This window comes from Hyperoodon ampullatus, assembly GCF_949752795.1.
Source record: "Hyperoodon ampullatus genome assembly, chromosome: 1".
Taxonomy (NCBI): domain Eukaryota; kingdom Metazoa; phylum Chordata; class Mammalia; order Artiodactyla; family Ziphiidae; genus Hyperoodon; species Hyperoodon ampullatus.
The window spans coordinates 43,587,101-43,659,189 of NC_136914.1; the positions used below are offsets into that span (position 1 = coordinate 43,587,101).

Consider the following 72,089-nt stretch of genomic DNA (forward strand, 5'->3'; position numbering starts at 1 on the left):
TTAGCCTTGCCCCGTCTGACATAAGACAGTGTGTACCCTGTCCTGGAAAATGTTTATAAATTATAAAGCTCTGAATTCTCAGGGATAAGCCATGAATTACAGAGTGATTCTAAAAGCTTTACATTCTATGATAAGCCACTATAATGTTTTTTCCTCATCAAAGACAGGAACTTGTTTTTTAACATAAGTGACCAAAATGTTTTCCAATTAGAATTGTATACATAATTTTAAAGTACAAATACAGCCTTCTTTTTTTATTCAGGATGTCCAGTTATTCTGAAACTGCTTCCATTCAATGCCCAAATAAAATTCTAATCAGTAATCAAAGAAATGATCTATATTTTTTCTGGACAAGGATAAGAGCGGACCTAAGACAAATTTCATAAACAATATTTGACTTTGTAACAGCTGACACTTTCACTCCTAAATTGATTTTCTAACTCTGACTCTGGATTTCTACCATCAGCTGACAAATGACTATCAGGTTATTTCATGAATGTATCATTTTGACATGGTTGTCATTCTTATAAAGCAGGGTATATGCAATTATTTAAATATTTCTAAAGCAGGTGCTTCAGAGACTCCAGGTATAACCTAGAATGTATGGGCTTAACCCTTATGTAATATTACCACCCATTAACTTGAAACAGTTGAGACAAAGATGCTAATCAGTTAGGCACACAAAAGCTGTGATATTTGAGCCTTAGATGCTTACTGGATATAAACTAATCTACCCACGCTGCCCCCTCTGATTCCCCCAATTATAAGGAAGAGAATAAAATTAAAGAATATGTATGAAGTGGTAGAAAATATATCATGGATCTTTGTTTTTCATACTTCAGTACTTTACAAGGGATATACAGGATGGGCAAATTTTAAGGGGCTCAAAATCTGTATCTTCAACTTCCAAATGTACATCTTCCTAAACTGATCTGCCTAAGAGCCCTTCTGTGGTGTTGGTTCTTCTTTCTCAACTTTCCTTCGCACTAATCATTCTGCCACTTTTTAAAGAAATGCTATCTCTCACTCACTGAGAATCTCACTATGTAGGGCACACTTATTTACCAAGGCACAAAACTGTCTTGGATGCCAAAGGAACAATTAGAATTATTTCCTAGAAGCCTCTTCATATAAGGGAGTCCATAACTTTTCAAAATTCTTTATAATATCTATTATTTAACAAAGTTTAACGTATGTACCTCCTTTAAGCAATAAAAGTAGGGACTGTGGGACTTAACACTGCTTAGGGCTCTGGTGATGGAAAATCAGCCAGATGCTAATGTACTACTATAGTTTACTAAAGTTTTTGAGTATGTGAAAACTTTGGTCACATTTATTTATTTAATTATTTATTTTTTGGTGACTCTCTTTCACCTAAAACCATGCAAACGGGAGAACAAGTACAATTTGATTCACATGAATATAATCTTGTTACATATGAATGCCTAGGTCATAGAGAGCAAGAGATAAATAACTTTTATTAAGTCTCTTTTCTTTTTAAATGAATATATAGACAGTTGATTTGTTACATTTACAGGAATTCACTCCCTTCTTCATACGTCATCCCTTAAAATATTCATACACGGCACATTCATCATTGCTGAAAAGCTGATTTTTTTTTTCTGGATAGCTAGAGATGAAAAAGAAAATGATCGTTGTTATTTTTCACCAGTTTGAATTTGGGGATAAAAATCTCTGAAAGTTAAAATGTTAGCAAAGTAAAAACGTTAGCAATAACATTTACACATCTTCTTACAAATTACAATGCAGTTTTTCTTATACTATCTCATTACACAATGACCCAGAGGGCATGGAAGTTATTTTTCCCTAATTTATATATGAGAAAATTGACATGCCAGAGGATATCCAGGTAGTAATAAGCCAAACTGGGACTAAAATTTAAGCCTTTGGAGTCAGGTCTGTGATCCCACTCTATTAAACCACCTCTTGTGAAAATTGCTCAATTTGCTAAGGACTGTATTCTTTAAGTAAGCTTTTATAATATGTAGTTGAGGTGATGACCTTACTCCAAAAGTGCAAAATCTATCTTAATTTTGGTTAGGAAAGCAATATATGTATGATTTATAATGAAAGGATATTTTTTTCCAGAACTTCACAAAATTCAATTCCTATATCCATATAAGGAAACAAGCTGTTTAAATAACGCTTCAAGTGTGCCTCAGTGAAATGATCTGTGTCCTTTAAGATTTCAAAGAAGCATTCATGTCTAGGAAAAAGTATAAAGAAGGGCTGTGATAAGTCACTTGGTCTGTTTCATCAGTTCTTTGGCCGAGTACTGTTAATAAAAGTTGTAACTCAGAACACCCAGATGATGAAGGGATATGAGAAGCTAATGACACATGAGTAGAAAGGCATGTGATTCCAGACTGGCCTGGTGCCTGATTCTTAACTGAACATTGAAATTTTTGAGCTTTTTGTTCTGGAAACAAATTAAGAAAATTGCAGTGTGATTTGTGAGTGTTCTCACTCTTCAAGCTTGTGCTATATGCCACTACTGCCAAATTGTAGCTATTGTTTGCTTGACTAGAACTTGGAGGAAAAAAAGGATAAAACTAGGGAATGGGGAGTGGGGCACTGATGTGGGAGGACTGGGGAAAAAAATGGGCAGGCAAGTAATGACAAAAAAAAATGCTTCTTTGGACAAATTAATTTAAATCTGGAAAGCATCACCATGGAAAATGTGCCCTTCAAATTACCTTCACGAGGAATTCAACACCTTATTAGTCAGTGATTTTCAGATGGCAGCATGTAAAACAATCACTTGGAGGCTTGTTAAAAATAGAGGATCTGTTTTGTAAATCTGAGTTGGAGTCAAAGAAACTGTATTTTTAACATACCACCTGGGTGACTTTGATGCAATAGGTCCATGAACTATACTTTGAGAAAACCTGGGCTAGAAATTCTTACCCCTGGATAGAAATTTTCTCTTGAAATTGTTTCCCACACCACTTTAATCCACATACAGATCTCATACTCCAATTTTTAAAATGCATCATTTTCAATTTCTATGTCAAATGTCAGCATGGGAAAAATTCATAGTGTCTAGCGTAATCTATGGACCAACGAACACAATAAATTGATAGTTCAAAATTTCATATACTGTTAACTTGCTTGGAAGTCAAAGATGAGGAAATATTAACATATCAAGGCATTCTAATAATAACAGATGATGTAATGTCAGTTATTATCAATGTATCTCATATACTGTATATACAATGTTTTTGTTTTACACATTTTGATGAAATATATTTGGAATTTTTATTAAAATTATTAGGCCATCAACCTTATATGACAAAATTCCAAAGACAAACAGGATTTGTATGTGTATTTAAGAATGGGACTCTGGGGCTTCCCTGGTGGCTCAGTGGTTGAGAGTCCGCTTGCCGATGCAGGGAACGCGGGTTTGTGCCCCTGTCCAGGAAGATCCCACATGCTGCGGAGCGGCTGGGCCCGTGAGCCATGGTTGCTGAGCCTGCGCGTCCAGAGCCTGTGCTCCGTCCGCAACGGGAGAGGCCACAACAGTGAGAGGCCCACGTACTGCAAATAAAAATAAAAAGAATGGGACTCCCGAATTATTTACGTTCTAATCCAAACTGACCTAAAGGCTAGTCCCAGGTATTTTTGACTAGGTCCAGGGTTGCAGATGAGTGTTAAGACCCTTACTAGTCAAAGTGTGGTTCCTAGCCCAGCAACATCAGCGTTGTCCAGGAACTAGTTAGAAATGTAGACACTCAGGTCCCACCCCCGACCTACTGAAACAAAATCTGCATTTTGACATGATCCCGCAGATGACTCATTTGCATGTGAAAACTGGAGAAAACTTCCTTTGAGCTATTTCAGAGTCCTTATCCTTTCCAAATTTTCCCAGCTTTGGACTAACTTCCAGCACCACTCCCCACTTTTCCCACACATCCACATACCCCATTATTTTTAGACAATCACCTCTTGTTCGTCCCTTGTTCTTATCTCTAAAGGGAAAAATCACACAGATTCTAAATAGGTAACTCGCAGACTTCATTCACAAGTTTCTCTCTATTAGCCAAAGAAAACTTTGCATCTTGATAATATTTCTGAACAATTTGCTGACAGACCTGAGCCCACCGAGGTAGTTTCTTTAAAGCAGCAAGTAAAGGAGGGGGTGTGGGTCATTTTCTACAGCTAGTCCAATGGTATTCACCATTAACTATCCTATATCCTTGCTTCAAAGCCCTGCTTTGGCCTGTCTAGGTTTGTACTTAAGGAAAAAGTGGTCAGTCCATTAAAAAAAATAATAATAATTTGCCCCATGTAAAAAGAACAATGCTATTACATAAAGCAGTATTATAGGCTCCCACAATTTCAGTGCTGCAGAAGCTATTGCTGCTGCTAAATCACCGTGATCACCCTGGAACCACTGGGAACATGCTAATTTATGCCCAAAGCAATATTAGTATTATTGTTTATTTTACTTCCATTATCTAAGTAGGCACAGTCCAAATTAGGTAGGTTGCTATAACTCTGTCTTCTCCTGGTATGAGACTGGGAAAAAGGATATAACAGTAACAAAGAAAAGCAGCCAACAGTTTTAGTAAATAACACTGCAAACGTCAGGTATCATTTCTTATTTTCCAATTACTCCAGTTCCTATCATCAAGTTTAGTAGAGACAGTAATGTGCCTGGTGCTAGAGAGAAATCATTCAGGTAAGCTGAGGCTACTCCTTCTGTTTCTCCATCTGCTAAGCTGTTAACACGAAGACATATTGACAAGGGCTCAAGGAAAACATGGAATATTTCATCAGTAAGATTATGCTGCCCTAGAGACAGATGTTAGAAAGCTGTTATATTTAAAAATAAAGAGATAAACAGATGCTTGAGGGGAAGGAATAAAATAGTTTTAGAATTGGGAAAGAAAATTAAAAAGAAAAAAAGATGGAAAGATAGATGAGAGGTTTGTATTGGCATAGGAAATGGCAAATCCTTATTGTGTAGGAAAAAAACTTCTGTGTCTGCCTCAGGCAATCATTTACTATTAGGTAGGCATTCTTAGAGTGCATTCTTAGAGAAGATTTGTAAGAAGAGCTTAGCAGGGCTGATTATGATTACAGAGAACAGATTTATCTGTTGTCATAAGATGGTTAATGACAGGGCTTTGACTTAAAACCATATACACTAGCTTTCATAAAAATTTAAACATGAGAATTGTTATATACTATGGTAATTCACATTCAGTGAATATAAAAACATTAATAATAACTCTGGATTTATCTGGTGACTTTCACTGCACTTTGCCAAAAGCGATCAAAACAGTTTGTCTTATTTTTACTGGGGAAAATAGTAAATAGGATTATGATAGAGGGTTATCTAAATATTTACAAATGACATATAGTTGTCATGTATTAAGTCAACACTTAAACATTTTTATTTTTTTATTTTATTTTTTGCGGTATGTGGGCCTCTCACTGTTGTGGCCTCTCCCGTTGCGGAGCACAGGCTCCGGATGCGCAGGCTCAGCGGCCGTGGCTCACGGGCCCAGCCGCTCCACAGCATGTGGGATGTTCTCGGACCGGGGCACAAACCCGTGTCCCCCGCATCGGCAGGCGGACTCTCAACCACTGCGCCACCAGGGAGGCCCCAACACTTAACATTTTAAAACAGTAGATACTCCTTTTTTTTTGCTATGGTTTTCACACTTTTATAAATAAAATGCAAAAAGTAGCAATAGGAAAGTGAAAGGAACTTTGGCTTTGAATTCAAATAACTTGGGTTCAGATCCTAGATATTTACTTAGCCTCTTTGAGCTTCAGGTTCCCCATCTATACAACAGGGATAATAATACCTACCTCCTAGGGTTGCTGAGAGGATTAAATATATTGTTAATAAAGGCCTAGCATTGTGCCTGAACATTATAGTTCCTCAATAAATGGCAAGTTATGTCACTAACAAAAAACAAATTGATACAAACAAGCAGATTAGATATTCCAATTTAATTACTGGTTGTCCTTTTCTGGAAATCTCCAAGTTCTGATTGCACAGTAGAAGCCCTTACTTACCCCTTCCTCCTGCTGGGAAGGAGAATGAGAATACCTCCTCAAGAAATGGGAGGACACGACAGAGGACAGGTTCCCAGAGAAAGGAAGAGGAAACAGAAAACTTCTACCAGAAAAGATGAAGAAGGAAGAGGAAGGGGGCATGAGGTCTGACTTGATGGTCCTGACTACCCCCTCAAGAATGAAAACCCAGATAAATAATGACAAAAACTGAAAGCAGAGGAGCTTCAGGAGTTTGCCTTGCTTCCTGTTCTGCATTCTCGGAAGAGACAACCTTGCAAGACAAACTACTACAAACAGAATAAAATGGTAGCATGGTGGGAGTAGGCCAAGGAAGGTTCTGTGATGGAAGGCCTCAAACTTCCTTGGCTCTTGTGCAGCAGGCTCTTGTGCCCACGTATTCCTTCATTCCCAGCAGGGCATGTGGAAGGTTGAGAGTTGACAGTGAGAAGCCATTGGGGTCTCCTTGAGACGACCCGAACAGATGCTGCAGAGCTCACAGGCTAAGCCAGGGCTCAGAGGGCAGACGTGGCCGAGACATGAAGACCTGCAATGCTGTTGAGAAGTGAAAAGAGAGCAAGTGAGCAAAGGAGGGCTATAGGCTCTGACAGAATAAAATACTTGTTTAACCAATGACAGACTTTGGCAGCAGATCAGCAAGGCGTTAATAGCCACTTTAGATATATCTCCATGGAAGCCAGTGAGAATTGAGTGGACAACACAAAGATCCACATATGGATCTGGGGCTCTCTCCTCTCCCTGCCATGAGGACACATGAACTTTTTCTAACAACACCTAAAAGCCGTTTCTGCCAGGAGAAAGGGGAGGAGGGAGAACAGTGAAAGGCTGAGATCTACCTCAAAGGTCCTATTTTAAACCTAAAGACACCATGATACTTTTGCTTGTCATCTTCAAGTTCTATCCCATCCTACTTCACTCAAAAAGAAATTTATCTCAATTCAAATGAAATGAAAGGCCTTTTTAGCTCTTGATAAGTTAGATGCAATGTGTCTAATTCTGTAAGTCATATTTTCTTTCTGTGAGACCTGGAGATGAAACCAAAATACCCACTGTCTCTTTATTCATAACTTATAAGTGTCCTTATTACATTAGGTAATAGGAAGTAGTACCGTACGTACATTTTCTCTCCTTTCCACTTTTAAATTCTGCATTGGTAATTTGGGAGGGTCCTTCTTTCCTTCCTTCCTTCTTTCAATGAGTATGTACTGAGTACCTACCATGAATGAATAATGTGCCAGGAGTTAAGGAAACAAAGATAAATGGGACATGAACCCTATTCTTAATAAGGAAGAAAGTTTTGTGTGATATGTAAATGGAATATATAAATTAAAGAAAAGCTAGTGCAGTATTGCTTCCCATTGCTGAGCAACTGCAAACATAACAAAACAAAACAACAACAGAACCTTACAACTGCAAACATGCATTCTTTACCCATCTATCAAATGCACACAGAAGTAATAAAAGTTGACTTATGCACAGAGCAGTTAAAAAGCATTTTTGTACAAAATCTTAATTACAGAGAAGTCAGTTCTCAGAATAACAACAGTAAATCAAGTTGCAGGACATTCAGAAGCATATAATACAAAATCTTGTTTTTTTAAAAAAGTGTATTTGCTGTAATGGAAGAGTAATAAGATGTGGGAGAATAAGCCATAAAGTCTATCATCACTTTTTCAATTTGTTTCAAATACTGTTAAGAGAGGCCTGCAAAAGAAGTTATATAAAAACCAAACATTCTATAGTTCTTTTAGTTTTCTCAGTAAATATTCCTTGATAAGTTTAAGACATTAAGATAAAATATGAATATTACAGTCCTTATTAGCTTATGAAGTACAAATTTTTACATTACTAGGATTCCTTAAAGGAGGGCAACAGCAACCTGAGAAATATGTTGTTATCATTACTTTCTGAAAACAAAACAGAATTTTATGACTTGACTTTAAAAAAAAATTCCTGTGATGTTCTGAGGATGTCAGTCTAAAGAAACAGCATTGCAGAATGTTTTAGGAAGGCTCTTTGAACCACTGCCATTCACAGAAGAATGGTTATTATCTTCTCTTTCTTACTTCTTCTACCATAAAGCTCCTTGGCATGGAAAGAGTACAAAATTTAGCAAAAGACGTTGGTATTTCAGTCATCCTAAATGTACATCATACACTGATTGAAAAGTGACATTACTGGAGATTATAAATTAATTCAACAAATGATACTATCTGATTAGTATTTCAAAACAATATTTTATCTCTTCCCAACCCCCTCCCCTCTATATCTTCATACAGTGCAGCTACATTTGAAATCTATGGTTTCTGGCATATCTGGGGTAAGGTTATACTAGGAATTTACCAGACCTGTCAGTCTCTAACTTTCTTCCATATTTCATTATATCATTCCAGCTATAATTAGTTGTCTGGTAAAATTAAGAACAGTCTATTTCAATGAATGCTCGTGTGAACATTTAACAACTTTTGGTTAGGATGACAGCTTAGCGACAGAAAGAATAAACCAAAAAAGGAGAGTCACTGAAGTAACCTTGGTTAACTGAGTATTGCCAGCTCAATGGAAAATTCTAAGATTTTGCATTTTTTTCCCTTTTTTGTTATGAATCACCCACATATTTCTTGTCAGGAGCATCAATTTGATGGCATTCCTGCCTCAACTAGCATGTTTTGAACTGACTTGTCTTCACTGCTATGGCTCCCTAGAAACTCTGCTGTTGATGAGCGTTGATTCAGCTGAATGCTTTGACATTCAGCTTGTCAGTGAAAGCTATTTTAATCATTAAGATGCATCTCCCTTCCAAGATTGCAAACTGTTGCTGCTCATACACAACATCCTATCATTTGATTAGTGTGGAGAAGAAAAGAGCCTAAATAGCTACTACAGATTATATTAAGAGCTAAAATTTACAGAATAAATAACTGTGTGTGAGGTATTGTGCTAAGCAATTTACAGGGACTGTCCATTTAATGCTCACTATGATGGAGTCTCACCATCTGAGTTTGCACCCCTGTTCTCCATTCACTATCTGAATGACATGCAGTTCTCATCTGTAAAATGGAGTAATAGTACCTACTTCAGAGGGAAATTAGGAGGACTAAGTGAGACAATTCATACACAATAACTAGAATAGTTCCTATGACATAGTGTTCTCATAGTGTTATTAGTGATTTTTATTACCATTTTGTAGATGAAGACCTCCAGTTTCCTTCACCAGCTGCCCTACTCACCATCACTTCTAAATCTTCTAACTTTAACTGTCTCTGGTGCCCAGACCCAAAAGAAGATAAGGGAAAATGAAAAGTTATTTCTTTCAAGACTTTCTTCTGTAGGTATTTTAACTCCAGTTCCACATGAGGAATGCCACAATTGTGGCAAGATAATACTTTTGTAGTATTAACCTTTTTTTTTTCCCCCCATTCTTTCTTCACAGTAGCCTTTTCCCATTCGGGCAGCTAGGTGTATGTCCTAGTAATACCCTGTTGAATGGGATGGAGGTGAGGGACAGTAACTGAAGCCTTAGACAATCTGGGGGATTTCCAAGTAAAGGGGTCATTTTTTCCAGGCTTTAACAAGAGGTATAAAGGCGGCAAGGTGGCAGGATCCCAGTTTCCCATGCCGAGGTCTGTGCAACAGCAGAAGACATGTGTGTCATGTGACTAAGCAGACAGCCTTAGATAGCTGCACAGAGTTCCCTGTGCCATGTTATGGAGAGCGGGCAGCAGAATAATCCCAAGCTCCTATCTGGACATGGAAGCAGAATTTCTCATAGTCCAGAGCACCACTAGGATGGTTCCCATTGTTGCAGAAACTAAGCTGTGTGGTTACCAGAACTCCTTCCTCTTCCTCCTGGGCATACAGCTAAACTACATTACCTAGCCTCCCCTGCAGTTAGTAGGGAAAATAGGACTGACTTTCAAAACTTATGTGAACCTCTATGTGTATTCTCTTCCCTTATCTGCAAGCTGAATGTATATAAACCAGTAGAGGATATATGATTCTAGAAAACAGCACTCACTGAATCAGGGGTTAACCTGGGATCCATTAATCAAATTGAGGAGAACCATGAACTTGGATTTGGAACAAAAATAACTCTGTATTTTCCCTAACCTCTAACTGAAACTTAGCATTTCCTTCAATTATGAATGTAGGCCCCAATGAATAGTAATATTTGCAGTACTTGTCACTTTATGACCAATACAAATCACAGGTATTTTCATATTATATTACAGCTGTTAGAGGTATCTCAAAATACCATTTACACTCAATTTACACTCAATTTGTTTTTAAGTAACAGTATTAAACCCACTGCTAGATTTTTTATTACATATGCTAATAAAAAGGCACATATATAACATAAGTTTATTATAAAATAATTTGGTAACAGTATTTCAATAAAATTGGTTTCCTTTGTGACCTCACAGATACTCATGCCACTAAAAGACAATTTTCTGAGGAGTCCTTAGGCTTCACCGGATTGCCAAAGAGGGCTAAGGAACAGATGGAGTCCTGAATGATTTCATGGAGGAGGGCCCTTCTTTTCCTCTCTCCTTCACATCCCCACCACACTGCTGACTCATATTGGACTGTGATGTGAGAAATTAGCTGCTATTGTATTAAGTTATTGAGATTTGGAGGTTAATTTTTAGGACAACTAGCCTAGGCACACTAATACCCTTGCTACCAAAATGGCCCAAACATGGCAGAGAGCACCCGAGACCTGAAGAGGCCTCTGATTGGAAAGGACCCAGAAGGGACTAGTGAGGACCAAAGATTAGATGGAGCCAGAGAAGCTGCCTCAGAGGATACCAACATGGAAGGACAGTTTTGCTAAGTACAAGGAACAGCTCCTTCATCTTAGAAATAAAGTTCAATTACAGTAATATAACTGCCACACAATAATTTTCTTACTATTATTTATTATCTTCTTTTCCCCTACTAGGGTGACAGTTATTTTTGTTTCTCGTATCAGATATTAAGTGCTTTTGAATTCATCAAATTATATATATATAATATATAAAACTATATATATATACAGTGTTAAAGCAATCTCCAATTATCTTCATTTACTTAAAATCTTACTCAGGTAGAGTGTAACAACTGAAGAGAAGCCAATAACCACGAAGATAAGATGCTGTATAATGTAAACATCAGCCTGTCCTAATCACTGGTGTATACCAAGCGCCAAGCCTCATGCCAGGCATATACACATTTTTATGAACGAGTAAATTAATCAAACAGCATTTATTTTAATTATATGCAGTGTGTGTCACTCATGACTGGACTTTGTTATGAGAAAGTCGCTGCCTTTTTCATATGTAAGCGTAAGGTGAGTAGGTTTGGAACTTAAAGCTTCTACACTGAGCCTAAGGGAAATTAAATAGTCTTTTAAAACTACTTTTCAGTGTCTGCTTAGTATTAGTATTAGGGTGTAGTCGGAAGAACCATAATTGTTTTTGTTCTTTGACTTTTCATGTTGATTTTCATACATTCAAGAGTGAAGAACAGCATAATGAACCCCCCAAGTACCCATTATCCAACTTCAACAATTATACATGTTGCCATTCTTATTTTATCTATTCCCCCTGCCCTGACCTTTTTTTGCTAGAGTATTTTTTTTTTTTTTTTTTTTTGCGGTATGTGGGCCTCTCACTGCTGTGGCCCCTCCCGTTGTGGAGCACAGGCTCCGGACGTGCAGGCTCAGTGGCCATGGCTCATGGGCCCAGCCGCGGCATGTGGGATCTTCCTGGACCAGGGCACGAACCCGTGTCCCCTGCATCGGCAGGCAGACTCTCAACCACTGCACCACCAGGGAAGCCCTGGAGTATTTTTTTTTTTTTTTGGCTGGATTATTTTAAAGTAAATTCTAGGCCTCATATTCTTTCAACTCTATTTCAATATATATCTCTAACAGATAAGAATTTTTTTAACATAATACTACAATACCATTTAGCTCACTTAACAAAATTATTAACAATTCCTTAATAGCATATACAGTCCATGTTCAAATTTTGCCTGGTCATCTCAAAATGTCTTATATTTGGTTTGTTTAAGTCAAACAGTCTCCACAATGGTTGTGTTTGGTCAACATATCTCTAAAGTTTAATAGATAAATTCCTCCTCCCTCTTTAAAAAATGACATTTATTTGTTGAAGATACCAGGTCATTTGTTCTGTAGAAATTCTCTCATTCTGGATATGGCTGACTGTAGCTTAACATGTCCCTCTATTATTATTATCATTATTATTTTAATAAAAATGGTAGTTAGATCTAGGGCCTTGTTTGAATTCAAGATAAATTTTATACACATACAAAATTTTCTTTTGGCAAGAATATTTCATAGGTGTCACTGTGTACTTCCCATTGCATTTGGAGGCACATAATATTTGTCTCCTTTGTAGTGATGTTACACTTGACCAGTGACTTCAAGAGTTGCCAGTCTGATCCATCGTTGCAAACTGCTCCAACTTTCACCTAACGGTATTAGTCATTGACGACAATTGGCTAGATCTATTATTTCAAGAGTTGCAAAATGTTAATTTTATAATTCTGTCATTCTTTCTGTCTTTATTAGCTGTCATTCTATAAAAAAGAAATTTCTTTCAGTGACTATGTGGATACCCTGAAATACAATTCATACCGAAAAGGCAGGATAAATGCTTGTTCCTTTTACTGAATTTAATCTACTTTCAGCATGGAGTCCTATTAACTTCCAATAGTGAGCAATGAGTTTGCCCCAATCCACTCTACACTCCTGCCCAAGGTCAACATGTGGCTTTCACAGTGAAACCCATCAGGGCAAGAATGGGATGGGATTGGGCTGACCCAGGTATGGTGCAGGAATTTAGGGGAGATAGGGACTAGGTCAGGGAAGAGAGAATACGTACCTTAAGCAGGCTCTAGGAGGTGGAGTGTGTCTTCTGAGCTGTCCTGGGCACGGGGGCTTTCTGTGGACTTGCTGGGTTCCTTGCTGTCACTGCCAGTATCGTCAGCGGCCGGGTTCTTCTCTTGACAGGGCTCTTTGGAACCAGGAAGTGTGCTGCCCTGGACCTCCTGGTTCTCCCTGGAGCCCAGTACAACATACCTGCCCTTCTCCTTCAGCTCCAGCTGCCTCCTTAACTCATCTGCCATCTGCGACAGACCTGGTTTCATAGCATAAGCATCTTCTCCATCTGCACAGTATTTGGGTTCCACCTCACTAACCTGAAAGTTGAGAGCATTAGAATAGAGGTGCAAGGCTGCCCGGTTACTCTTCCTGACATGCAGGGACACATACTTGGCATTAAAGTTCTCTATCATGGCCCGGGAGGCCTGGTCCATCAGCTTTCTGGGCCAGGCCGAGGCACCGGTGTGAACGCTTCACAGCCAGGGAGGTGATATGTCCGTGGGGGACATCATCTGGGTCCTCCTCCATTTTGGCCAGGACGTAGCCCACAATCTTCCCGTCCTCATCCTCAGCAATGTAAGAGAGCTGGGGTCTGGAAAGGCCATGGTAGAAATAGTATTTCATCTGGTAGTTCTCCGGAAGGCAAAGGAGGTTGCAGGGTTGCAGGTTCACCAGGTCGTCTGGCCGAGCACTGTGGATGTTCATAATGGCGGCGGGTAGCGAGCCGGCTCTGAGGGCAGAGACTGGGAGAGAGGGTACCGCCAAGCACAAGCGACACTGTTTGCCTCGGGGGCTTGAGTCCAGGGGGGACGATGCTGCGAGGCCAGATGGCGTGGAAGCTGGATGGCGGGAAGGCAGGATAACCAGCAGATGGAAGGGGCGGTGCTAAGATATGGCTTCCGGAAGTGTCCACCTAGTCCCAGCCAATGAGGTTTTCACTTCATTGTGCGTGTTCTCGCGCATGGCTGAGGGGGTGGGGCAGTGGAGTTCATTATGCTCTCAATGGTTTTAATACAATGTTTGATCAATTGTTGTCATTATTCTTTTATTTGTTTCAATTGTAACCTTTTTTTTTTTTTTTTTTGCCATACGCGGGCCTCTCACTGTTGTGGCCTCTCCCGTTGCGGAGCACAGGCTCCGGACGTGCAGGCTCAGCAGCCATGGCTCACGGGTCCAGCCGCTCCGCGGCATGTGGGATCCTCCTGGACCGGGGCATGAACCCGTGTCCCCTGCATCGGCAGGCGGACTGTCAACCACTGCACCACCAGGGAAGCCCTCAATTGTAACTTTTTAATTTGGATACATCTGTATAAATGTTCACGAACTGTATAAACCCATGTAACCGGAGTTTAGAGCAAGAACTAGAACACTGCGAGGACCCCAGAAGCCCCCCTTGATGCCCCCTTCCAGTCCTCCTTGCCCCATGTCCCAAGAGTAACTGTGACCTAGATTTCTAACAGTCTTTATATACATGGAATCATAATGCATACACTGTTTTTGTGTCTTTTTTTTTTTTTTCACTCGATACTTGTTTCAGCTACCTTGTTGTGTGTAGTTGGGAATTCTTTATACTCTTTCCTGTTTGATATTCCATTGCCTAAACATATCACAACTTATTCACCCATTCGACTGTTGTTGGCCATTTGTATTATTTTTAATTTAGGAATAGTAGGAATAGTGTAGTGAAATGTTCTGGAGCATGTTTTTGTTGACGCATGCATATTTATCTAGGATTAGAATTACTGGGTCAAAACATAACGTCATATTCAACTTTTATGTAAATACTGCCAAGCTGTTTTCCAAAATGGTTGCTGCACATTTTCATCAACATTTGGTATTTCTCATCTTTTTCATTTTAGCCAAGGTGGGGAGGTGGGGGAGAATGGTAGTATTATATTGTGGTTTTATTTTGCATGTCTCTAATGAAGTTGAGCACCTTCTTTTACATGCTTATTAGCCATTCTAAATTCTTTTTTTATGAAGTGATTGTTCAAGTCTTTTGTTCATTTTTCTATTGGGTTGTGTGTATTTTTCTCATTGATATTTAAGAGTTTTTAAAATATATATATTCTGAATATGACTCTTCTGTCAGATATATTTATAGTGACTAGCATCCTCCCTTACTGGTTGATTTTTCATTCTCTTAATGGTTATTTCTGACACCAAGTGGGAATTTTAACATAGTCCAGTTGTCCGCTTTTTTACATTTCATGGTTAATGCTTTTTTGTGTCCTGTTTAAGAAATCTTTGCTAACTCCAGGGTCACAGAGACATTCTTCTATGTTTTCTCCGGAAACCTTTATTGTTCTACATTTTATGTTTACATATGCAACCTGTTGGAATTTATTTTTGTATATGTTGTGAGGTAGAGGTTCAGCTGTTTTTGCTTCCATGGATATTCTAACCATCTAGCACCATTTATTGAAAAAAATCACCTTTCCTCCGCTGTATTGCATTCTTGCCTTTGTCATAAATCCTAAATTACATTTCTAGATACATTGTAAAAACTTTATACCACCTTGATATAGCAAAATATGTGGTATTTCTTTAATAGTGCAAAGAAGTCATATTTTATTAATACCACTTGCATGTAACCTGACTGTAAGCCTTAGAATTATCTATGTATCTTATACAGTCTTCCTTTCCCATTTCCTGTCATATCATTACCTGGAAACTCACACACCAAAATTAACTGTTGTGATTAGATAGTCTCTTTTCTTGTATCATTAGCTAGGTCATGGTTATACTCTAACTCATGTAGAAAATGGGTGCAGCCTTCTTTCCAATAAGGTTACACACTTATTTACTAGCTGAAGTAGTCTACAGCCATGTGATTTGTGTAACATAGCTTGAAAAGCCACTATTTTTTGTTGTAATTTAACACCTAGTTGTGTTTTCATTAATAAGATTTAAGATAAGACTTTATATCCTTGATGTTTTGATTGACTCTATACATTGAAAAAGTTATTTCCCAGTATTATTTCCATTCAGAAATTTCTGTTTTATGTTAAACGTTACTCCATGGGCAAGGATATATGTTTTGAGATGACATGGCTCTAAAAACTTAATCCAGAAAGTCATTTGGTTCTTCTATTATAGGTTCTTCTTTCAAAAGCATGGACTATCAGAATTTGATTTCATTGTGGTCTTCTATAGAACAGTGTATCTTTACTGGACTTCCTAAAGTGTAGGCTTGACAAATGAGGCAGGTGTGACAAAATAGACCAACTTAGAAAAACTCAAAACTCACATATCAATTATGTATCTGTCATTTATGTTGTCATCACTTTTGTTTACCTTTTTCATTCCATAGGCCATGAGAGCAAGATGAAGAAGATCCTTGGGCCTGTACAAATTTGGGAAAAAGAGTCACCCTATTAGTAAGTTTTGTTTGTTTGATTCTGTTTAATCCTGAATCTGAGGACTAATCTTAGAGTAAGGCAAAACAGAAAGAGTTTTCAGAGGCACCTAGATGGACCCAGAAAGAGAAAATGGCAGTTACTTTGGCTGTAGTGGGAACCAAAGCATTTCCATGCCTAAGTCTTTTAGAGAGCAAAACACTTTATGACAGCTATATGATAATGTATAAGGGATCATCAATGAATGAACAAATAAACATTTTTTATACCTACTGAGGTGATGAACTCTCATTGTTTCCTGCATTGTCCATAGTCATAAATAAGACCAAAAATTATAAATTCAGTCATGTGGGTAAACAAGAATAGACAACAAAGAAGAATTTTCTACGTTCTCATGTTGCTGCATATTCCAAACCCACCTTTTTTTCTGTCCACCAACAGGGCAAATCTACATAAAATATGAGGTCGGTAATTTTGAAAAAAAAAAGTTTTTGAAGTTAATACTGGATTTGAACAGTAGACAGGGGCTGTAAGACAGTTATGAAACTCCCCTCGCATTGAAATGGGAGCAAACAGAATGAGCCCAGCCTTCTCTGTTTGCAGAGAAGAATAAAATTGCATATTTTGTTAGGCTAATATTAGAATGTGATTGTGTCTTTAGGAGTGCTGTGACTGTGTGGGGAATAGCTATAGTCAGGGAGGTCAGGGCAGAACTGACTCATACTAAGGAGTGGACCATTCTCTGTTTTCATGAATCTGTGTTCACACATAAAATAGTTTCTTTTTCCTCACAATGTAAAAATATATAGGCTTATTGTTACCAAGAAGATTTAGTGCTAGGGTTCTCTACAAGGTTTGTTTAAAGAAGAAAAGAAGACTATTTGGCTTCTTGTGACAAAGGTCATGGCTCTGGGATGTTTGTTTAAATTGGATGCAATAGAAGCTCTGGATTAGAAGCATATCCAATATGCTATGTAAGTTGTAGCTAGCTAAGCCCAAGAGGGTGGACACTTGTGAAATTTAAGTGGACCTTGGGACACTGAGACTGGTTTTTATCCTAGAAGATGACCTCACTTTTATTGGTATAGGTATGTAATGTCCCAAGTAATGAATCTGAGACAGGCATCACCATATATATTTTTTAGAAGCTTTGTAACATATGGTCTACACAAGTCATAACATTTAGATATCTCATCTTTCAGTGAAGGAGTGGCTAAGAGAAGGTCATCAACATCTTGGATAAGGGCGAAGTTTCCAATATATAAAATGTTATCTAAATTCCTTTCCAAATGTGGGAGTTCAAAGAAAATCTTTCAATATAGTCTCAAGGAATTTGGGTCAATGTGAATTGCAGGTCTATATGGCTCTTGGGTTGTACTGGAAAAGAAAACAAATTAGAACAAAGATCCACTGCTATAAAATATTCAGTAGTATATATCAAGCAGGATCAGGATAGCAAGGGGACAGTATTGGGAATGGCAGAAAAAGAAGGTAACACCATAGCATGCTATGCTGGAGGATCTTTAAAATTAAGAATATCTCTGCTAGGTTTCTTGCAATGTCTAGTGGATAGAAATGTGAGGGATTCTTTTTAAACATGTTCTTGAAGTAAGCGGATGATTCAGCATTGTAATTGATCCAGAATGTGATATGTAAGCAATGCTTGTAATGATCATTGTGTGTATGGGAGAAGAGCCTGGGAAGGCTTCAGAGAAACATAGCATTTGCTTTGATTCTTCCTTATCTTTTCAGATTTGGTTCAAATATCCTCTTTTTTATGTAGTCTTTTTTGGCTCCTATCCCCCTGGAAAAATGAATTACTTTCTTATTTGTGTGCTCCTCTCAGTCATATCTATGTTTTATGTGTTTCATTTACTTTATTCTTAATTCCTATCTTCTTTGGTTCTTGAGAATATGACCCTGTCTTATGAAAATAGTATTTTTTCCCTAAGGACTAGCAAATTGTATGCCTCATAGTAGGTCTTGAATGGATGCTTATATAATGGATATGTAATTAGAGGTGTAAATATATTAAGACAGGCTAAGCAAATCCTTTCTTTATGCAGTCCAAATAAATTGTATGATTATAGTACATATTTTTATGTAATGATATCCATTATTGTTGCTAAAGTATGTAATGAGAAAGTATGATGGTACTTATGCTGCATCACTTTCTATACTTAACATTATTTTCCCTAACCAACGACATTATGTACCAAGTGCTATAATGTCTAGGCTACTCAGAGATGTGCAGATCATTTTCATTATATAAAAGAAAAGTAAATTGAACATAATTTAGCAATCAGTTTACAGCTCTAGATTTCTCTTTTATGCCTGGGAAGTGAGTTGGTCATTGGCTATTGTACTAATATTCATTTTCGACGCCTCACCCATAAACTATGTGTCTCAGACTTACTTTCCATCTAGCTTCCAGGTAGATTTGCTCCATAGGAGGCCTGCGAGGGGGTGGGGGAAGGGAGGTGGGAGAGATGAAGAATGGGAGGAGGCAGGGTATTTCTCCCTTACTAGCTTATCCTTGGGTGGCATCTTCCTGCAGTGGCTCGTTTCCACTGTGCTTTTAGCTCCCCACTAGACAGCCTCTGCTTTCCCACCCGGTAATCATGGCTTCTAGTCTCTGGTAATAAGACTTTCTCCTTTGTCCCTCCAGCCCTAGAAGTGGTAGTGGTTTCTTTCCATTGCTAATCTTTTGGTTGCTTCACCATCCCCTGTTGGCTTCTCAGCTCTTCCATCAGTCATTACCCATGTATTAAATTTCCTCAGTTTAAATTACCTGGAGGGGTTTGCTAGCTGGTCCCCGACTGATAGAAATTATAGTAATTGACTATGTTTTTAATGTAAATTAAAATGTTATGTTATTTTTCTCAGAGGACCCAGATACAGAACCTAAATACTGCAGCCACTTAGAATGATAATAAGACAAAATATTCAGAGATAGTCATGGATTCACTATTCTCAGGTATGAGAAGGGAAGACCTCTTTAGACTAATTGAATTCCTGCTGGCAGAGGTACCAGAAACCTGTTCCATCAGTTCCATATTATTACCATGTAAGTGTCCCAGTTGTTTCTAAGTACCAATAGGAAGTCAAGAACTATAAGGGTTGTGGAGATTGTCAGAAGTCACTTGTAGTTAGTATTATGTCAGAAGCAATTTGTATGCAAGCTCCTAAACATCATTGCATGGAAGTAGAAGTAGGAGTGAAGATGGCAATAGAGAAGGAGTGATGACCAGAGACTAGCTGATTCATCTGAAGAGAAGAGCTCTTTAAGAAATCATGCTGGGCATAGTGAAAAGAAATTTGACTTCCATTCTTGGTTCAAATATTTATTTAGCTGTGATCTTGGGCAGACCACTTATCTTTTGGGGGATTTTTATTTTCTCCTCTAGAGGATAGAAATCTAAATATCAATCCTGCTACTTTGTTTTGAGAATGAAATGGGATAATGTATATAAGAGCTTCATGCAAAGGACTATTATTATTATCAAATATAAATTTTTTTAATGGAAGAAGTTATCTTGAAGTCCTGAAAGTGCTGACTGATAAATATATTGATAAGAACAAAAATTGGGGGCAAGGTGAAGGAAATATAGCAGACGCAGAATGGTAGACATTTTGAATATGTTTCAAAATAATTAGAAAAGTAGTACTGGAATGACAAAAAAGCAAGGGAACAATAGTCTCTAGGTTTTGAAAGGACACAAGAGGAAAAACTAATTTATCTCACATTTTTCCATATAAATCTTCTCATTTTTTCCATTGTTAGTTACAGAATCAGCCTTTTTAAAAAACCTCACTGACATATTTTATTCCATGATCTCTTTGGAGCATTGGATGCAACCAAATGCTCTCATCGTATTGTGAAGTAAGAAGTAGAGTGATTAAGTGAGAGAAATAAAGCTACTTGAGAAATTAGTCATGGAATTTTAGAGAGAACTGAGGATGCCAAATTCCTACATAAATTGCTTTTGGTTTCCTGGTGTGCAACTAGTTGCCAACATTTATAAATGCTGTTGCTTTATAATCTCCATGCTGCATGGTCCTGTCACTTTGAAAGTAGCTGATTTAATTATTATTTTGTGTGTGTGTGTGCGCGCAGAATTCAGCCACTTAAAGAGTGACTTCTTTCTCAAATTCAAAGAGCTAATAAAACTTCTCAATAATTGTCTATGGGGAAAAGTCAGTTTTGTTTTTCTAGTGTTTCTTTCAAAAAGAAATTTCATTTAACAACCATGCCAAATGTGGTTTTATTGTTGGGTTGAACCACACGATAGCTTGAATCTTTTCTAGTTCTAAAGTTCTGTGACTGTTAGTCTAGCACAGATGAATTTGGCTGTTGTTGGAGTGGGCTGGTGGGAATCAAAGAGGAGAGGGAAGATGTGGTGACATGATACTGTGATATTAAGCTGAAATTCACTAAATGAAAATCATTTCTTCTAACCTAACAGTAATAACTCTTAAAATATTTGCACCAAAAGGGGAAAACTGGTGGATTCTCTTTTCCTCAGTGTTAGTGAAAAGTCCTGGTAGCAAACAATTTGCTATCTTTCTCAAGCCTCAACAGTAACATATAAACAGTACCACCCTGTTTACAACCATTTCTGTAGCTCTAGGTTACAATTAATTCGGAAAGTAGAATGTGTTAGAAGTGTCCAATAATTTAGGGATACACAGTGATTCTAACTGATTATGAGAATTAACACTTTGTGAAAACTGTTTTAGCATCAATTTGTTATAAGTGATGAGTGTGCAAGAGACATGGGTACATCTGTACAAAGTCTTACTGCAAAGTGTAGTTCCCGTCATAGCTCTAGGTCAAATAATTGGCTTTAGCTATTGTGGTCATCAAATTCAGGACTAGCTTTGGAGAAGCAAAATTAGATTTGGAAAAACTAGTGTAAAAATAGAGAACTGACTTACTTTCTAATATTTCATCCAGAAAAATCATGAGTTCAGATTTGATGGAGTTTCTCAGGACCCTTAGTACAGTAATTTCCCAGATTCACCATTCAAGATGTGTAATCAAAACAGCTCCATGTTATGAACATAGGTTGTGTGTTTCAACTGGATAAATAATTCACCCACAGTCAAGCTGTAAGTTAAACACTGGTTTATGGTTCACTTTTAATTAATTCAAGAAATGTGAAGCATATTTAAAATTTTTCTCTCCCTCAATTTTCTGCCTCTGTGTCTTTCTCTCTCACTGTTATTAGCACTTGAGTTTTCTCTCGGCTTCACTTCCCCAACACAGCACAGATTGAACATGCAAAGCACACAGCACAGAAGAAAGACGACACCTGGGTCACTAGTCTCCTGGCTCACTTTGCTAATCTGCCTCAACTGCCATCACTAATTAGGTTGAAGAGATGACTACAACCATGGCTGCTACTGCTGTTGCTGTATTTAAATGCAGTTGGAGAGCCATACATAATTTTTTTTCCACTTGATGAACTTATTATTCAATTTCTAATCTAGGAAGACAAGAGATTAACTTTCTAGAATTTGGGGACCTTTTTACAGGATTATGTACTCATAATGGTGAAATACATCTTCCACTATAAAAGTGTTTATAACATATCTGCAGTTTGATAGATAGTAAAATAAACACTCATGTACTCACTGCTGAACCTAAGAAATAGGCTAACGCCAATACCTTTGAAACCACTTTTATAACCCTCTCAAATATCTTTCTCCCCCAGAGGTAATCTCAACCTTGACTTGTACAGTATTAACCATTCCTCATCAATATCTGTCCTTAAATGACCTATTATTTGACTTTTCCTATTTTAATAATTATATAAGTAAAGTCATAGTGTGTATACTTGTGATTTGCAATTTTTTTGCTCAAGAAGCTTTTGAGACTCATCCATGTTGGTATATTTTATTTAATTTTATCATAGTCTAGTGTAACATTGCCATGTTGTATATTTTATTTAATTTTATCATAGTCTAGTGTAACATTGCATGACTACAAAGAATTAATTTATTAATTCATTTGCCACCCATGGAGATTTGGGTTATTTCAAGGTTTTTTGTTGTTTTTTGCTATTAAAAACTGTGTTATTTTTCTATTGCTGCATAACAAATGACCACAAACTTAAAGACTTAAAAGAGCACAAATTTGTTATAGTTTTGTGGGTCTGGAGTCTCGGTGCAGCCTGGCTCAGCTCGTTTTCTTAGGATCTCTTAAAGCAAAAATAAAGATGTTGGTCAGGGCTGCAGTCACCTCAGAGGTCCTCTCCCAACTTTAGTTCAGTTGTTGGTAGAATTTAGTCCTTTGTATTTGTTAGACCAAGGTCTCCAATTCCTTGCTCTCTGTCAACTGCAGACCTTTCTCAGCTTCAGAGTCCACCCACCTTTCCCTGGCATGTGAACTGTTGCACAACATGGCAGTTTGCTTATTCAAGGCCAGCAAAAGTAATGTCTTTAGTTTTGAATCTTTTCTACCTCTTTTCAAGGCTCCCTGATTAGGTCAGGCCCACCAAGAGTGACGTTCATTTGAATTAACTCAAAGTCAACTAATCAGAGACCTTATTTACTTCTGTGAAATCCACTCTGTCATATAATGTAACTTAATCATGGAGGTTATATCTCATCATATTCACAAGTTCTGCTCACTCTTAAGGTGAGGGCATTATACAGGATACCAGAGAGTGGAAATCTTGGGGGCCATTTTAGAATTCTGCCTACCACATAAACAATTCCGTAAATGAATAATCTTGAATGTGTCTCTTGTTTATTTTCTTGTAATTGTAGAAGTTCTTTATATGTTTTCTAACTCTTCTGAGTTTGGCTGAATTGTTTCAAAATGGTTTTAATCTATGCAGCCACCATTAAGAGAGTTTCTCTTCTATACATGTTCAGTAACAATTAGAATTTATATTTCAATTAATTTTTATAATTTTCTTTATTAAATTCTTGTCCATCATTTGTTAGACTTATTCCTAGATCACTCATATTATAATTTTAAAATTACATTTACTAAATCTTTCTTGCTAAAAACTTTTATGTATTAATCATATTCAGTGAACTCACTAGATTATCTTATTGTTTTTTAGTAATTTGTTTGTAGGTTTTAAAAAATTTTCTCTGTGGATAAATGTGTCATTTAACTAATAATGACAACTTTTCCCCCTTTTCAATCCTTCTGTTTTGTACTGCCTTTTCATATCTTATTGAGCTGGGTAGGTCCTCCATATGATGTTGAATAATAATAAGCATTATCTTTTCTTTATGATTTTAGAGGTAAAGTTTTAATGCTTAGCCATTGAATATGATGCTTACTATATGTTTTGGGTGGATGTCCTTTATCCTTGTCCTTGTCTTCACAAATTGATGTAAAATTTTAAGGGTATTCTAACAAAACCTCAATAGGGACTTTGAGGAATTTGACAAGATGCTTGTTAAATGTATATGAACGATGAAAAGATTCAGAATAACCAAGATACCACTGAAGAAAAAGAAAAATATGTGGGAACATGACCCACTAGGTACCAAAACTACTTATCAGAGATAAAGAGGTCATTTCATGATGATAAAAGATCAATTCATCAACAGGACAACAGGATAGAACAATTCCAAAGGTTTACACAACTAATAACAGAGCTTCAAAATACATGAAGCAAAAACTGATAGAACAGAAGTAATTCTCAATTATAGCTGAAGATTTCACTGTCTTGCTCTAGTAACTGATAAAACATATAGACAGCAAATCACTAGATATATAGAAGACTTGAACAGCGCTATCAACCAACTCTATCTAATTGAACTTATGGCATAATTTATCCCCAAATAGCAGAATCTATAGTGCACATGGTACAGTTACCAAAATAAACCATATTCTGGTTCATAAAACAACTCAATACATTTAAGAATGGTTAAATTATACAATTCCATTTCTGACAACAATGGAATTAAATCAGAAATAAATAACAAAAGATACTGGAAAATAACCAAATATTTGGAAACTATACAGCATATCTCTAAATATCTTATGGGTCAAAGAATAAATTACAAGGACAATTGGGCAGTATTTTGAACTGAATGTATTAATACTTAAAAAAAAAGAGATGTCAGTGGTATTTCTAATGTTATCATTGTTAGATTGGGTGGTGGGTTCACAAGTGTTTGCTTGTTATTATTCTTTAAGGCTTTAATATATGTTACATATATACTTCAGTTTATTAAAAATATACAATTAAAAGATAAATGTAAAATTGTCTGAAATAAACATGTGGAGGATGCTCTGAAGAAAGACCGTATAGGCATAATCCAAAGTGGATTGGGGCTAAATATACCCATATGATAAATTTTAAGCATTAAATAATAAAGGACATTAAATCTCAGGCTACATTACATAAAGTCACTTGGTTAATTGTTGTTATTTTTACTTCTAAAAACATGTGACCTTGAATAACACTTAAGAACATACCACATCCCATGCTTGTTGCAAGTGCAGGTTCTCTGCAGTCTTTGTCAAAGAATAGAAAAGGAACATATGTGCTCCGTGCAGTTGCTTGTATCATTAGGAAAAAAAAAATCCACAGCATCTGCAATTCCTTGTTTAATTAGATCCTGAAGCAATGGCTGCAGCTGAGCCATTTATTGCTTCTGTAAACCAGAGGCAATAGAGGGAAGATGATCTTCCGAACGTCACTTTTGAAAGGGGAACATGATGGTAACAGCATAGGTGGGAGAACCCAGAGTGAAGAACTTAGACTGACCTCTGATGTAATGGAAACAACTAAAGAGAGGCAGCATGTTCAACATCTGATAGCAAGGCATATGAAGTGGGGACAAAAACTATGATGTAAAAGCAGGTAAAACTCAGATTTTACTAGAGTCACCAACCAAAGGATAATTATCAGTAAAATGTCAGCCCCTAATTCAGTTTTTATTGTAATATGATGAGTAAATACTTTCATTCTTAAATCATATTTTAATTTAATATGAGATTTTTTTGGAATTGTGTGTATAAAGAATTTTCCTGAGATATGCTCCTCAACACAAGCACAAATTGAACCATTGTTAATTTATTAGATTTTTCTTTGAAGTTAATGGTTACATGTTTTTTTATTGGTAATTTTAAATTATTTTTGGATAAAAAATATAGTCTTCAAATAGCTGTAATTCCCCCAGGCAAATATTTACCATAACAAAATATTTGCTGCCCCAAATCATTATATGTATTTTCCTAGTCCTTGAAGATTAAAGTGTAAATAATCCTTCCTTCCCAATATTGATAAACTTGTATTTTAGATTCAAAACTTGCTTTTAAAAAAAGATTATGTCATAAAGATGGCATAGAATATTTTTACTATTGGCTATAAGATATATCTTTAAAAACTTTTAATATTCACGGTACCTCAGAAAAATGACATTTTCATAACACTAAATGGGACCAGAAAAGCGTGTCAGATTTATAAAACTGTTTATTCCTACAAAACTATAAGAGTGGAAGGCTTTTAAAGAGGGCTGGCATGAGGCACTTCATTATTTTGAATGCCCGATTAATGTTCATAGTTTCCTGTTGCTCACTTTTATGTGGAGGTTGGTCTGAAATGCAGTATATTATGCAATGGTTTTGTCATGTATCAGGGATGATATTAACAGTCTAATGCCAAACAGGTTCTGAGGAAATGAAGAGGGAAAAATATGACTTACTATATTTACCCTGAAACAAGATTCAATCTGCCACTGTGTTTAATGCTATATTTTTCATTATCTCACAAGCATATGTTGAAACCGCTACAGATGATGAAGTTAGCTGCTGGGCAGAGTTATCATCAATGCTTTCCATCTTTATTTTAATAAGAGGAATGAGCAAATTGTTTGTGACCTTTGTCAAGGGCTTCCTGGAAGACAGGAAACCTAACCACAAAATCACTAGCCTGGAGCCCTACTGACTATTCAAAACCATTCCTAGAATAAAATGTCTTACAACAAAGCTATTGTTTCTGATAGAGTCTTGTCTTGAACAAAAGGTCCAGCTAAAGGTAAAATATATTTTCTTTTTTTTCTTTAAAAATATTACATGTGTAATATTTGTTAGTGGTTGTATTGGGTCTGTAAGGAAAACACGTTTCCCTAAGGTCAACGGATCCTGAAAAATAACAATGCCTGCTACCACTCAAGACACTGGAATCTTAGCTAACCCTGACACATTTTAAAAATCGAGCCTCCTGGGTTAGATGGAATCACCATATCTAAATAGCAATACATAGTAGCATCTATTGAGTGCTTACCACTGTCTGCAGCGCTAAGCTCTTTACTTGGTTATCTCATATAATCCTTACTCTGGAGATAAATCCTGTGATTATCTCTGTTTTATAGATTGGTAAACTGGACAGAGAAAGACCAAGTAATTTGCCTAAGGTTACCCAGTCAGTGTTGGAGCTCAGATAATGAAGCTCAGACCCAGCTCATCTGATTCTGGATGCCTCATTACTGCACTATACTGAAGGAATCTGGATTTCCCAAATTGCTGTCTTTGGGGATGATCTTAGTTATTATATAAATGATATATATGGTATTTCTGTCAATTAAAAGATAAAAGTCTTTGGCTTCTGTGGCGCACACTCAATTATCCCACTAAATTTGTAAGAACAATGGATAGCCTATGTTTCCCTGTAGGAGGATTGCATTTCCATCCTAGAATTATCATAACCCACCTCTATCCTGAAAATATTTTAGACATATATTTGGTACTATCTGGAGAACAATATATTAGATGACAGTCACTTTACTGCGATGGACTAAATGTCTCCCCACAAAACTCTAACCCCCAGTATGATGGTATTTGGAGGTGAGGCCTTTGGGAAGTAACTAGGTTTGATGAGAGAATGAGGGTAGAATCCTCATGATGGAATTAGTGTCCTTATCAGAAAAGAGCAGAGAAACCTCTCTCTCTCTCTCTCTCTCTCTCTCTCTCTCTCTCTCTCTCCCACGTGAGGACACAGTGAGAAGCCAGATCTCCGGGAACCAAAAGGATGACCCTCACCAGATACTGAATCTGCTGGCACATTGATTTTAGACTTCTCAGCCTCCAGAACTGTGAGAAATAAATGTTTGCTGTTAGAGCCACCCATCCTATGTTATTCTGTTATAGCAGCCTGAACGGAATAAAACAGATGTCATTCACTTTATTATCATAACACAAGCGAGAAAGTCTAAGCTAATATAAGCAGGTGTTTGCAAGTTATCACAAAGAACTCTGAACTAGAAGTCCAAAGACGTGGCTTGGTTTCTTCTTTCACTGAATAGCCACGTATTGCTCACTCAATCTCGTTATGAATTGATTTCAAAAAAAAAAAAAAAGAAAATCACTTTTCATTTAAAAATAAAACATAGTAATTTCTTTTTTTAAATATTCACAAAAATATCCTTCTTAAATGCACTATAAATACACTTTTTAAATGCACTTCCATATCACTGTTTCATAGAAACTCCACTCTCTCATTATTAAATAGATATTTCAAGAGTTATATTATGAACCAGTACGTTGAATTTGCCCAAACTAAATGACTAAAGCCCCTGACACTGAATTTTAATCATATAATTTTATGTATGTGCATCTGTTAGTTGAAAAATTGGATATACACTGTCAAAATTTTTCAAACTGAAAGCTGTTTTGTAACATATTTTAAATGGAAAAATGGAATACAGTGTTATTCTCTTAGCTTGTTCCATTCTTGTTTGTTTTTTTTGTTTTTTTTTTAGCTTCAGCAAAGAATTCTTGTCACCACATTAAAGAAATATGGACAGTCTTCAGCAATGAAATTGATAGTGAACAAAAATGAAAATAAAACCATGGTTAATCATAAAAGACATAGTGAGAAGAGCAAAATTAGGGTTTGGAAGTGAGGAAAACCTATAAGCAGTCACTTTTTTAAGAGTTATATAATTGGAACAATGTTGTTTAGTCCACCCTGACAATCCTTTAAGCGATGACATACCCGTGGCACCTACTGATTCAGGTCCTCTTTACAGGGTTAGTCCTGAATGGCTTGACCTAATTTGAGCATGACATATCTTTTCAGCTGTCTTTAATCTCTCAGGTCAATTTTTACTGATCATTATTCAGTTCTGATCTGGCCTAGCCTCTTAGGGGCTAAACATGAATCTTTCTACCAGTGACCTCACTACCAGAAGCACATTTATGGAAGAACATGAAAAATAGCTGTCCTGGTATGAACTGGCTCCCAGGTGGAGTGCCCACGTGCTTTACCTTGAGCTAATGGACAGGACTCAAACAGATGTGATGGGAAGTCTCATTGCTGTTTTATCAATTTATGCCGATTGATTTAATACTATAGTGGCTGCTACAAGAAGTTTGCAAAGGAAAATACATCTTGAAGATAATAATAGCGATATACTCTAGACTTCCATATAGAAATTTTGGGAGAAGGAATGTTACCTGAAAGTGGTCTTATACTCGTATGTCTGTTTTTTTTAATTGAAGTAGAGTTGACTTACAACATTATATTAGTTTCAGTTGTACAAGAGTGATGTAATGTTTTTACAGATTACGCATCATACAAAGTGACTACAATGCTATTGACTATATTGCCTGTGCTGTACATTACTTCCCTGTGACTTATTTATTTTCTAACTGGTAGTTTGTGCCTCTTAACCCCATTCACCTATTTCTCCCATCCCCCACTGCCCTTCCCTCTGGCAACCACTACTATGTTCTCTGTGAGTCAGTTTCTGTATTGTTATGTTTGTTCATTTGTTTTGCTTTTTAGATTCCACATGTAAGTGAAAATATACAGTATTTGTCTTTCTCTGTCTTAACTTATTTCACTAAGCATAATACCCTCCAAGTACATTCATGTTGCTGCAAATTGCAAGATTTCATTCTTTTTTATGGCTAATATTCTATTGTGTGTGTATGTATACACACACACACACACACACACACCACAACTTTTTAATCCATTCATCTGCCTTCTTGTGTTATCACAGACACTATCTTTTGCTGTTGGGATTGTAGTCTGTTTACACTAAGGTAGAAACCATTACTGAAGGGGTAAAAGTGATGTAAAATAAAAGGAGTGGAATTTGGAGTCAGGAAAGCTAATTCCAGGCTACCCATTGGGAAGGTCCAGATAAACCTCTCTGAGACATTTGTGGTTAGAATTCTGCAAAACAGGGCTCTTAATTCCTACTTCATAAGATACTTTTTAATATTAGAAAAAATATATTAAAGACATCATATAGCCTAATAGGCATTAAGTGATCAATTAGTGCTTGAATATGCTTTTATCTAGATGCAAACCTATTTGTTCTTGTTTTATAACTGTAATTCTGTCTTTCTGTAACATACCGAAACCGTTGCTGATCCTAGTATGAGTGTTACACCTATTCATTCATTCACGTTGCATATTCAGTAAATATGTGTGCACATTGAAAAGTATGCATATGAACACCCACATCCATATTCGCCTCTAAATTCAGATGCTTTATGGACTCTCTGAAGCCCATTTGTTTTTTTTTCTCTATGTCCACAAATCCTAGAATAAGACATTTTGATTCAGAGCCTCTATTTCATGACATTTGTTTGGATGATTAAATTGATATAGCAGCACTAATAATGCTATCTGCCAAATGGTCTGCATTCCTTTGTCTTCTTTGATTATGCCACTGTTGGCTAAAGAATCAGGGAAGAACCTTCTAAAATTTGATTTTCTTTGTAAAAGCTGACTGGCTATATTCCAAGGGAGCAAAGCCAGATTATCTTTGGAAATTGAAACCAAAACCCTGGACTTGAGATCAGAGACCTTAGTGCTACCATTCATTAATACTGTTTTGATATCCAGCTCTTGAAAAATACTCTGTATGAACAATTGGGGAGTCTAGCAAAATAGTTTTGACATTTTGCTAACATTAGTGCTTCAACACTGAACCATCTGCTGGAGAGTTCTGAGTCTGAATGAAAGGTGTAAACCTGGATTAGCATCGATATGGTTTTCTATCAAGTTTGGCTTATTCTCATCTCACTGGATGTTTTCCAGGTCCCTTTGGAAGCCAAGATTGCCACTGTAGAGTGTAATGCCATATGTTAAGATTCATATGACATATTACCTAAAAGTCATGAATTATCATACCGTGTCTCTTTACAGAGCTGTGATTAGAAATGTTTATGTTAATGCACCTCCAAAGAAAAATGGTACCCACAGTTAGGCAACACTATGCATGGTAGAAATGACGAGATTCCCTGACTCAAGTGTATCTTGAAAATAGTCTAATCCTGGCATAATGAAAAATCAATGCCTTTTCCTAAATATACTGATCTTAGAGGGGAGAGGACAGATCACAGAAGTCATTAGGAATAAGCCAGGAACTTCTCTGAAACAATAAAGTTACCAAGAATAATGACTCTAAAAGCTAAGCGATATGTCTAAGAGCAAGTCAAAAATTGCAGAACATATTGTGTTACTCAAAAAAACATAAAGATGAATGTTTTGTTCTGTTGAATATTTCAAAATGTAATATATATACACACACACCCATATTTATCCACACATACAAACATACACATGGTATTTTCTAGTTGTTAATCAAAGATTCTGCAGGTTATAAGTAGAGCTTGACATTTTTCCCTAATGTTATTCAAGAAATGGATAAATGGAGCTCATCTTGGGATCTAAAAATATGACACAATATTTTGACTTTGAAAAGGCTTTGGAACTGCTCACTCTGTATTTTTTTATGCACAAATAGAAGGTAAGTATGTCGAGCTACTATTGCTACTAGTAAAAATGATAGACTTGCACAGCTCCAGCTACATCTCTTATTCTAGCCCCTTGCTATGAAACTTGTTATGGGTTAAGGCATAAGGATTAGACTAACTTTGGGCAGGGAGACTGTTTCTATATTCTAACCAATATTCTATATTTTATATTGTAATTAATGTTCATAGATACTTACTGACAGATATTCATTTATACTTGTTTTTAGAGTATCTAGGATAGTTGTTTGATTACTGCCAAATGTTAAAAGAAAATACTTACCATTGTAAGAAACAAAGATAAGTCTTTGAGAACAAAACATCAGGCTTGTTTAATCTTCTGGATGTGTGACATTAATTTATTCTATACATGAATTAGTAATGAAAGATTAATTAAGACTGGTAATTCTAGGGACATCCCTGTGGCGCAGTGGTTGAGAATCTGCCGGCCAATTCAGGGGACACAGGTTCGAGCCCCAGTCCGGGAAGATCCCGCATGCCGCTGAGCAGCTAAGCCCTTGCGCCACAACTACTGAACCTGTGTTCTAGAGCCTGTGAGCCACAACTACTGAGCCCACATGCCACAACTACTGAAACCTGCGTGCCTAGAGCCCGTGTTCCACAAAAAGAGAAGCCACTGCAATGAGAGGCCCACACACCTCAATGGGGAGTGGCCCCTGCTCGCTGCAACTAGAGAAAGCCCGCACACAGCAAAGACCCAAAGCAGCCAAAAATAAATAAATAAATTTATTAAAATAAATAAATAAATAAAAATAAAAGTGATTGGATTTGTTATTAAAAAGAAAGAAAAAGATTGGTAATTCTATACATCAGCTGTAGGAGAGATATACATTTCTATACATAACAATAAATAATTTTGTCAGTAACATTTTCTATGTATATTTTAAATGATCTAATATATATGACATTCAAATGTAAGGAATGTTTCCACATATAACTAGTCCAAATTATAAAGATTTCCAAATCTTTAGGAAATTATATGGAAGTAAGATTTTTTTATACATACATACATAAAAATATGTACATTCATGTAGTTACAAAATGAATAGCTACACCCAAGCTTGCTGGCCCATATTTTATTCACTCCAATCAGACTTGGTGGGCATGTACGCAAGGTTCAGTGTCACTATGGGATCAGCATGATCGGCTGTCACTGGTTTCACTGACATCTGTCCCCACAGTGAGACAAGCTGCAACATGAATTATTGAAGACATACACATGCAGATCTGTGTCATCATTATGCCAAATAATACACGTTGCCACCTCAAAAGCTGAAAGAAGTCATGGCCGACATTGTCTTTAACCTTTTTGACGATCTGCTACTGTATTACAGGTATCAAAGAGAAATACAACACTATTACATTTTGTGATTGGCTTTTGTTTCAGGTTAAAAAAAAAATCATCTCCTCCCCTCCACCAAAGAGTTTTTATATGCTCTCTTTAGCAGATATTTGCCAAATGGTTTGAACATGCTCATTTTGTTAAATCTTTCTGTTTCATCAGATGATGAATATCCTGTAGTTAAATGGTAAAAACAGAATTAGTCTCCTCATTTGTAAAGTGATTTCAATTTGGCAGATTAGTAGATGTTACTTCACTAAAAAAATGTCTCTAATTGGGGAAGTTTGAAGCACCCTTATGAAAAATAATGCTTGTATCAGTAATCTTTTCTTAAGTTATTGGGGAATTTAAACAAGAACATTGTGGATATTCTTATCAAACAGGAAATATACTCCAGAATAACAAGTCTAGGGTCCATCACTTGAATATTTTATACTACTCTGAAGCAGTGCTATTGTAATACAACCCCCCAAAACCTCAAAAAATTATATCTCACACTCAAGTTTTACCTATTATTTTTTATAGTTCTATGTTTATCTATTAAGGGTTGAATGATATATAAATATTTGTAATTCTGGGGCAAATGTGATTGCTATATACTAATGATGTTACTATTTAATTGAATGATTCAAATATAACTCCTGTGGTTATACTTGAACAAGTTGCTTAACCTCTCTGTGTCTCAGTTTTATTCTGCTATTAAATGGCATACCTGCCTGCTGTGCAGTGTTGTTGTATAGGTAGAATAAACCAGTAGCTGTAAAAATGCTTCACAAATTCAGAACACTTATTTAATATCTATAATAGTTGTTTATAAGCTAATAGCTCTTATAATGACATTCCTCTGGAGATATTTATTTGCATTTTAACAACAGGATCTAGGAAATTTCCCAATAATTCTAGCTAACATGTCTTATTTTCCACTCCATTCTTATTTCTATTTCTAAGTTGATTGTCAAACACTCAGAAACTTGAATGGTGTCTGTGGCTCTTAGAAAAAAAATTTTGGTACACTCCATTCTTTGGCTTAGAAGAATGGAGTTGGATATTATTGGGAGAAAATTCTTCTTGGTTCTCTCATGTTTCTTCACCTCTTGTGGTCGGAGGAACTGACTGCTTTTGTTATAGATTATTATTTAAAGAATGTTTCCATAGTGAATAGCCTCGGAAGATAAGATAACATTTTCCTCCAGAGCAGTGGGCATACATGCTTACTGTCCAGTGTAAAAGATTTGGGTTTTCTGAGCTCAGAGTTCCTCTCTGTAATGCAACCCACTGCACATGCAGATATCATCTGGCCCTTATTCTGTGGCCCTGTTGGAACTGGGGCTCAGCACAAATAATAGTTCTATGACCACTGCTGTTATTGCAAGTAATAAACAAATCCTTCATCTTTGACCCAGGACGCTTTTGCTAGCATTCATGAAACTGTAGTAGGCTAACTTGTTAGATTGCAAGTACAGTAAAATCTCAGACCCTTCACAATTCTTGGTAGATACTTCTAGAAAAAAACCCCACTGTCCCAAAGTAGTTACCTCTTCCATGAGGAGAGATTGGGGGAAACTGACCTTGAATTAAAGGAATTACAAGGCAAGAAAGAATGAATGAAGAGGAGTCTAAGTTCACTACTCACTCCTGCTGATGCCAGGCTGTCGATAAAGGAAGGTTTAAATGAAGTACAAACTTGATGATGTTGGGAATAGGAGTTTCTTGTGGAGAGATATAGGTAATGAATTCCTGATTCTGTACCTTTAACCTGCCTTCACCCACCACACAGCAAATACCTTCTGATCATAAACCAAAACAGTTCTAATATGGTTCATAGCTATTGCCCAGAAAGTTGCTTGTTCTCCTGCTGACTTGCTCCCATCCATCTCCCATCCAGTTCCTAGATCTTAACATTATTATTTGGTTAATTCCCTATTTCTTCAGTTTGAATCTGATGTTTTTCTGACTACAAACATCAACACACTTTGGTTTAGAGGTGTTCTTTCATTTCTTTCTTGGATATTTTCTTAGAAATTTGTTGGGGTGTTTTTGTTTGTTTTTGTTTTGGATAGCTGGTATATTTCTCTCTCTCTCTCTCTCTCTCTCTCTCTCTCTCTCTCTCTCTTTCTCTCTTTCTGTCTCTCTATCGCTCTCTTTTTTTTTTTTTTTCTGGTAAAAATACCACAAGCTTAGCTTTGACAGATCATTCTTCCCTTATCCTCAACCACATACTTGGATCAGATCAATTCTATTCCAAGTTCCTTTTGTGAAGTTAATTAGCAGATTTTACCCTTCTCTCTACAATGATTCCAAGATGGACATAACTTAACCAATCCATTAATCTCAAGTATTTTGCTGGTTATTCTGAATCAGATCTTGATGGAGCTGAACAAGGAGACACAGTTTTGGTTGCTGCAGCAGCCATGAACAGACCTGACAGGATAGAGGAGACAAATAGAGAAACAGGTTTCTGGTCACATAATTTTTCATGCTGGATCAAGGCTTATTGTCTGATGCTATTGATGGACTTTTCATTCAAATAATACTGTAACATTCCTTTTTGGGGTTGAGTTTTCTGATATAAGCAATGGAAAATATCCTAATTAGTAAAGATAATATATACTGCCCTGGATTCAGTCCTTTAAGACTCAATTCTTGGTATTGGCAGAATCATTGTTCTGGTTGAGCCAATATAGATCTTCTAAAGTGGTGTTTACAATATTCTGGAGAAAGATTTTTAAAAAATGGAAATAGAAAAAGAGTATTGGTAAATACCATTGTTTGGGAATGCAAGTTGACCCAGTAAATTCATGTTGCCTCTGCCTGGATTGAGTAAAATTTTGAAGCCAATTAAGTTGGTCCTATGGATTCAGTATCTTTTTTATGTACCCTCTTTCTTTGTCTATCAGAATTCTGGAAACTTTGACTCCCAATATCTTGCTTAGTTGCCAGGCATCTTATATTCTTTCTTTCCAGACCCCTGTCCAATCTAGTTCTCAAAGACTTCACACTGAAGTGTTTTTTCCTCTGTGTGTGTGTGTGTGTGTGTGTGTGTGTGTGTGTAAACTCCCTGGAGAATATGTCAAAAATCTATGAGTCCTTTTCCTCCAAATATTCACTCAAATGCATTAAAACAAAAATTTGCATATAGTTTAAGAAGGCTTACTATTTTTCTAAATCTTGTCTATGGTACAGGGGTCCCAGGTTAAGAGCCCATTCATTAAGTTATAAATAACAGATAATACATTTATGTGTTACCCCCTCCCCCAAATATTTTTATTTGCACAACAGTTAGAATCTTAAACAAAAGATACAGTTCTAACTGTGTAACTTTGTGTACTATCCAGTGGTTGGTATAAGGTAATTTGGGTGAAGGCACCTTCTGTCTTTCCTGAAACCTCACTGGTTCAAAACCTTACCTACTGTATTCTCACTGGCCTAGTATGTGAAACTGGCCATTAATGGGAATCAGAGCTAGTTCCTAGTCATTATATTAGAGTAATAGTCTTCTGTAATAATGTGCTACATTAATAATGTAATAATGCTGACTCTGTAGCAAACAGATTTGACAGTTGTCTATATGGAGTAATTTTCGCATTGTGCTCCATTATTCCCCAGGCTAGTGTGAGACCAGAATAAACCTTGGAGAAGGTTAGTTTCCTTTCAGACTCAAAGAGTTGAAGGCATACAGTTAATTAAACAAAAAAAATCATAGTGCACTTCTAGGTACTTGACTAGGGTGTGTAAATTACTAAGATTGCATTAAGTATAAAGTTGTTTTGTGCCAGAATAAGAGGAAAAGATGGACACCTACCTTACTCCATATGTCTTCATACATCTTATAATTCAGGTTATGCATATGTAACTATAAAATTCCATTTTTGAGTTTATTATATATGCCACACTTTAAATATTATTTGCACACAGCTGCAATATATTTCATTTCTGAATATTGAATCAATTTGTGCTACCTTGCATTTCTGAGGGCAGGATAAAGAATATTGGGAGGGAAAAATCTTTATAAAGAATTCATAGTCTCATTTAAAATGTGATTGAATGAGAAAAAAATTATTTTTCAAAAAATCTGTCTTTCTCTGCTCTAATCCAGTTATAAAAAGGATATATGGAAAATACTTGCATTGTTTGCAGATGATATACTTGTCCCCCCAATGTTAACTTATTTATGAGTATGCAAATTTTATGCAAAATGAGGATACTCCCCTGGGGGTATAGCATTCTACTGTTAGCAAGATATTCCAAAAACAGATGTTTTAATATAGTCTTTAGGATTTGATGAGGGAAATTATGAAGTGCTATGTGAAGCCAGTTTTTTGTAATTTGAAAAATTTTCAAAAGCATATTGAAATCTACTCTAATGTATATCTACATTAGAGTAGATATACAAACCCTCTTTTACTAGTAATCAGAACACAAAAGGATTTAGTATGGTATAGAAATAATAATAAAGATGTGTCATCTTAAAGGACTTTTCTGAATTCAGGCATTTCTTTCCCTTTACAACTATGATTATATTCAGTGCTTTGTTGTGTCCTGTACTAAAAGCCTGCACTAATTTGAGCTTTGTGAGAATGGATCATTTATTACAGTATACTCCAAATACTAGTTTAACTTGCATACAGCAAGTTAGGATTACAGATTCTTCACAATTTTCAGAGATTGAGAGCCTTTATAGAATTACTCTAGGTTTAACTATAAGATAAATAAATCATTTATTTAAAATGGGACAGAAAAGCCCACTGATTTGATATCTCTCCCTCTAGACCTCATTTAATTAGGAAAATAAACAAAAAGCTTTTCTCATTTCATCTCACAGAAATTTGTGAGGTAGTGGCTTGACATATGGCATGTCAGGTGTGAAGGACAGTAGCCACTTCACCTCCTATTTCCATTTCCTAACCATCCATCCCCGACTTCTCCAGCTAATTTCTTAAAGGTACAGAAATATGTTTGTTCAATAAGGAGAACTAGGTCAAATACACTAAAGTTGCTAATTTTTGCGAGCTTCTCCAACATGAAATATTATATAAAGTTGTATTGGTATCGTTTGTAGCCAGAAGTTCTGATTAAACAATGAAGACTCTTTTAAAGAGCTACAGCACAGTAGGCCTGTGAGAAGAACCTTTTTTTTCCCCTAATGATATATTACTGTTTTAAAAAAAAATCTGGGCTTTTGGCTCTCAATACCAATTTGCATGCTGTTTTGCATACATTTACATACGATATTCCTGAGCCCCTAATGCCAAATATGCGAAGTAAAATAAAATTAATTAAATAGGGTACATGACTACAGTTGAATTCCAACTCGATGGGAAGAGCATGGCACACACATACAAAATACATAACAGATTTAAAAACCACTCATTCTAATTGCATTCCGGATGAAGAGCCAGTAACCCTGAAGCTGAAGATGGCTATGCCTCAATTCTCCTTGGCAGAGGGTTTGCTAGGGACTCCTTTGGCATATCCTGCCTTTCTGGCTCTCCTAGTCACATCTATTAGAGGTCATATCATCGTCATCATTATCATCAGTCTGCATTTTTAACATTTGTACATGTACATACATGATCTCATTTGATTTTCACATCAACTCTCTGAGGGGAACAACAAGAAATTATTTTCCTTAATTCAGAAATGTAGAACCTGAGAGCAAGAGAGGTTAAATAATTTCCCCAGAAATATATTTATAGTAAGCAGCAAAGTTGCGGGAAAAAAAGCTGGGATAGTCTACAGTTTACTCCAAATTTGGTGTTCTTTCCTCTACTCCAAGATGCTTTCCCTATCTCCTCCATCCTAGCTTTGCAAATTAGATCACAGCTGATCAGTTTTTTTGTATTTATTACCCCTTTCCCCAAGCTCTTCTGGGGCTCCCTTATGTAGCCTTTTCCCCTCCATCACTTCATATTCTTAACATTTTAATTTCTTCTCGATTTCACTTCTTTGACTTGTTTTAAAAAAAGATCTTATAAACTCATTTGTGCTCCAATGTTTATGACTTAATGTACTACAAAGCAATCTTACTTCAGCAAACTTAATGGACACATATTTATGAATTTATTGAGAATCTATTATATGCCAAACACTTCTCTAGATTTTGGGTACAACAACACGGAACAGAACAGTTAAAATAAATTGCCCTCTTGGAACTTAAATTTTAGGGTCAGGTGAAGTGGAGATAGGCAATAAATAAACTGTAAAGTATATTGAATGCTATGGTATATTGATCATAATGCTATAGAAAAAACGCAAGAAGAAAGAGGATAAGGAGTACCAGATTTTGGTTGAGACTCGCTCAGTTTTAAATAAAGTATTCAAGGAATGCCTTGATGATAAAGCGACATTTGAGTGATGACGTGGGGAAGTAGGAAGTGAGCTCTCTAGAAGTCTGGGGGAAGACTCTTCTGGTCATGTGGAAGAGCAAACAAAGTTTCTGAGACAGGAGTACAACTAGCATATTCAAAGAACAGCAAGGAGACCATTGTGGCCATTGGGAGGACTTGTGCTTTTAACCAAATGGGGAGAAGCAAGTTCCTTCTTCCTCTGACTTTGCAGTCTCCCCCTAGGAACTTCTCTCCCCTACTGACCAAATCTAATATCATCATCTGCTGTAACCCAGCTCTATCGCCACAAACTGGAGTACAGAAGAGTGAGTTGAGATTTGAGAGAAAATTGCCCACAATCAACACAACTCTCTTTCTTCACCCTTGAAGCTAGACTGGCTACATGACTTGCTTGACCAATAGAATTTGGCAAATTATATTATTTGTTTGTCAAAGGTAATCTCAAGAGGCAGTTTTTACTTTTGCTCACTTTGGTTGCTACCTTGAGATCACCGTGTACTGAAGCCAGTCTATAAAGTCTTAGAGGATGAGAAGCCACATGAAGGAGAGCCAAGGCATCCCAGAGGCCATCTTGGATCTGTCAGTTCCCATTGGGAACTAGAGGTATGTGCTCAGCTATATTTCAGGATTGCTACACATGAGGACTGCTGTGTGACTTCTGTTATTCTCCTCAATGAAGAGGAGTGTCTAATTCAGTGCTCCTGTCTCTAGCTCACCATTGTATGAGAAACAGATGTCTTAATAATTTGAATAACTTGTCTTTTTAGTAAACAGATCTCTGGATCACAAGGAATGCAGCTAAGTTGTCATATCTATATCTGGACCAGGTGCAGATTGTGGGATAATGGAGTTTGAGCCTGATGCTGTAGTAATGGGATGAGAGTTAGAGGAGAGGGGTGAGCAATTTTTTTTGCATGTGTGAGGAATGGAAATAATTGTAATCAGAGGGTAGACTGTGATCGATTGAAAAACATGGCTGCATTATTTTGTATCGCCTTTCATCAACATGTGTGGTGTAGCTAGTCTAGACTACTGGAGAATGAAAGGATGTGTGGAAAACTGAAGTTCCCTAACCAACAGCTATACCAACCCTCAGACCTGTGAGTAAGGCTGTCTTGGATCTTCCAGCCCAACTGGAAGTCTCCAGCTGAATGCAGCTGCAGGAGTAAGCCCAGATGAAACCATCAGAGGAACAGCCCAGCCAACCCACAGAATCAGGAAAAATAATAAATCATTGTTGTTTTAAATCACTAAGTTTTGGCACGTTTTGATTCACAATGGCAGCCAATAAGCACCATTTTAATAGGATCACTCTAGCTATTTCGTTTAAGGTTGTCTATAAGGGGCAAGGGTAGGGAAAATATGATAGGAATTGGAGAAGGTAGAGAAGCATAAAGACAAATCAAACATAATCCCTTCCCTCAAGCTTAAACTGTAAATTTAATTTTAAGAGACATACGAGATTTAAAGCAAAGAAATGGATCTATGATGGTGGATATTAAGGCAACAAGAAGTGAATAAGAAAAGGTGATTTTTAAGGCCAGGATCATTACCAATGTCCCTAAACTTAGACAATGCATAAACTATGCATAAAATACTGACTACAGTTTCTGGAAAATAGCATAATAATAAAAATTATGCATATCATTTGAATGTATTAACTCATATAATCCTCACAATAACCTGTATGAAAGAATATATTATGATCCCCATTTTATAGGTGAAGAAATGTGAGGTTAAGTAACTTACCCCTGTTTTATAGCTAGTAGGAATTGGAGCTGGAGTTCAAACCCAGGCAGACCTGAAATTCTAGAGTCTGTGTTCTGAACCATTCACTATGCTATACTTCAAAGCCAAAGAAGACCTTGGGGGAAGGTCTCAGTTAAGTAACTGACATTTATTGAATTTTTACTTTTACATTTTATTGGATTCTTGATATGTAGGTACAAGCTCTTTATTTTTTGTCCTTAAAATTATCCCATTTAATAGTTAACTGTGAGACTCAGTCTACCTATAATGGGTAGAAAAAAGTGACGAAAAATTTTCTAGAGCAGCTGATACTTGAGTTAGGTATTGTAGAAAGAACAAGCGAAAAATATCTTTCAAACTTCTATGCACATCCAAATCCTATCTACCTTTCAAATCCCAATATAGAGATGTTTTCTATAAAGACAGCTCTGATTTTCCCCACCCTGAAGTAATTGCTTTCTTCTGAATTTCCTGAACAATAAATGTCTTTTAGAATATATGTGCTGTCGTATCTGATGTTTGCTTACAGATATGCTGTATCTCTTTTCCGATGGAATCCAGGTCTGATTTATGTTTGTATTCCTTTTGTTGCCAATGGGATGAGTGGATAGATGGGCGGAAGAATGAATGTATGATGAGAGGATGGATGGATGGATGAATGAACGAATCTCATGTTTTGAACTAATTAACACTCTTAACTCATGTTTTCAACATTCCTAAGGGAATATTTTCTGTAAAAATGTTTTTCTGATGTGCTGAGATAAATTAATGGGAAGGTACTGAAACATATCCTAGAATTGTGCAGGTAGGAGGCATATGCCATATTGTTTGGCTTGATTACTTATCTTTTCACAAAAACTACCTAATAGTTATTCTCTTCTGTCTCAAAATTGCTATTTTAAACAAATCAATTCATTTTGGGGCATCTATTTTAGTGTCCATATGTAAGGCACTAATTTACTGAACTGCTGGACCTTTATTATTTCTAAACAAAGTCTCTCCTACCAAAATATAAGTTTATTGCTTCTTAATTTCTACTACGGAGACCACTTCATATACTTAAAAAAGGTAAATGAGTTACCCAGGACTATCACATAGTTTGCAGGGCCCAGCGCAAAATGAAAATATGAGCCCCTTGTTTAAAAATTATGAAGACATTCAAGATGGTGACAGGAGAGCATTAAATCAAGTTCAGGGCCCTTCTAAGTGAGTATGTGAGGGTATGCATTGCATACCCATGAAGTGGGCCCTGGAGTTACCCACAGCCTTTTCATTTGTAGCCTCGATAAGTAGCTCTTTTACCATATAGGCAGAGTGAAAGACCTAACTACTCCACTCCCCAGTGGAGGGGAAAAAAACATTTGATGATAATCACGAAGTATCACTGAATATGCATACTGAGGGGTGGTTAGGTATGTATATATCTGCTCTGGTTATTGAGATACTAGGACTTTATTGAATCTACTTCTACTGGGTTTATGCCAAGGAGTGGACTTGCTAAGTCATGGGTGTGCATATGTTCAGCTTTAATGGATACTGCCAAACAGTTTTCCAAAGTTATACAAGTTTACACTCACCAGCAGTGTATGAGAGTTCTGATTGCTCCACATTCTTGTCAACACTTGATATTAAAGCCTTTTTTATTTTAGCCATTCTGGTGTGTGTGTAGTAGTACCACATTGTGGTTATAATGTTCACTTCTTGGATGACAAATAAAACTGAACACTTCTCTGCATGTTTGTTGGACTTTTAGATATCCTTTTTTGAAGTGTCTGTACAAGTTTTTTGGCTATTTTTCTACTGGGTTGCCAGTATTTTTCTTATTTATTTATAGGAAGTCTTTATATATTCTGAAGATATGGGTCCTTTCTTGGGTATATGTGTTAATATCTTTTCCCTCTCTGTGGGTGGCCTTTTCATTCTCTTAATGGTGTTTTTTGATGAACACTGGTTCATATTTTTTAAACACATCTCTTTTTATTTTTGAATTTTATTTCATTTATTTTTTTATACATCAGGTTATTATTAGTTATCCATTTTGTACATACTAGTGTATATATGTCAATCCCAATCTCCCAATTCATCACACCACCCGTCCCCCCATCCAACACCACTTTCCCTCCTTGGTGTCCATACATAAAACACATCTCTTAATGGAACATTATCAGAAAAAGAACCTAAAAGGACAAAAAGACTGTCTATGAAAAAACATATGTATCAGCATTTGTGCAAATGATACTAAATTGATAATGATGAAGATAAAAATAATAGGAATATATAGCTAAACAGCAAGAATAACACTGAAGGTTCATTAAAAGCAAAATCAAAGAGTTCTCTATGAAATTTTGGGAACTCCAACTATCTGCATGTGTATGCACAGTAGGATCTTTGTGATATTGCCAAATGCTGTGTGGCAGCCAGACTTCTTAGCAGAATACTAAATGTTCAGTAAATTCTAATAACACTTTAATTTTGATTCATGAATACTAAAGTTTAATAACACTTCTTAATTAAGCAGGTTATTGGTATTTAGTTTTTAGACATTTTTCATACTTAAAAGAGTCTCTAACACAGGTCTGATTAATTCTGAATAACGAATAACAAATGCAAATTTCTTTCTGGCTTTTTATCTGCATTCAAATTTGCCTGTGGTCAACTGTAACTTTCAGACTTTTTCTTTCTATAAAAACTTGTGTTAACCAGTCTACTCCAAATGTATTTGTATTATTGCTTGCTGCCCCCTAACATAACACGAACTTGCTTGTGATACATACCTTTCACAGCCATTTATATTTTGTCATCAAAGGGTATAATTTTGTTTGCTGGCTGTTTGTGTTCATTCATTTTTCATCCATTCATTCATTTATACATTCAATAAATATTAGTTGTACATCTGCTAGACACTAGGAAAACAACAGTGAACCAACCAGACAAAAAAATCCCTGCTTACATGAAGTTTGCTTTCCAGTGGAGGAGAGAGAGATAAGACACTATTATATATATATATATATATATATATATATATATACACACACACACACACACACACACACACACACACACACACACACACAATAGAGAGAAAGAGAGAAAGAGAGAGAGAGAGTTGAATGATAAGAAACACCATGGAGAAAAATAATTTTGGGAATGCAGATGGAGAGTAGGGGTCGTTTGCAATTTTCATTATTGTGGTCAGAAAAGACCTTAGTGGGAAGGTAATATTTCAGCAGAGACCTGAAAGATGAGGAAGGAGCCCTGGCTACATACAGACGAGCACTCCAGGCAGGGGGACTGAGAGAGCACAGATCTGGAGGCAAAGGAGCGCTTAGATGGGGATGACATCAATGTTGTTGTTGTAGACACTACATTCATTAGATGTTGAAAGAGTTCTATGACGCTTTTGAGACAATTTGAAATCACAGGCAAAGTTGTGACCTGTGATCAGAAATGATCACCATCTTTTCACACACACACACAAAATGGCGGGTTACTTTATTTCCTGGGTGCTGAATTATTCATAGTTTAAAATTAAGAAAATAATTGTATCAGAGTCTGTTAGAATTCAGTGTGTAAGTATTCCAAAGTTCACAGGGGAGGCAAAAAGCCCTGTGCTGATTATGGTGACCTATAGCCACAGACAGATGCTGATTACCATGTGCTGTAACTTCCAAGGTTCTTCTCTTAGTGTTCTTTTTCATACCTTTATTATTTGGGTAAATGAATAACTTGTTAACAAAATTAGTTATTTATTCAACTGATACAATTGAGTATGTTAATAAATGTGATCTTCATAATGAAAGAAGTAATAAGACTATTGGTCAGGATTCTATAAGCCACTTTTATTACCTTGACAGTGAGATTTTTGAAAATTATCATGTCCATGTAATTGATATTAATCTAGCTCAGAGCAACTTTTCACTATCCTTCTAAAAGGGTAATGATTTTCTGAGAACTCCAATAAAAATATTTTCCTAAACATTTGCAGGAGTGATTATGAAACATGTCAGAAGAACTACAGTGATTACTGAAATATACTATGATGAAAACTGGTTAGCAAGAGTTATTAGAACAGTTTGGAAAAAAATCCATCTGCCTAAATAGAAAAACAAAGCATCAGGTTCACTGCACTGAAATCATTATTCTTTTTCTTGTTGAATTCAATGAATTTTGAAATCTTAGTTCAATAATTCTCAGCAAATTATATGTGACAACATTTACTTGTGAATGTATTTTTCTTACGGCTAATACATTTCTAGAGCCTGCCTTCCTTCCTTTTTTCCCTCATTTTCTTCCTCCCAGTCTCCTTTCTTTTCTTCCTTTTTTCTTTCTTTTATGTGTTTTTATTTTTATCTGTGCAACATACCTGATTTGTTTAATCTTTAGGAGGGCAGCTATATGAACTACAATCTCATGACTGGCATGCACTCCAGCATTGTGTATTTAGCAGTATTATAGGATGTTCCAAGAGCAGTATCCCATAAGAGGTGAGCTAGGCAATCAGTACCCTTTAACCAATTGAAAATTGTGTAAACAATAAATATTATTTTTTTCTGTTCCAACCAATAAGTTTACCCTTCTACTTGGTCAAATATGATAGCTTATTTTAAGCTTCTAAAAACCTCCTCAAAATTAATATAGGTCTGAATTTTGATGGTAAAGTTTTTTTTTTTTTTTTTTTTTGCGGTACGCGGGCCTCTCACCACTGTGGCCTCTCCCGTTGCGGAACACAGGCTCCGGAAGCACAGGCTCGGCATCCATGGCTCACGGGCCCAGCTGCTCCGCGGCATGTGGGATCCTCCCGGACCAGGGCACGAGCCCGTGTCCCCTGCATCAGCAGGCAGACTCTCAACCACTGCACCACCAGGGAAGCCCGGTAAAGTATCTTGTTTGTAGAATATGACAAAATATATTGCCAACCAGAATAATACTATTTGGTGTATGACGTTCGCTTTGAACAGTTTTCAAAGTGATTTCTCGATTCCGGGTAAGATGGCGGAAGAGTAAGACGCGGAGATCACCTTCCTCCCCACGGATACACCAGAAATACAGCTACACGAGGAACAACTCCTGCAGAACACCTACTGAACACTGGCAGAAGACCCCAGACCTCCCAAAAGGCAAGAAACTCCCCACATACCTGGGTAGGGCAAAGCGGAGAGATTCCCACACAGAGGATAGGTGCCGAGTGGCACTCACCAGCCCGAGAGGCTTGTCTGCTCGCCCGCCGGGGCGGGCGGCGCTGGAAGCTGAGGATCGGGCTTCGGTCAGAGTGCAGGGAGAGGACTGGGGCTGGCGGCGAGAACTCAGCCTGAAGGGGGCTAATGTGCCACAGCTAGCCGGGAGGGAGTCCGGGAAAACTCTGGAGCTGCCGAAGAGGCAAGAGACTTTTTCTTCCCTCTTGGTTTCCTGGTGCGCGAGGAGAGGGGATTAAGAGCGCTGCTTAAAGGAGCTCCAGAGATGGGCGCAAGCCGCGGCTGAAAGCGCGGAGCCCAGTGACGGGCGTGGGACGCTGGGGCTGCTGCTGCCGCCGCCAAGAAGCCTGTGTGCGAGTGCAGGTCACTGTCCACACCGCCCTTCCGGGAGCCTGTGCAGCCCGCCACTGCCGGGGTCCCGGGATCCAGGGGCGGCTTCCCTGGGAGAACACACGGCGCGCCTCGGGCTGATGCAATGTCACGCCGGCCTCTGCCGCTGCAGGCTCGCCCCGCACTCCGTGCCCCTCCCTCCCGCCCGGCCTGAGTGAGCCAGAGACCCCGAACCAGCGGCTCCTTTAACCCCGTCCTATCTGAGCGAAGAACAGACATCTTCAGGCAACCTACACGAAGAGGCGGGGCCAAATCCAAAGCTGAGACCCAGGAGCTGTGAGAACAAAGAAGAGAAAGGGAAACCTCTCCCAGCAGCCTCCGAAGCAGCAGATTAAAGCTCCACAATCAACTTGATGTACCCTGCATCTGTGGAATACATGAATAGACAACAAATCATCCCAAATTGAGGAGCCAGGAGCCAGTGCTGTGCCTCTGAGGTGGGAGAGCCAACCTCAGGACACTGGTCCACAAGAGACCTCCCAGCTCCACATAATATCAAACGGCGAAAATCTTCCAGAGATCTCCATCTCAACACCAGCACCCAGCTTCACTCAACGACCAGCAAGCTACAGTGCTGGACACCTTATGCCAAACAACTAGCAAAACAGGAACACAAGGCCACCCATTAGCAGAGAGGCGGCCTAAAATCATAAAAAGTACACAGACACCCCAAAACACACCACCAGACGTGGACCTGCCCACCAGAAAGACAAGATCCAGCCTCATCCACCAGAACACAGGCACTAGTCCCCTCCACCAGGAAGCATACACAACCCACTAAACCAACCTTAGCCACTGGGGACAGACACCAAAAACAAAGGGAACTACGAACCTGCAGCCTGCAAAAATGAGACCCCAAAGACAGTAACATAAGCAAAATGAGAAGACAGAAAAACACACAGCAGAAGGAGCAAGATAAAAACCCACCAGACCTAACAAATGAAGAGGTAATAGGCAGTCTGCCTGAAAAAGAATTCAGAATAATGATGGTAAAGATGATCCAAGATTCTATTTCCAAGATCCAAAATCTTGGAAATAGAATAGACAAAATGCAAGAAACAGTTAACAAGGACCTAGAAGAACTAAAGATGAATCAAGCATTGATTAAAAACACAATAAATGAAATGAAAAATACTCTACATGGGATCAATAGCAGAATAACTGAGGCAGAAGAACGGATAAGTGAGGTGGAAGATAAAATAGTGGAAATAACTGATGCAGAGCAAAATAAAGAAAAAAGAATGAAAAGAACAGAGGACAGTCTCAGAGACCTCTGGGACAACATTAAATGCACCAACATTCGAATTATAGGGGTTCCAGAAGAAGAAGAGAAAAAGAAAGGGACTGAGAAAATATTTGAAGAGATTATAGTTGAAAACTTCCCTAATATGGGAAAGGAAATACTTAATCAAGCCCAGGAGGCACAGAGAGTCCCATACAGAATAAATCCAAGGAGAAATACGCCAAGACACATATTAATCAAAGTGTCAAAAATTAAACACAAAGAAATCATATTAAAAGCAGCAAGGGAAAAACAACAAATAACACACAAGGGAATCCCCATCAGGATAACAGCTGAACTCTCAGAAGAAACTCTACAAGCCAGAAGGGAGTGGCAGGACATAATTAAAGTGATGAAGGAGAAAAACCTGCAACCAAGATTACTCTACCCAGCAAGGATCTCATTCAGATTTGATGGAGAAATTAAAAGGTTTACAGACAAGCAAAAGCTGAGAGAGTTCAGCACCACCAAACCAGCTTTACAACAAATGCTAAAGGAACTTCTCTAGGCAAGAAACACAACAGAAGGAAAAGACCTACAATAACGAACCCAAAACAATTAAGAAAATGGGAATAGGAACATACATATCGATAATTACCTTAAATGTAAATGGACTAAATGCTCCCACCAAAAGACACAGATTGGCTGAATGGATACGAAAACAAGACCCATATATATGCTGTCTACAAGAGACCCACTTCAGACCTAGGGACACATACAGACTGAAAGTAAGGGGATGGAAAAAGATATTCCATGCAAATGGAAACCAAAAGAAAGCTGGAGTAGCAATTCTCATATCAGACAAAATAGACTTTAAAATAGAGACTACTAGAAGAGACAAAGAAGGACACTACATAATGATCAAAGGATCGATCCAAGAAGAAGATATAACAATTGTAAATATTTATGCACCCAACATAGGAGCACCTCAATACATAAGGCAAATACTAACAGCCATAAAAGGAGAAATCGACAGTAACACAATCATAGTACGGGACTTTAACACCCCACTTTCACCAATGGACAGATCATCCAAAATGAAAATAAATAAGGAAACACAAGCTTTAAATGATACATTAAACAAGATGGACTTAATTGATATTTATAGGACATTCCATCCAAAAACAACAGAATACACATTTTTCTCAAGTGCTCATGGAACATTCTCCAGGATAGATCATATCTTGGGTCACAAATCAAGCCTTGGTAAATTTAAGAAAATTGAAAGTGTATCAAGTATCTTTTCCGACCACAATGCTATGAGACTGGACATCAATTACAAGAAAAGATCTGTAAAAAATACAAACACATGGAGGCTAAACAATACACTACTGAATAACGAAGTGATCAGTGAAGAAATCAAAGAGGAAATTTAAAAATACCTAGAAACAAATGACAATGGAGACACAACGACCCAAAACCTATGGGATGCAGCAAAAGCAGTTCTAAGAGGGAAGTTTATAGCAATACAATCCCACCTTAAGAAACAGGAAACATCTCGAATAAACAACCTGACCTTGCACCTAAAGCAATTAGAGAAAGAAGAACAAAAACATCCCAAAGTTAGCAGAAGGAAAGAAATCATAAAAATCAGGTCAGAAATAAATGAAAAAGAAATGAAGGAAACAAGAGCAAAGATCAATAAAACTAAAAGCTGGTTCTTTGAGAAGATAAACAAAATTGATAAACCATTAGCCAGACTCATCAAGAAAAAAAGGGAGAAGACTCAAATCAATAGAATTAGAAATGAAAAAGGAGAAGTAACAACTGACACTGCAGAAATACAAAAGATCATGAGAGATTACTACAAGCAACTCTATGCCAATAAAATGGACAACCTGGAAGAAATGGACAAATTCTTAGAAATGCACAACCTGCCAAGACTGAATCAGGAAGAAATAGAAAATATGAATAGACCAATCACAAGCACTGAAATTGAAACTGTGGTTAAAAATCTTCCAACAAACAAAGGCCCAGGACCAGATGGCTTCACAGGCGAATTCTATCAAGCATTTAGAGAAGAACTAACACCTATCCTTCTCAAACTCTTCCAAAATATAGCAGACGGAGGAACACTCCCAAACTCATTCTATGAGGCCACCATCACCTTGATACCAAAACCAGACAAGGATGTCAGAAAGAAAGAAAACTACAGGCCAATATCACTGATGAACATAGATGCAAAAATCCTCAACAAAATACTAGCAAACAGAATCCAACAGCACATTAAAAGGATCATACACCATGATCAAGTGGGGTTTATTCCAGGAATGCAAGGATTCTTCAATATATGCAAATCAATCTACGTGATACACCATATTAACAAATTGAAGGAGAAAAACCATATGATCATCTCAATAGATGCAGAGAAAGCTTTTGACAAAATTCAACACCCAGTTATGATAAAAACCCTGCAGAAAGTCGTCATAGAGGGAACTTTCCTCAACATAATAAAGGCCATATATGACAAACCCACAGCCAGCATTGTCCTCAATGGTGAAAAACTGAAACCATTTCCACTAAGATCAGGAACAAGACATGGTTGCCCACTCTCACCACTCTTATTCAACATAGTTTTGGAAGTTTTAGCCACAGCAATCAGAGAAGAAAAGGAAATAAAAGGAATCCAAATTGGAAAAGAAGAAGTAAAGCTGTCACTGTTTGCAGATGACATGATACTATATGTAGAGAATCCTAAAGATGCTACCAGAAAACTACTAGAGCTAATCAATGAATTTGGTAAAGTTGCAGGATACAAAATTAATGCACAGAAATCTCTGGCATTCCTATATACTAATGATGAAAAATCTGAAAGTGAAATCAAGGAAACACTCCCATTTACCAGTGCAACAAAAAGAATAAAATATCTAGGAATAAACCTACCTAAGGAGACAAAAGACCTGTATGCAGAAAATTATAAGACACTGATGAAAGAAATTAAAGATGATACAAATAGATGGAGAGATGTACCATGTTCTTGGATTGGAAGAATCAACATTGTGAAAATGACTCTACTACCCAAAGCAATCTACAGATTCAATGCAATCCCTATCAAACTACCACTGGCATTTTTCACAGAACTAGAACAAAAAATTTCACAATTTGTATGGAAACAGAAAAGACCCCGAATAGCCAAAGCAATCTTGAGAACGAAAAATGGAGCTGGAGGAATCAGGCTCCCTGACTTCAGACTATACTACAAAGCTACAGTAAACAAGACAGTATGGTACTGGCACAAAAACAAAAAGATAGATCAATGGAACAGGATAGAAAGCCCAGAGATCAACCCACGCACATATGGTCACCTTATCTTTGATAAAGGAGGCAGGAATGTACAGTGGAGAAAGGACAGTCTCTTCAATAAGTGGTGCTGGGAAAACTGGATAGGGACATGTAAAAGTATGAGATTAGATCACTCCCTAACACCATACACAAAAATAAGCTCAAAATGGATTAAAGACCTAAATGTAAGGCCAGAAACTATCAAACTCTTAGAGGAAAACATAGGCAGAACACTCTATGACATAAATCACAGCAAGATCCTTTTTGACCCACCTCCTAGAGAAATGGAAATAAAGACAAAAATAAACACTTGGGACCTAATGAAACTTCAAAGCTTTTGCACAGCAAAGGAAACCATAAACAAGACCAAAAGACAACCCCCAGAATGGGAGAAAATATTTGCAAATGAAGCAACTGACAAAGGATTAATCTCCAAAATTTATAAGCAGCTCATGCAGCTCAATAACAAAAAAACAAACAACCCAATCCAAAAATGGGCAGAAGACCTAAATAGACATTTCTCCACAGAAGATATACAGACTGCCAACAAACACATGAAAGGATCCTCAACATCTTTACTCATTAGAGAAATGCAAATCAAAACTACAATGAGATATCATCTCACACCAGTCAGAATGGCCATCATCAAAAAATCTAGAAACAATAAATGCTGGAGAGGGTGTGGAAAAAAGGGAACACTCTTGCACTGCTGGTGGGTATTTGAATTGGTACAGCCACTATTGGAGAACGGTATGGAGGTTCCTTAAAAAACTACAAATAGAACTACCATATGACCCAGCAATCCCACTACTGGGCATATACCCTGAGAAAACCATAATTCAAAAAGAGACATGTACCAAAATGTTCATAGCAGCCCTATTTACAATATCCCGGAGATGGAAACAACCTAAGTGTCCATCATCGGATGAATGGGTAAAGAAGATGTGGCACATATATACAATGGAATATTACTCAGCCATAAAAAGAAACGAAATTGAGCTATGTGTAATGAGGTGGATGGACCTAGAGTCTGTCATACAGAGTGAAGTAAGTCAGAAAGAGAAAGACAAATACTGTATGCTGACACATATATATGGAATTTAATAAAAAAAATGTCATGAAGAATATAGGGGTAAGACAGGAATAAAGACACAGATCTACTAGAGAATGGACTTGAGGATATGGGGAGGGGGAAGGGTAAGCTGTGACAAAGTGAAAGAGCGGCATGGACATATATACACTACCAAACGTAAGGTAGATAGCTAGCGGGAAGCAGCCGCATAGCACAGGGAGATCTTCTCGGTGTTTTGTGACCTCCTGGAGGGGTGGGATAGGGAGGGTGGGAGGGAGACGCAAAAGGGAGGGGATATGGGAACATATGTATATGTATAACTGATTAAATTTGTTGTAAAGCAAAAAATAAAAAATAAAAAATAAATATCAGAAAAAAGAGTGATTTCTCTTTTGACCTTCTTAGTTATTTACATGTAATTTAATTATTTGAAGTTACTTTTGAAAATGAGATTACCTTTCCATTATGTTTATTTGGTTACATGGGATATCCCTAACACTTTAAAAGGAAAAAAAAAAAAAAAACCCACAGGATGTGGATGCTTGTATATTAATGAAAAAGAAGTAGATTTAACTAGATAATTCATGTAACAAATTCTTATTGTGCACCTACAGACATGACTCTTGTCCTCCTCAAACTTAGAATAGCATATGGAAGACAGACTGTTGTGATATTAGCAAAGACACAGATATATAATCACAAATTGTGATGTGTGGTGGGAGGGAAAAGAAACAGGTTCTGTGAGAGAGAATGGGTTGGAGAGGACTTACTTTAAATCTGATGGGTAAAAAAGTCTCTGAAGCACTGACATTTGATCTGAGACCTGAAGCCAGTCACTCTGAAGGGTATCCCAGGCAAAAGACCAGAAAGTGGAAAGGCCCCATAGCAAGTCTTACAGCTTTTTTGTTATATTTCCAAGGAAGGCTCACATTTCCATTTCTATTTCACGGTGTGAGACATATCTGGAGCAGCTAAAGGACTAATTTGCCTTCATCAATCCTTTTTTCATGGCTTATCCTATTTAAAATGTCAGTGTGACCTCAAGTGTTAGTGACTCTAGTTCAGGACTCAATATGTGGTTTAGATATTTTCCACTACTGATATTAGGTTGAACTAAATGAAATCACCATTTTTTGTGGGTCAAAACCAGACGACTGCTGGCAATTTCACTTGGTTCCGTCTGCATTTCGCCTTTTGTTCTATGGATCCTAGAAGATCTCTAGTTGTAATTAGATCACTGGGATGTTTTTGGAGAATAAATTGGAGAGCATAGACTTATTTTGAATGCTATTTGCCACCTCAATTTGTGAACGTATTGATGTTGCTAAGAAAATGGGCTCTATGGAAATACTTTTACCTAACTGCATATCATCAGATAATGGAAGGGAATTATGCATACTTTTTATGTTTTTGATACATTAGTTTATCAAAACTCCAATATTAAAACATTTTAAAAACATAGTGTTTTGAAATTTTTTAATATCTCAGAATGTGATATTTTTAATGCAATGTAAAATAGTTTTGAAGTTCTATAGTTTTGTTAAGTTCAAAATTATTATTATCCTTCATTTCTACCACATTTCTACTTTATTGTTATCATAATTTCTTTATTTATACCCTAGAAATCTCTATAGTATATCATAATCATGTAGGGAGCTCTTGAAAGATAGATTCTGGGTTCCAGTTAATATATAATTGATATCAACTGAATCAGAATCGTTGGGAATCTGCATTTTTCATAATCATCATAGGTAAGTCTTCCTTACTTTAAAGTGTGAAAAAACTTCTCCAACCATACTACTCAGCCATAAAAAAAGAATGAAATAATGCCATTTGCAGCAACATGGATGGACCTAGAGATTATCATATTAAGTGAAATAAATCAGAAAGAGGAAGACAAATACCATATGATGTCACTGATATGTGAAATCTAAAATATGACACAAATGAACTTATCTACGAAAAAAATAGACTCACGGACATAAAGGACAAACTTGTGGTTGTCAAGAGAGAGGGGGTGTGGGGGAGGGATGGAGTGGGAGGTTGGGGTTAGCAGATGCAAACTATTATATATAGAACGGATAAACAACAAGGTCCTACTGTACAGCACAGTGAACTATATTCAATATCCTGTGATAAACCATAATGGAAAAGAAGATTAAAAAAGTATGTATATAATGTATATATATGTATAATTGAATCACTTTGCTGTATAGTAGAAATTAACACATTGTAAATCAACTATACTTCAATAGCATCAATTTAAAAAGAAACAAAAATTTCTCCAACCAAATAAATCATAAATGATTGTATATTGGCTTTTCTTTGTTTATTTTAAGTACTTCTGCGGTGTCACTGAAGAATATATGCAGGTGAGGATTAAATACAGTAGCAGCTATAGATGATAGCAAAAAAGCTTGCTCTACCACTTCAAAATGTTATTTGTTTTTGAATTTTATTTTATATTTTTTATAAGGTTCTTATTAGTTATCTATTTTATAACCACTTCAAAATGTAAAGATATATGTATGTTTGCACTTATGAAAATAAAAAAATGATATAGTATGGGATGTATATTTCTAAAACTAAGTGCCTGTAAGTGAAATTCTCAAAAAAACAGGAGTAGTTCTTCCCAAACAGAGAGAAAGTCTCTGTGGTCAATTTTACTCTTACATACCAACAATTAAAAAAAAACCTGAATACAATTATAGCAATAATTGTAGTAGCTTGTAGTGTATACACTTTGCAAAGTGCTTTGCTATACATTATTAGATTTTTGTTTCCTTGTTTATATTCAGTCTAATTCCTTATTTGCATTCAGTTTAATTTTTTACTTGTGAAATCACTCATGGTTTTATTAAATTTGTGTTCCTTTTAAATTTCTTTGGCTGTCAGACGTTGTTAACCTATGACCAAAACTCCACTGAGAAAATAAGTTTTGAGTTAAAGTAGATAAAGTTTACTGTGATTTCTATTTCTGACTCTTTCGAAAACTTTACCTTTATTTGTGGTATCTGTGTTTGGCTGAAGAAAGCCATATGGTCAATGAAAACACTCAAAATTCGCTTAAAACGAATCCCCAGAAAGTCGGTAAACTATAACTTTGAACTGTGATGGTCACATACTGCCTTTCACCAGCCAAGGCCACAACAGCCAAGCTTTTTATAATGATTTAAAAAATAAATAAAAAACTCTAAACCCATGATTGTATCTTCTCTCAGGAAGTCCTGGTGGCAATACCTGAATCATGGGTACAAGCCTCATTGATTCATACCTCACCAACTTTTTCTTAAGACCCTATCTTTCCTTTCATTTAGAGGGTCGTTTCTAGTGGTAGTTGAATCAGCACTGCAAGTCAGTCTTAACGATTTAGTTGATCCTGCAGCATTGAGGTTTTACCTGAAAGGTCTTCAAGACTTTCATTGTCTTCCAAATGTCTTCCCCTCATTTTAGTTTCTTACATTGTGGGCTCTCTTAGTGAGAATATCTTTTCTCTGTAATATTCACTTAAAAAGACTTCAAAATATTACGCTGAAGGTTCTTTGAAGAAAAATACGACTGCTCGTGTAAACAATTAATGGTTGTTAAGCATGGCAGTGTATATTATGACAAACAACACATGCTACATTATGCCAGCTGGTGTAATGATGTGATAATGGCTGACTCATTAACTCTGGCACACAGTTTACGATGCCCTTCTATGACAGGATTAATTGATTCACACATACATTAAAACAAAAATAACTGCACTGAAATTCAGCTGGAAGCCTGGCTCCTCATTTATCATAAACAATGCCATTGGTGATAGCTGACAAAGACCCAAATACTGAATGGGTTGAGGTTCCCTTACTGACCTCACCTTTGCTTCTGACTGAGAACAAGAGCCTTGGAAACACACCAGAATGCTTCAAGGTACAGGCTTTCCCTGGAAAAGAGTTCATGTAAGAGCAAAATATATACACACATATGGTTTTAACAGTGAAATGGTTCAATATACTTTTTCTAAAGCAAGTCCAGCAACAAAACAACCATTATTAAAGGGTGTCTTACCTACTAGAAATATAGTTTAGATGCTTTCTCCAAATTATTAGATATTTAAAGAATTTATTTCAGATACCTAATCAAATACTTCTCAGAGAGCTTTTTGGAACTGTAACAAATTCTGACTTATATTAGGTGGTAATAAATAGAGCATTCACCAGGGTGCTAACTTTTCTCATTTGCCTCAGCTGCCAATTTTATCTCTTCTTTTAATTGTGAGGATCGGTAATGCTTAAAAATAGAGGCTAGGCAACTTTTTAACCTAAAACCTGGAAATGTAATAACAGTCTTATTAACTTGGAAGGCTTACTCATTTTAACATGTCTATATTATCATTCTAGGGCACTTTAAACTCAGAACTAAATTATTTCTTTACTAAATGTTTTTTGTTACAACTGAGACCATATATGTTACATTTAATAATTTCTAGTTGGTTCATTAAATAAAAAATAAATTGTATAATATGATTTTCAATTCAAAAGTGCTTTAGACATACTGTATTTATTATGATTATTGGTATTGTTATTATTACTAGCAATTATGGCATAAATGTTGGAGGATATAGAAAACACAAGAGTTTACCTGAGTATATTTTATTCAGTAGACTGAAAGATAAAATGTAATAGAGGAAAAACATGCTAACGTAAAAAAATTTATAATTCCTCTGTTTATTTTCATTAATTTTATTCATTTTACCATTTATGTTTTCAGACTTAAAGGAGGCAGGTCACATCTTTACTCTGAGCTTGAATATTCTTCTAGCTGGTCAAGTAACAAAGTGATTGGTTAATGTTAATGAGCGTTAAAGCCTAAAGAGAAGCTCACGTGTCATCTTGGAAGAAAGAAATGGAGTAATCAATTTACCTTTCTTTTTACCTTGCTAATTTCCATTATAGCATTAAGGCACTAATTCCAAACTTTATCATTATCAAGGGATTTTTTCCATTTTTTCTTCTATAGATCACTTTTTATAAAATTTTATGTCTTTATTATCAAACCCATGTATAATGGTGACAACTTAGAAGATTCAACAAAAAAAAAGAATAAAATTAAAGATCAACCATAATTTCATAACCCAGAGATATTCACAATTAACAGACTAACATATTTCTTGGCAGAGTTACTTTATGTATAGATTATATATTTTTTTCTAAAATTGAGATATTATAAATATGAATTTGTATCTATTTTTCTTTCTTCTTATGATTATATCCTGAACATTATATATTTTATTAAGTGTTTCAAAACCAGTATTTTTAATGGCTATTTAACATTTGCTTCAATACCTTCAATACAAATAAAAATTTATTTATTTATTTATTTATAACATCTTTATTGGTGTATAATTGCTTTACAATGGAGTGTTAGTTTCTGCTCTATAACAAAGTAAATCAGCTATACACATACATATATCCCTATATCTCCTCCCTCTTGCGTCTCCCTCCCACCCTCCCTAACCCACCCCTATAGGTGGTCACTAAGCAACGAGTTGATCTCCCTGTGCTATGTAGCTGCTTCCCACTAGCTATCCATTTTACATTTGGTAGTGTATATAAGTCCATGCCACTCTCCCACTTCATCACAGCTTACCCTTCCCCTCCCTGGGTCCACAAGTCCATTCTCTACATCTGCATCTTTGTTCCTGTCCTGACCCTAGGTTCTTCATAACCATTCCTTTTTTTTTTTAGATTCCATATATATGTGTTAGCATACAGTATTTGTTTTTCTCTTTCTGACTTACTTTACTCTGTATGACAACCTCTATGTCCATCCACCACAATACAAATAACTCAAATTCGTTTCTTTCTATGGCTGAGTAATATTCCATTGTATATATGTGCCACATCTTCTTTCTCCATTCATCTCTTGATGGACACTTAGGATGCTTCCATGTCCTGGCTATTATAAATAGAACTGCAATGAACATTGTGGTACGTGACTCTTTTTGAATTATGGTTCTCAGGGTATATGCCCAGTAGTGGGATTGCTGGGTCATATGGTAGTTCTATTTTTAGTTTTTTAAAGAACTTCCATACCGTTCTCCACAGTGGCTGTATCAATTTACATTCCCACCAAGAGTTCAAGAGGGTACCCTTTTCTCCACACCCTCTCCAGCATTTATTGTTTGTAGATTTTTTGATGATGGCCATTCTGACTGGTGTAAGGTGATGCCACACTGTAGTTTCTATTTGCATTTCTCTAATGATTAGTGATGTTGAGCATTCTTTCATGTGTTTGTTGGCTATCTGTATATCTTCTTTGGAGAAATGACTATTTAGGTCTTCTGCCCATATTTGGATTGGGTTCTTTGTCTTTTTGATATTGAGCTGCATGACCTGCTTGTAAATTTCGGAGATTAATCCTTTGTCAGTTGCTTCATTTGCAAATATTTTCTCTGATTCTGAGAGCTGTCTTTTCATCTTGTTTATGGTCTCCTTTGCTGTACAAAAGCTTTTAAGTTTCTTTAGGTCCCTTTTTTTTTTTTTCCATTTCTCTAGGAGGTGGGTCAAAAAGGATCTTGCTGTGATTTATGTCATAGAGTGTTCTGCCTATGTTTTCCTCTAAGAGTTTTATAGTATTTGGTCTTACATTTAAGTCTTTAATTCACTTTGAGTTTATTTTTGTGTATGGTGTCAAGGAGTGTTCTAATTTCATTCTTTTACATGTAGCTGTCCAGTTTTCCCAGCACCACTTATTGAAGAGGCAGTCTTTTCTACATTGTATAATCTTACCTCCTTTATCAAAAGTAAGGTGACCATATGTGCCTGGGTTTATCTCTGGGCTTTCTATTCTGTTCCATTGATCTATATTTCTATTTTTGTTCCAGTACTATACTGTCTTGATAACTGTAGCTTTGTAGTATAGTCTGAAGTCTGGGAGCCTGATTCCTCCAGCTCCGTTTTTCTTTCTCAAGATTGCTTTGGCTATTCGGGGTCTTTTGTGTTTCCATACAAATTGTGAAATTTTTTGTTCTAGTTCTGTGAAAAATGCCATTGGTAGTTTGATAGGGATTACACTGAATATGTAGATTGCTTTGGGTAGTATAGTCATTTTCACAATATTGATTCTTCCAATCCAAGAACATGGTATATCTCTCCCTCTGTTTGTATCATCTTTGATTTCTTTCATCAGTATCTTATAGTTTTCTGCATACAGGTCTTTTGTCCCCTTAGGTAGGTTTATTCCTAGGTATTTTATTCTTTTCGTTTCAATGGTAAATGGGAGCGTTTCCTTAATTTCTCTTTCAGATTTTTCATCATTGGTGTATAAGAATGCAAGAGATTTCTGTGCATTAATTCTGTATCCTGCTACTTTACCAAATTCATTGATTAACTGTAAAAGTTTTCTCTTAGTGTCTTTAGGATTCTCTGTGTGTACTATCATGTCAGCTGCGAACAGTGTCAGCTTTACTTCTTGTTTTCTGATTTGGATTCCTTTTATTTCTTTTTCTTCTCTGATTGCTGTGGCTAAAACTTCCAAAACTATGTTGAATAATAGTGGTGAGGGTGGGCAACCTTGCTTGTTCCTGACCTGAGTGGAAGTGGTTTCAGTTTTTCACCATTGAGAAAGAGGTTGGCTGTGGGTATGTCATGTATGGACTTTATTATGTTGAGGTAAGTTCCCTTTATGCCTAATTTCTGGAGGGTTTTTTCATAAATGGGTGTTGAATTTTGTCGAAAACATTTTCTGCATCTGTTGAGATGATCATATGGTTTTTCTGCTTCAATTTTTTAATATGGTTTATCACATTGATTGATTTGCATATACTGAAGAATCCTTGCATTCCTGGGATAAACCCCACTTGATCATGGTGCATGATCCTTTTAATGTGCTATTGGATTCTATTTGCTAGTGTTTTGCTGAGGATTTTTTCATCTATATTCATCAGTGTTTTTGGCCTGTAGTTTTCTTTCTTTGTGACATCTTTGTCTGGTTTTGGTATTAGGGTGATGGTGGCCTCATAGAATGAGTTTGGGAGTGTCCCTCCCTCTGCTATATTTTGGAAGAGTTTGAGAAGGATAGGTGTTAGCTCTTCTCTAAATATTTGATAGAATTTAACTGTGAAGCCTTCTAGTCCTTGGCTTTAGTTTGTTGGAAGATTTTTTTTTTTTTTTTGTGCTACGCGGGCCTCTCACTGTTTTGGCCTCTCCCGTTTCAGAGCACAGGCTCCGGACACGCAGGCCTAGCGGCCACAGCTCACAGGCCCAGCTGCTCTGCGGCATGTGGGATCTTCCCAGATCGGGGCACGAACTCGTGGCCCCTGCCTCGGCAAGTGGACTCTCAACCACTGCGCCATGAGGGAAGCCCCTGTTGGAAGATTTTTAATCACAGTTTCAGTCAGTGCTTGTGATTGGTCTGTTTATATTTTCTATTTCATCCTGGTTCAGTCTTGGAAGGTTGTGCTTTCCTGCAAATTTGTCCATTTATTCCAGGTTGTCCACTTTATTGGCATATAGTTGCTTGTAGTAATCACTCATGATCCTTTGAATTTCTGCAGTGTCAGTTGTTACTTCTCCTTTTTCATTTCTAATTCTGTTGATTTGAGCCTTCTTCCTCTTTTTTTTTTTTTTTGATGAGACTGGCTAATGGTTTATCAATTTTGTTTATCTTCCCAAAGAACCAGCTTTTACTTTTATTGATCTTTGCTATCATTTCCTTCATTTATTTTTCATTTATTTCTTATCTGATATTTATGATTTCTTTCCTTCTGCTAACTTTGGGAGTTTTGTTCCTCCTTTTTTAATTGCTTTAGGTGTAAGGTTACGTTGTGTATTTGACATGTTTCGTGTTTCTTGAGCTAGGATTGTATTGCTCTAAACTCCCCTCTTCGAACTGCTTTTGTTCCATCTGATAGGTTTTGGGTCGTCGTGTTTTCACTGTCATTTGTTTGTAGATATTTTTTGATTTCCTCTTTGATTTCTTCAGTGATCTCTTGGTTATTAAGTAGTGTATTGTTTGGCCTCCATATGTTTGTATTTTTTACAGATTTTTTCCTGTAATTGATATCTACTCTCATAGTGCTGTGGTTGGAAAAGTTACTTGATATGATTTCAATTTTCTTAAATTTACCAAGGTTTGATTTGTGACCCAAGATATGAACTATCCTGCAGAATGTTCCATGAGCCCTTGAGAAGAAAATGTATTCTGTTGTTTTTGGGTGGAATGTCCTATAAATATCAATTAAGTCCATCATGTTTAATGTGTCATTTAAACCTTGTGTTTCCTTATTTATTTTCATTTTGGATGATCTGTCCATTGGTGAAAGTTGGGTGTTAAAGGCCCTACTATGATTTTGTTACTGTCGATTTCCCCTTTTATGGTTGTTAGCATTTGCCTTATGTATTGAGGTGCTCCTATGTTGAGTGCATAAATATTTACAATTGTTATATCTTCTTCTTGGATTGATTCCTTGATCATTATGTAGTGTCTTTCCTTGTCTCTTGTAATAGTCTTTATTTTAAAGTCTATTTTGTCTGATATGAGAATTGCTACTGCAGCTTTCTTTTGATTTCCATTTGCATGGAATATCTTTTTCCATCCCCTCACTTTCAGTCTGTATGTGTCCCTAGGTTGAAGTGGGTCTCTTGCAGATAGCATATATATGGTCTTGTTTTTGTATCCATTCAGCCAGTCTATGTCTTTTCGTTGGAGCATTTAATCCATTTATATTTAAGGCAATTATCAATATATATGTTCCTATTACCATTTTCTTAATTGTTTTGGGTTTGTTATTGTAGGTCTTTTCCCTCTCTTGCGTTTTCTCCCTAGAGAAGTTCCTTTAGCATTTGTTGTAAACCTGGCTTTGTGGTGCTGGATCCTCTAAGCTTTTGCTTGTCTGTAAAGGTTTTAATTTCTCTGTCGAATCTGAATGAGATCCTTGCTGGATAGAGTAATCTTGGGTGTAAGTTTTTCCCTTTCATTACTTTAAATATGTCCTGCCACTCCATTTTAGCTTATAGACTTTCTGCTGAAAGATCAGCTGTTAACCTTATGGGGATTCCCTTGTATGTTATTTGTTGTTTATCCCTTGCTGCTATTAATCTTTTTTCCTTTGTATTTAATTTTTGATGGTTTGATTAATATATGTCTTGGCATGTTTCTCCTTTGATTTATCCTATATTGGACTCTCTGCACTTCCTGGGCTTGGTTAACTATTTCCTTTCCCATATTAGGGAAGTTTTCAGCTATAATCTCTTCAAATATTTTCTCAGTCCCTTTCTTTTCTCTTCTTCTGGGACCCCTATAATTCGAATGTTGGTGCATTTATTATTGTCCCAGAGGTCTCTGATTGTGTCCTCAATTCTTTTCATTCTTTTTTCTTTACTCTGCTCTGCAGTAGTTATTTCCACTATTTTATCTTCCAGGTCACTTATCCATTCTTTTGCCTCAGTTATTCTGCTATTGATTCTTTCTAGAGAATTTTTAATTCCATTTATTGTGTTGTTTATCATTTTTTGTTTGCTCTTTAGTTCTTCTAGGTCCTTGTTAAATGTTTCTTGTATTTTCTCCATTCTATTTCCAAGATTTTGGATCATCTTTACTATTATTACTCTGAATTCTTTTTCAAGTAGACTTCCTATTTCCTCTTCATTTGTTTGGTCTGGTGGGTTTTTACGTTGTTCCTTCATCTGCTGTGTGTTTATCTGTCTTCTCATATTACTGAACTTACTGTGTTTGGGGTCTCCTTTTCACAGGCTGTAGGTTCGTAGTTTCCGTTGTTTTTGGTGTCTGTCCCCAGTGGCTAAGGTTGTTTCAGTGGGTTGTGTAGGTTTCCTGGTGGAGGGGACTAGTGCCTGTGTTTTGGAGGATGAGGCTGGATCTTGTCTTTCTGGTGGACAGGACCGTGTCCTGTGATGTGCTTTGGGGTGTCTGTGACCTTATTATGATTTTAGGCAGCCTCTCTGCTAATGGCTTGGGTTGTGTTTCTGTCTTGCTAGTTGTTTGGCATAGGGTGTCCAGCACTGTAGCTTGCTGGTCCTTGCATGGAGGTGGGCCTTAGCATTGAGATGGAAATCTCTGGGAGAGCTTTCACCATTTGATATTACATGGAGCTGGGAGGTCTCTGGTGGACCGATATCCTGAACTTGGCTCTCCCACCTCAGAGGCAGAGGCCTGGTACCCGTCCAGAGCACCCAAACCCTGTGAGCCACACGGTTCAGAACAAAATGGAGAAAAAAAGAAAGAAGGAAAGAGAATAAATAAATAAAATAATGTTATTAAAATAAAAAATAAAAAGTAATTATAAAAATTAAAAAGTAATTTAAAGAAAGAAAGAAAGAGAGCAACCAAACCAAAAAACAAATCCACCAATGATAGCAAGCGCTAAAAACTATACTAAAAAAAATAATAATAATAACAGACAGACAGAACCCTAGGACAAATGGTAAAAGCAAATCTATACAGACAAAATCACACACAAAAGCATATACATACACACAAAAAGAGAAAGAGGGCAATATATATATATATATCGTTGCTCCCAAAGTCCACCTCCTCAATTTGGGATGATTCGTTGTCTATTCAGGTATTCCACAGATGCAGGGTACATCAAATTGACTGTGGAGCTTTATTCCGCTGCTCCTGAGGCTGCTGGGAGAGATTTCCCTTTCTCGTCTTTGTTCGCAGAGATCTCGGGGTTCAACGTTGGATTTGGCCCCGCCTCTGCGTGTAGGTCGCCTGAAGATGTCTGTTCTTCGCTCATATAGGACGGGGTTAAAGGAGCCGCTGGTTCGGGGGCTCCAGCTCACTCAGGCCGTGGGGGGAGGGAGGGGCACGGAGTGCAGGGCAAGCCTGCGGCGGCAGAGGCCGGCATGACGTTGCACCAGCCCGAGGCGCGCCGTGCGTTCTCCCGGGGTAGTGGTCCCTGGTTCCCGGGACCCTGGCAGTGGCGGGCTGCACAGGCTCCCCGGAAGGGAGGTGTGGAGAGTGACCTGTGCTCGCACACAGGCTTCTTGGTGGCGGCAGCAGCAGCCTGAGCGTCTCATGCCCGTCTCTGGGGTCCGCGCTGATAGCTGCGGCTCGCGCCCGTCTCTGGAGCTCCTTTAAGCAGCGCTCTTAATCCCCTCTCCTCCCGCACCAGGAAACAAAGAGGGAAAAATGTCTCTTGCCTCTTCGGCAGCTCCAGAGTTTTCCCGGACTCCCTCCCGGCTAGCTGTGGCACATTAGCCCCCTTCAGGCTGTGTTCACGCCGCCAGCCCCAGTCCTCTCCCTGCGCTCCGACCGAAGCCAGAGCCTCAGCTCCCACCCCCGCCCGCCCCGGCGGGTGAGCAGACAAGCCTCTCGGGCTGGTGAGTGCTGGCCGGCACTGATCCTCTGTGCCGGAATCTCTCCATTTTGCCCTCCCCACCCCTGTTGCTGCGCTCTCCTCCTCGGCTTCCAAGCTCCCCCCTCCGCCACCCGCAGTCTCTGCCCACGAAGGGACTGCTAGTGTGTGGAAACCTTTCCTCCTTCATGGCTCCCTCCCACTGGTGCAGGTCCCATCCCTATTCTTTTGTCTCTGTTTATTCTTTTTTCTTTTGCCCTACGCAGGTACGTGGGGAGTTTCTTGCCTTTTGGGAGGTCTGAGGTCTTCTGCCAGCGTTCAGTAGGTGTTCTGTAGGAGTTGTTCCACATGTAGGTGTATTTCTGATGTATTTGTGGGGAGGAAGGCGATCTCCACACCTCACTCCTCCACTGTCTTGAAGCTGCCTTATATTGATTTTAAAGTTCATTTATTATCATGAGATGTGCTGTAATGAATATGGGTCCCATGTTTTGAAAAGTTTGATCTATAAAACAAATTGAATTTGTCAACAAATAATTCAGATACCACATCATTTAAAAGTTAATCAAAATCATATAACTGCAGTGCAGATTTTCAGATCAACATTAGAAATCCGTGTTGTTGCCCTGAATTAGTAATATTTCATCCAAAGTGGAAAGGAAAGGTTATGTTTATTTGTTACTGTGTAATTTATCAGGAAAGCTCATGATCTACCTGCCACGTGTTGACATACGAGAAACAGCTCTGAGACCTACAAATTGACACTACTATGCTAGCAGATAACACTTAGTCACACTTTACAAGAATAAGTAGAATTAGTGGTTGGTATTACTTATCCTCCCTACATTAAGAAAAAGAAAATGTTTTTCCAAAGAGGTGAGTGTGACTATGTAAACCATAGCAATAAGAGTAAGCACTGAAGACTTTTTTTAAAAGATAGGTAGGTAGGTAGGTAGATAGATAGATATAGAGATAGATTATTGGCTATGCTTTTCAGGATGAGACATTTATATTGTGGGAAGAATTGTGTCCAGCCTGAGGTCAGAAATGTGCTGTGTCGCTTCTTTGCATGCTGCCTCTGCTTATTGATGCTTTCTCAGTCTTTGGTTGGTATGCTTAATAGTCTGTCGTTTAGCATTGTGGTAGCTTCCTTATTTCATTGAGATCTCTTGCTTCTTTATTCTTTTAGGTTACTAAATGCTCCAAAATACAATTCAGTATGCAACACTAGATATCAGTTTGTCCTAAGGGCACTGTGTGCTGTTTTATCAGCAAATTAAATTCTTTTTTTAAAGACAATTAATATATTTGTTTGTTTATTTTTATTTAATTTCTTTTGTCCTCTTCTTTTCGGGTACCAACTCTTCATTTGTTGGATACCTATTGATGGATTTTTACTACTATTATCAACTTTACAATCATTTTCATTTTCTTATTCTTGCCAATTTTATTTTGAGTGATTTCTCAAGACTATTCCCTTGAAGCCTACTTGTGTCCCCAACATTATTTTATTAGTGTTTATTCTAGTTTTTGGTGCTTCCAATGTAGTTCATGTATGATAGAGCTTTCTTGTCTCAATTTTGCTTTGAATGAGCTCTTCAAGCCCACCCATGTTTTGTGTCAATACCTTTTTAGTCACATTTATTCTAGTTTTTGGTGTTTCCCACAGTTTCATGTCTCTAGTCATGTTTATTTTTGTCTCCCATTTCTATTTTAAGCTCTGCCTCATAAATTTTAATCTTTTTGTTGCTTTGTAATGTCCTTTGTATCATTGTGTTTCCTTTTTCAGCTCTCTCCTCTGTGTGGGTATGTATATATAAGATATATATCTTAGTCTGTTCAGGCTGCTATAAAAAAAATACCACTGACTGGGTAGCTTATAAACAGGAGAAATTTATTTCTCACAGTTCTGGAAACTGGAAGTCCCAGATCAGGATGCCAGCATGATCAGGTGAGGGCCCTCTTCTAGGTTGCAAGACTGCCAACTTCTTTCTATATCCTCATGTGGCAGAAAGGGAAGGAGTGAGAGTTCTATAGGGTCCCTTTTACAAGGGCACTAATATAAGGTACCAAAAGCCCAGCTTCCTAATACCATCACATTGGGCATTGGGATTTCAACATTTGAATTTTGGGGGGACACAAACAGAGCATAGCAGCAATCTCTCTCTCTCTCTCTCTTTTTTCTCTCTCTCTCTCCCTGCTCTCTCTGAGAGACAGTTGTAATTTCTTTGAGAGTGTAGGCAATTATTTGTCAGACAATTTTCTGTGTCTCTTTGGATGATTACTTTTGTGATGTATGTCTAACACAGTGAATGTTTGCTATTTGCAGACATAGTTCTAAGCCCTTTATGCTAATTCTCTCATTTAATGTAAGTGCTTCATTTGCTTTGCATATGCTATTGTCCGACCCCCACTTCTGCTACTTCTTATTCTTCTCCTTCTCCAACTCCTCCTTTTCCTTCTTTCACACTTCTTTCTGATTATTAGTCAAGTTTGAAGGAATGGAACAAGTTACTTACAGGAGATGGTAAAGCACTATGGCCGTGAGGGAATTGCAGAGTAGGATGAAGTTGGTAACAGACTCTACTGGGTTTGTTGTTTCCAATACCGTCTCTCAAAATATATTATTTTCTTATACAGTGGGAACATTTCTGTTTGGTGTTCTTGCAGTGTTGCATGCAGAAAAGCACTTTATATCCATTGCAACTTGGCCCTCACTAATTTCTTCTTCCCCCTTACTCTATCATGCTTCTAGCAGTGACAAATTCACCACTCACCCTTCTTTTCTCAACCAACCTCAACCTTAGACCAGGAATTGCAAACTCAAGTACGTACTCAAAGGACCAGATATATAGACCTTACAAGTATACCAGCTTTGATAAGCCAGTATATTTTTTACATTTAAAAAAAAGTCTTTAAAAAATTATACAGTAAGACATTTTTCTCAGTTTTTTTAGTCAAACTCCACTAGAAACTACAGTTACAAATAAAAAGATAAACCACATACATACACGCACACAGACAAAACAAAATAAAAAATAAAAGTCTGAAAAATAGAAGCATCTGAATTTCATCAATCTCTATAGTTTCACTTAATTATTTTTCCATTGCAATTCAAATAAAATGAATTTCATACTGACCAAGTGCTCACAACTGCCCAGTTCTTACCCTTGATACTGAGCAGGGCCCTATGGGGCTCCTGTGCACAAAAGCTTTTCTGTGTCCCCCATTTCTCTGATTACAGGAAATGGGCTTCATTCAGCCACCGTGAACTTCCCTGAGTTCCAACAGGCAGACTCAAGCAGTTTGTTAATTAGGGAAGGGAGAGGATGTGAGACAAAAGAGAAACAATAGTGCAGCCTTGGGGCAAGGTCCTGGTTCCCCATCAAGGGATACATAGAACAATATATTTGAGCTGTTTTGCAGACACTGAAACCCTCACTAGGTGCAAGAAATTAATGGTTAACGGTGGTATGCTACACGTAGACCCCAGATCAGTTGGAACCTGAAGGTTGATGATGCTGACTCCTACTTACCTCACAACCAACCAATCAGAAGAACGTCCAGTAGCTGATCACACCCTCTTTGAGCCATTACTGTAAAGCTTCTCACTACCCACTCCAATTTGGGGACACACAATTTTGAGGTCATTAGCCCGCTGTGGCCCCCTTCACCTGACAAAGCAATAAAGCTATTCTTTATACTTCACCCAAATATGTCAGAGATTTAATTTGATGTCGGGGTACAGAGGCTGGATTTGGCTTCACCCTCTGCTTTTTAGTCAGGCCTCTCTCCTTGCTGTCAATTCTGCTCATCTCCAAGCCTGAGCAAACACTAAAAACCAGGATAAGCTCCCTTTATCAGCTTATTCCAATAACTGGCTGACCACAGCAGGGTACTTTTCCTATCAGACTCCCTGGTCATTTCCTCTTGCTTGCCCAACTTCCTCTTAAAAGTTCCTGCTAATCTTTCCTTACTCTTTGCATTTATTTCTTAGGCCTGCCATCACAAATTATCCTAAACTGGGTGGCTTAAAACAACAGAAATTTATTCTCTTACAGTTGTGGAGGCTGGAAGTCCAAAAGGTCTTCAAGGTGTCAGCAAGGCCATGTTCCCCCTGAGACTCGGGGTACAATCCTTCCCTGCCTCTTTCTAGCTTCTGGGGGTGGCCGTTAATCATTGGCATTCCTTGGTTTATAGCCACATCACTCCAACATCTGCATCTACCTTCACATGGCAGTCTTCCCTCCTACTTTCACATGGTCTTCGTATAGTCATACTGGATTAAGGGCCCACCCTCTTCCAGTATGACTTCATCTTAACTCTGTGCAATGACTCTATTTTCAAATAAGGTCACATTCTGAGGTAGTGGGGATTAGGATTTCAATGTATCTTTCGGGGAGACACAATTCAACTCATAACACTTCTCCTTACCTTACAAAAGAAAAGACTTTTTCTGTTTGATGTTGAGATGCTTGAAGATTTCTGAGATTGGAAACTATTTCAATAGTCTTTCTTCTAAATTAAGCTATTCATTATCCAAATCCAGATTTGTGTTTATTTGACGATATTTTATGGTGATATAGTATGATTTCATGTTTAAATAAAATTTGTTCTATCACCTTTCTATTAATCCATGCAAGATTAATGAGCAATAAAAGTTGATTATTTGGGAGATTTTTTTGTTTTGTTTTGTTTTCATTGATGACACGTGTCATTTTTACAAAAAAACATAAAAGTTATTTTTTTGTACTAAAACCTTCATGAAAAAACAAGTATTTTTTTTCTCTTTCTTGCACAAAAGACAGAAAGAAAGACAGCTGGTGGTGAAATGCTTAGCAAGTTACTGGCAATATAAAACTGGAGGCTACATCTTAATTGGCTAATTCAAACAGGGTTGACTTTAAAATTAGACACTATTCATATGAAAATTAAAAATTCAGCTAATCTTCTCTATGACTGACTTTGGTTTAATAACATTAAACCCAAATCTGTGAGTCTAATAATCTACACTGTATAGAAGACATCAGAATGTTTTACTCTTTGTCCAAATATTTGTTATTATATAAACTTTTGGATTTAAAATGATTTCCTTTAGAATTTATAATATATTGGGAGAGGTCAAGTTTAAATACAGAGAACTGGGTGAGTAGCTCAGAAGAGAGCCTTTAACATACAGTCTTTAGAAAGAGGTAATATTAAACATATAATTAAAAGACAGGTCACTGAATGTGTACAGGTATATTTTAAAACAGATAACTTTGATGAAACCAGAATCCTCAAATTTCAATATTTTCTATTCAGATAAATGACAATAAATTCTGAAAGTGAAAGAGTTTTAAGCCAATGATTCATCTTCAATGAATCATCTCATTCAAAGAATGGTAGAAACGAAGATAATGAAGCCATCAAGACAACACTAAAGTCAATTCCATAAGTACAGTTAGGAGTAACTTGGAGTAACATGAGCGACTGTTGGCTTAACAAGAGTTCAGCAGCTTGGAAATCTCTGTAGATAAGAAGGATCTATGATGGTTACTGAGAAGGAGAAATAATGAGAAGGGGAGCTCTGCAATTAATCACAGGAAATCAAGAGATGCCTTTAGAGTCAGAGAAATAATGCAGCTGCCCCTTTACATTTTCTAATAGTAAACTGGAGATAATGGCAGGTAACCCTCCAAGCTGTGGTAAGGATTAAGAGAGATAACATATGTTTAACCCTTAGTACATTGTGTAGTTCATAGTAGATATTAATCTTCTAAATTCCTCTTCACTGGATCATAGGATAGATTTACCAGGTTAAATTACAACTCCCAGTTCAGAATCAATTCAGCAATCCCATTCAGAAAACAGCATGAACTACACATTTATTTTAAAATTGTATTCTTTCAAAGAAATTTCTATTGAAGTTATTTTGACTCTCAAATGCATCTGTGCCTTTCTCAGTCAAAATGCGAGTCTTTCCACATGTATAAATTTATTATTTAACATCTTCATATAGAGATATTTTCTATGGATTAAACCTATGAATGAACAATATTTTAATAAATGCATATAATTTAAAAAGCAACCTTTGTATTCCTAATCATAGTGCAGATAAATATCTCTTGTCATGGAAATCAAAGAACTATTGCTTTGAGTTGTAACCTGAGTTCTTTCCATAGTATGCAATGCTGACTAGTGGCTAATTTATGAAGAAAACAACTTAAAATGTGTATTTTGCATGGCAGAGCAAGAATTCTAGTACTACATATCTGCCCAGTATGACAGTGTCCTTCAACATCATCATCATTCATTCACACATTCATTCACACATCCTGCACATTCACCAAGATATTTATTGCCTACTACTCTGTGCCTCATGCTGTACTAGACATAGGTTCAAACAAACAATTAAACACTGTAGACAAACGCCATGTTCAAGAAATTAAAGGAAGATCATGTGTCTAGAACACAGAGAATGAGGGGCTCTAGGTGGGAGATGAGGCAGGACCAGACCATGTTAAGCCTTGAAGGTCATGGTGAAAGGTTTTTAGTATTTATCCTAAGAATAGTGAAAAAGAAGTGGAGACATGATAAAATTTGAATTTTAACATGCATATCACTCTGGTTCTAAAGTGAAGAAGACCGGAAGGATAAGAGGACCATAGTTAGGATGCTATTAAAGTTAATATCATAAGTATCTAAAAAAGGGGGGGATCAACAAACGAGGAGGGAATTTAAAAAAATAAAGTAAATAGCTGGTGAGAAACAGTGGTAGTTTGAAGTAAGTTATTGGTAGCAGAGCTGGAAAAATGTGAATGGATTTAAGAAATATTTATGATCTAAGATTGGAAAGATTTTGTGAAGATAGGGATATGGTCTAGACAGCAGTGTTATTTGTGGTAGGTTGAGGGAGAGATGTTAAACAAGATTTCTGGATTCCAAGACTGCATTGTGACACCACCAACTGTGATGGAAAATATTACAAAAGGATCATGCTAGGGAGTAAAGCTGTTGGATTGGGTCTAATCTTTTCATCAATCTTTCTCCCATACCCACAGTTTGTAGTACTTTATTGCTTCTAACAGTTTTTGCTAGATTTTTTCCCTATTATAAAAATAATCCAGGCTATTTTTTTTAAAAAGGAAAGAACTATAGAAAAAGACCAAAAAAATTATTTATTGTTCTATCAATTTTAATAAAACAATGGTAAAACATATTGACTAGATAGTATATGAATATTTTACTTTACTTGAGTTTTAAGTCCCTATGAGGGTATATTTGTTTTCAATCTAACTTTTTGAAAGGAGTCAGAAGTGTAAATCCAGGATAAATTTAAGATGTAATTGCTAAAAGTTAGAAAAAATTCTAGTTAACCTTAAATTTGGCTAAAAATCATTATATTAGAATTTTCTAATCAATTGGAGGAAAGAGGCACTACCTTGAGTTATCTTCAGAGCTTCTCTATTTATTCAAATGTATTGTTCATATCATATATGACTGCAGCTGGCATTCTGAGAGGTTGTCATGTTTCAGGAGAGTGATGACATAGTAGGAAGCACAAAGATTTTTCTAGGTTATGTAATGTGAGAGAATTTACCCTTTGGAATTTTAAATTGCAGACAGGACACCTGCTAATGTTCCACTGTTCAAGAGCTCCAGTTTTATTAGGTAATACTGACTTTTCCAAATATGATATTTTATACACAGTAGTTCTTTAATGTAATCACAAAGTGTGCCATTAAGGAAACGTGCTGTGTCTTGAATGAAGGAAATTCAGACAAAAATAAATACAGATGAAACAAACAAATCATATAATCAACTTTCTTCTGTTCTACAGCTGACCAGAGTTTAAGTAATTTCATTGGTCCTTTAGCTATAAATCGAGAAAGACTAACAGAAATCTTATTCAGCGATAGGTATAATTCTTCAAAACATGCAATGTTTACACTGGTTAAAAGTTAGTGCCTTCAGGATTCTAGGCTTAGATTTTGTGTGTGTGTGTGTGTCTCATATCTGACTTAAAATACTGCCAATTTTCTGACAGCCTTCAGTTCTAGACTATA

General features: G+C 37.0%; 1 protein-coding gene across 1 annotated transcript; it reads right to left on the reverse strand.

Moving 5' to 3' along the window:
• Positions 1-12,954: 12,954 nt before the first annotated feature.
• Positions 12,955-13,657, reverse strand: NAA11 (N-alpha-acetyltransferase 11, NatA catalytic subunit; the record flags this gene model as incomplete). Its single annotated transcript, XM_079710546.1, is given in 2 exon segments — positions 12,955-13,392; positions 13,394-13,657. Coding segments are annotated over 2 exon segments (702 nt in total).
• Between the last annotated feature and the right edge of the window lie 58,432 nt (positions 13,658-72,089).